This window comes from Odontesthes bonariensis, chromosome 11 (assembly GCF_027942865.1).
Source record: "Odontesthes bonariensis isolate fOdoBon6 chromosome 11, fOdoBon6.hap1, whole genome shotgun sequence".
Lineage (NCBI taxonomy): Eukaryota > Metazoa > Chordata > Actinopteri > Atheriniformes > Atherinopsidae > Odontesthes > Odontesthes bonariensis.
Genome location: NC_134516.1, coordinates 2429127 through 2493990, shown reverse-complemented (window position 1 = coordinate 2493990; position 64864 = coordinate 2429127). Strand labels below are relative to the sequence as shown.

The window sequence follows — 64864 nt, the reverse complement described above, 5'->3', positions numbered from 1 at the left end:
TTTCTAATTATTGTTGATCAGTCCTTAAATTCAACTCAAAGCAAAGATTAGACAGAAAGATTTGATAAATGTTGATTTATCTTTATGTGTGGAACCATTGGATGGCTAAAATTCAGTTATGAGCTTCTTATTTAATATCCATGCATAGATAAATAACAAAAGGCGGGTTCAGACGGAGATTTTTAAAATTTGTTGGAAGTTTGAAGTCTAAGCAGTCAATTAAAAGAAACCTTTCAGCCGGAAATATGAATTACTTTCATATCTGGGAGTTTTAAACAACCAGATATGAATCAATTCTCACAAACCTCTGGTCGGGTTCTCCTCCTAAACCCAGTTCAACTCCAGATGGAGCTCTGATTTTCCTTCCTTAAAAGAGTTTCATCTATCATTTACTCCTTATTTCAGCAGGAGAATCTTTGCTTTGCTTTCTTTAATATTTCGGTGGAGTGACTTAATGATGAGGTGTTGTAAAACATTTGTTCCAAAACGGGAATATCAACTTTTTAAGTTAAGTTCATATGCTTTTAGATGCTCCTTTTTTCATGTGTGTGAGCAGGAAAAGAACATTGTAAGGGTTAAACAAAAAAAAAAGGTAAAAAAATAATCAGTTTGAAGAGTCTCAGTCAGGATTCAGAGAGATAATGTCTTAAACGCTCACTCTGAGGTTGTTGCCCTTGGATCTTGGGATTGTAAAACCAATATTCCCAGAATAAAAGGTCGATATTTTATTTTAGTTCTACCTTGTGAAGTTAATTTTAGCTACTGGCTAAAGCAGAGTTGGTTAAACTCTCATCTATTACAGATCCATCACAACTGTTGTCAGGCTTGGACATAAGAAGGGACTCGGACTTTATTATAACTCCAACCAAAAATCACTCCTAGGGAATAAATGGCTATAAACATGTTTCTGAGACTTAAAGCTCATTTCCTCATGATATTATGTGATGTGAGAAAGAAAAAGGTTATTTTTATCTCAATAAAAACTAAATAAATTGACTCATTTTTCAAAAAGATTTCAGATTTTGACTTCAGAATAAATAATAAGTCTAGTCCAACAACAGGTCGCTGAAATATCTGAAATGTATTCCCATGCTTCAATAGTATATGTTCATACCCTTTAGTTTAAGTATATTTTACATTATCTTTGAGTCACTATTAAGTAATAACTTTTATAAAATGAAAAGTATTATTGACCAAAATGTGGTTTTTGTTCCTATTTGTCTTGGTCTCTGGGTCCTTGTGGGCTGGTGTGGGTGCCGGGGGATCCCGTGCAGGTGCTCGTGAAGAGGGGCCTGGCGCTCCACCGAAACCAGCAGCCCACCTCCGGACCCGGACCCGGACCCGGACCCGGACCCGGACCCGGACACGGACACGGACACGGACACGGACACGGACCCGGACACGGACACGGACACGGACACGGACCCGGACCCGGACCCGGACCCGGACACGGACACGGACACGGACCCGGACCCGGACACGGACACGGACACGGACCCGGACCCGGACCCGGACCCGGACACGGACACGGACCCGGACCCGGACCCGGACCCGGACACGGACACGGACCCGGACCCGGACCCGGACCCGGACCCGGACCCGGACACGGACACGGACCCGGACACGGACCCGGACCCGGACCCGGACCCGGACCCGGACACGGACACGGACACGGACACGGACCCGGACCCGGACCCGGACCCGGACCCGGACCCGGACACGGACACGGACACGGACCCGGACCCGGACCCGGACACGGACCCGGACCCGGACCCGGACCCGGACCCGGACCCGGACACGGACACGGACACGGACCCGGACCCGGACCCGGACCCGGACCCGGACACGGACACGGACACGGACACGGACCCGGACCCGGACCCGGACCCGGACACGGACACGGACCCGGACCCGGACCCGGACCCGGACACGGACACGGACCCGGACACGGACACGGACACGGACATGGACCCGGACACGGAAACCCAGACCCGGTACCAAAACTTAAAGGGCGTGGGCGTGGCCGTGGCGACGCCTTAAAGTTTGATGACTCGCCATCACTCGCCACCAAAAAAGTAAGTCGCTTATAACTCCCACATACATTATCCAATCTGTCCCAAACTTCATACGGTGAATGCTGGACCCAGCCTGAACGCGTACATATTATCATAGTGACATCCAGCTATAGCGCTTATATAAGGTGATTTTTATTTGATTTGGTTCTATTATCCATCTCCTGCAGTAGTTTCATATTTAACTGTAAGTATGTTATAGTTGGGTTTTAATGAAGGATCAACAGTAACATATAGGCTCGGTATAATAAAGTCGAGCACCTGATCATCTATTTTCCGGATTTGTTACGTTGAAGAAAGCTTTCCAGCCTGAGCCAGAACTACTGCAGCAGTTCTATATTTAGCCAGCAGAGGGCAGCACTTTCCCAATGGAAGAGGGGAAATGCTGCCTCCTTCTACAGTGAGTAGAGCTCAGCTCAGATTATTACTGTGTGACACACGCTGAGCATTGGTGAGACTTTCACCTGCAGGTAAATATTTGATCTGAGCTGAGCTGAGTCACACAGAAGCCTGATCAATAGATCAATCCGTCTGAGCTGCATCTGTTCCCGTCACAGCACCCACTCACTGCCTTTGTTCTGAGTAATCGGTCCCGTTTTTCCTAAAAACAGCATGAACCTGACCTCTGACCTCTGAGTCCTGCAGACCTCAGGTGCACGAATCCATCCGGTCGGAGTCGGAGTCACAAGGTGCGACAGGAAATGGGCTCCGAGCTGGAAAAGCAGAATATATTGGATCCAATGAAACTCAATGATTTCACATTCATGTTTACTGTCATCACAACATTAATATTTACGCATTTTATATCAGAACTAGGGCTGGGCGAGTTGACTCGTTATTTTCGCGATAACTTGTCAACTATTTAACGCCAATAAATGTTTTATCGCGCATTAACACAGTTTTTTTTAATTTTTTTTTTTTTATTTGTAAAAGTCTGTTGCTCACAGGCTTTTATTTTGTATAAAACTGTCGCTCATAGGCTTTTATTTTGTAAAAGTCTGTTGCTCACAGACTTTTATTTTGTAACAGTCTGTTGCTCACAGGCTTTTATTTTGTAACAGTCTGTTGCTCACAGGCTTTTATTTTGTAAAAGTCTGCTGCTGTCTGCTGTGGAACAGGAAAAGAAAGTAATCTTTGGATCCACCAAACATGGAGAAGGGTACTGAACTTTTACTCGGCCATTTTCATTTTAAAGTTCTTCCAGACGGCGGAGTCGACAGAACCAAAGTCATCTGTAAACACTGCCAAGTTGAATTGTCTTCTCAGCGTAGTAGTTCCAGTCTAAAATATCACTTCAAGCTAGCTACAACGAGGGTAGGTTCACTTCCTGTTTTCAAAACAAAAGCACCAATTGTATGGTAATGGCTTTCCCTGTGATAAAAGGCAACGGGTATTTTATTTTGTGAAAATAACAGGAAGTGCGTTGCTCACTGCAGCTAGCTTTAGTAGCGCCGAATTCGTGGGAACAAAATTGTAAACAGCCGGTATTTTGTCAGGTTTTCAACACGTTGGGGGTCTAAACGACTACTTTCTCTCCTGAAAATGTTTCAAATGTTGCTAAAGGTTACAGAGTTTAGAGCTTAAGAGAAATCAGCTTCAGGCCGGCTGATTTCAGCTCGGGCAGGAGCAAAATGCATTGTGGGTAAACGCTCTGCATACTGTCTGATCGATCAGTATGTAGTATGTAGTATGCAGTATGGCAGTATGTAGTATGCAGTATGCAGTATGTAGTATGTAGTATGCAGTATGTAGTATGCAGTATGTAGTATGCAGTATGCAGTATGCAGTATGTAGTATGCAGTATGTAGTGTGCAGTATGTAGTATATTGTATGTAGTATGCAGTATGTAGTATGTAGTATGTAGTATGTAGTATGCAGTATATAGTATGTAGTATCTAGTATCTAGTATGCAGTATGTAGTATGTAGGATGCAGTATGCAGTATGCAGTATGTAGTATGTAGTATGTAGTATGCAGTATGTAGTATGCAGTATGTAGTATGCAGTATGCAGTATGTAGTATGTAGTATGTAGTATGCAGTATGTAGTATGCAGTATGTAGTATGCAGTATGCAGTATGGAGTATGTAGTATGCAGTATGTAGTGTGCAGTATGTAGTATGCAGTATGCAGTATGCAGTATGTAGTATGCAGTATGTAGTATGCAGTATGCAGTATGCAGTATGTAGTATGCAGTATGTAGTGTGCAGTATGTAGTATGCAGTATGCAGTATGCAGTATGTAGTATGCAGTATGTAGTATGCAGTATGTAGTATGCAGTATGTAGTATGCAGTATGCAGTATGCAGTATGTAGTATGCAGTATGTAGTGTGCAGTATGTAGTATGCAGTATGCAGTATGCAGTATGCAGTATGCAGTATGTAGTATGCAGTATGTAGTGTGCAGTATGCAGTGTGCAGTATGTAGTATGCAGTATGTAGTATGCAGTATGTAGTATGCAGTATGTAGTATGCAGTATGCAGTATGTAGTATGCAGTATGCAGTATGTAGTATGCAGTATGTAGTATGTAGTATGTAGTATGCAGTATGTAGTATGCAGTATGCAGTATGTAGTATGTAGTATGTAGTATGCAGTATGTAGTATGCAGTATGTAGTATGTAGTATGCAGTATGCAGTATGCAGTATGTAGTATGTAGTATGTAGTATGCAGTATGCAGTATGCAGTATGTAGTATGTAGTATGCAGTATGTAGTATGCAGTATGCAGTATGCAGTATGCAGTATGTAGTATGTAGTATGTAGTATACAGTATGTAGTATGCAGTATGTAGTATGCAGTATGCAGTATGCAGTATGTAGTATGCAGTATGTAGTATGCAGTATGTAGTATGTAGTATGCAGTATATAGTATGTAGTATCTAGTATCTAGTATGCAGTATGTAGTATGTAGTATGCAGTATGCAGTATGTAGTATGCAGTATGTAGTATGCAGTATGCAGTATGCAGTATGCAGTATGTAGTATGTAGTATGTAGTATGCAGTATGTAGTATGCAGTATGTAGTATGCAGTATGCAGTATGCAGTATGTAGTATGCAGTATGTAGTGTGCAGTATGTAGTATATTGTATGTAGTATGCAGTATGTAGTATGTAGTATGTAGTATGTAGTATGTAGTATGCAGTATATAGTATGTAGTATCTAGTATGCAGTATGTAGTATGTAGTATGCAGTATGCAGTATGTAGTATGTAGTATGTAGTATGCAGTATGTAGTTTGTAGTATGCAGTATGTATAATGTAGTATGTTATATGCCGTATGTAGTATGCAGTATTTAGTATGCAGTATTTAGTATGCAGTATGTAGTATGCGGTTTCGAACACAGGGTTTTCTGTCCGTGTTGTCTGCTGAGAGGTCACCTGAGTTACCTGCTGACGCTGCGTTTTGACATCATCAGCTGAGCTGTTGCTAAGCTACAGAAACAACTGATGGAGACACATCTGTGTTTATATAAATTTAATTATGATATCTTTAATAATCTTTAATAATAATTCACATTTGGGGCGTAATAGTTTATTATTGAATCTACTTCAATCTACCTTGTTAAGCATTTGCAATAAATAGACACTATTTGTCCGCTCCCCCTTGAGCTGTCGCTCCCCCTTGAGCTGTCACCTTACTGTGGTGGGGGGGTTTGCGTGCCCCAATGAGTCTGGGAGCTATGTTGTCTGGGGCTTTAAGCCCCTGGTAGGGTCACCCATGGCAAACAGATCCTAGATGAGGGACCAGACAAAGAACAGCTCACAAGACCCCTATGATGAGTGATACTTTTGGACGCCGTGTTCCCTTGCCCGGACGCGGGTCACCGGGGCCTCCCCCTGGAGCCAGGCCCAGGGGTGGGGCCCGCCGGCGAGCGCCTGGTGGCCGGGTCTGTGCCCGTGGGGCTCGGTCGGGCACAGCCCGAAGAAACGACACGGGTCCCCCTTCCTACGGGCTCACCACCCGTGGGAGGGGCCATGGGGGTCGGGTGCAATGTGAGCTGGGCGGCAGCCGAAGGCAGGGACCTTGGCGGTCTGATCCTCGGCTACTGAAGCTGGCTCTTGGGACGTGGAACGTCACCTCTCTGCTGGGGAAGGAGCCTGAGCTGGTGCGCGAGGCTGAGCGGTTCCGGCTAGATATAGTCGGACTCACCTCGACGCATGGCTTGGGCTCCGGAACCAGCCTCCTCGAGAGGGGTTGGACTCTCTTCCACTCTGGAGTTGCCCGCGGTGAGAGGCGTAAAGCAGGTGTAGGCATACTTATTGCCCCCCGGCTGTGCACCTGTACATTGGGGTTCACCCCGGTAGACGAGAGGGTAGCCTCCCTCCGCCTTAGGGTGGGGGGACGGGTCCTGACTGTTGTTTGTGCTTATGCACCGAACGGCAGTTCAGAGTACCCACCCTTTTGGGAGTCCCTGGAGGAGGCACTAGAGAGTGCTCCTCCGGGAGACTCCCTCGTCCTGCTGGGGGACTTCAATGCTCACGTGGGCAATGACAGTGAGACCTGGAGGGGCGTGATTGGGAGGAACGGCCCCCCCGATCTGAATCAGAGTGGTGTTTTGTTGTTGGACTTCTGTGCTCGTCACGGATTGTCCATAACGAACACCATGTTCAGGCATAAGGGTGTCCATATGTGCACTTGGCACCAGGACACCCTAGGCCGCAGCTCGATGATCGACTTTGTGGTTGTATCGTCGGACTTGCGGCCGTATGTCCTGGACACTCGGGTGAAGAGAGGGGCGGAGCTGTCAACTGATCACCACCTGGTGGTGAGTTGGCTCCGCTGGTGGGGGAGGAAGCCGGTCAGACCTGGCAGGCCCAAACGTATTGTGAGGGTCTGCTGGGAACGGCTGGCGGAATCCCCTGTAAGGAGGAGTTTCAACTCCCACCTCCGGCAGAGCTTCAACCATGTCCCGGGGGAGGTGGGGGACATTGAGCCCGAATGGGCCATGTTCCGTGCCTCCATTGTTGAGGCGGCCGACCGGAGCTGTGGCCGCAAGGTGGTCGGTGCCTGTCGTGGCGGCAATCCCCAAACCCGCTGGTGGACCCCAGTGGTGAGGGAGGCCGTCAAGCTGAAGAAGGAGTCCTATCGGGCCTTTTTGGCCAGTGGGACTCTGGAAGCAGCTGATGGGTACCGACAGGCCAAGCGGAACGCAGCCTCGGCGGTTGCTGAGGCAAAAACTCGGGCTTGGGAGGAGTTCGGGGAGGCCATGGAGAACGATTTCCGGACGGCCTCGAGGAGATTCTGGTCCACCATCCGGCGGCTCAGGGGGGGGAAGCGGTGCACCGTCAACACCGTGTATGGTGAGGGCGGGGCTCTGCTGACTTCAACTAGGGACGTCGTGAGTCGGTGGGGGGAGTACTTCGAGGGCCTCCTCAATCCTACCGACACGCCTTCCGATGAGGAAGCAGAGTTGGGGAGCTCGGACGTGGGACCTCCCATTTCTGGGGCTGAGGTTGCCGAGGTGGTCAAAAAACACCTCGGTGGCAAGGCCCCGGGGGTGGATGAGGTCCGTCCTGAGTTCCTCAAGGCTCTGGATGTTGTGGGGCTGTCTTGGTTGACACGCCTCTGCAGCATCGCGTGGACATCGGGGGCAGTGCCTCTGGACTGGCAGATCGGGGTGGTGGTCCCCCTCTTTAAAAAGGGGGACCGGAGGGTGTGTTCCAACTATAGGGGGATCACACTCCTCAGCCTCCCTGGTAAGGTCTTTTCGGGGGTACTGGAGAGGAGGATCCGCCGGATAGTCGAATCTCGGATTCAGGAGGTGCAGTGTGGTTTTCGTCCTGGCCGTGGAACAGTGGACCAGCTCTTCACCCTCCGCAGGATCCTGGAGGGAGCATGGGAGTTCGCCCAACCTGTCTACATGTGTTTTGTGGACTTGGAGAAGGCGTTCGACCGTGTCCCTCGGGGACTCTTGTGGGGGGTGCTCCGGGAGTATGGAGTGCCGGACTCCTTGATATGGGCTGTTCGGTCCCTGTATGACCGGTGTCAGAGTCTGGTCCGCATTGCCGGCAGTAAGTCGGACATGTTTCCTGTGAGGGTTGGACTCCGTCAGGGCTGCCCTTTGTCACCGATTCTGTTCATAATTTTTATGGACAGAATTTCTAGGCGCAGCCAGGGCGTCGAGGGGGTCCGGTTTGGCGACCTCAGAATCGGGTCTCTGCTTTTTGCGGACGATTTGGTTCTGTTGGCGTCGTCAGGCCGTGACCTTCAGCTCTCACTGGAGCGGTTCGCAGCCGAGTGTGAAGCGGCTGGGATGACCATCAGCACCTCCAAATCTGAGACCATGGTCTTCGGCCGGAAAAGGGTGGAATGCTCTCTTCGGGTCGGGAATGAGATCCTTCCCCAAGTGGAGGAGTTCAAGTATCTCGGGGTCTTGTTCACGAGTGAGGGACGAATGGAACAGGAGATTGACAGACGGATTGGTGCGGCGTCTGCAGTGATGCGGGCTCTGCACCGGCCCGTCGTGGTGAAGAAGGAGCTGAGCCAGAAGGCGAAGCTCTCGATTTACCGGTCAGTCTATGTTCCTATCCTCACCTATGGTCACGAGCTGTGGGTAGTGACCGAAAGAACGAGATCGCGAATACAAGCGGCCGAAATGAGTTTCCTCCGCAGGGTGTCTGGGCTCTCCCTTAGAGATAGGGTGAGAAGCTCGGTCATCCGGGAGGGGCTCGGAGTAGAACCGCTGCTCCTCCGCATCGAGAGGAGTCAGATGAGGTGGCTCGGGCATCTGGTGAGAATGCCTCCTGGACGCCTCCCCGGAGAGGTGTTCCGGGCCCGTCCCACTGGGAGGAGACCCCGGGGAAGACCCAGGACACGTTGGAGAGACTGTGTCTCTCGGCTGGCCTGGGAACGCCTCGGGGTCCCCCCAGAAGAGCTGGAGGAAGTGGCCGGGGACAGGGACGTCTGGGTCTCTTTGCTCAAGCTGCTTCCCCCGCGACCCGATCCCCGGACCAGCGGAAGATAATGGATGGATGGATGGATGGATATTTGTCCGCCTTGTTGTTGTCCCTGTCCGTTTACCGGCTTGTTTACCGGCTTATTTACCGGCCCGTTTACCGGCTTGTTTACCGGCTTGTTTACCGCCCCGTTTACCGGCCCGTTTACCGGCCCGTTTACCGGCTTGTTTACCGGCCTGTTTACCGGTCTGTTTACCGGCTTGTTTACCGGCCCGTTTACCGGCTTGTTTACCGGCTTGTTTACCGGCCCGTTTACCGGCCTGTTTACCGGCTTGTTTACCGGCTTGTTTACCGGCTTGTTTACCGGTCTGTTTACCGGCCCGTTTGCCGGCTTGTTTATCGGCTTGTTTACCGGTCTGTTTACCGGCCCGTTTACCGGCTTGTTTACCGGTCTGTTTACCGGCCCGTTTGCCGGCTTGTTTACCGGCTTGTTTACCGGTCTGTTTACCGGCCCGTTTAGCGGCTTGTTTACCGACTTGTTTACCGGCTTGTTTACCGGCTTGTTTACCGGCTTGTTTACAGACTTGTTTACTGGCTTGTTTACCGGCTTGTTTACTGGCTTGTTTACCGGTCTGTTTACCGGCTTGTTTACCGGTCCGTTTACTCCACCTTGTTGTTGTCCCTGTCCGTTTACCGGCTTGTTTACCGACTTGATTACCAGCTTGTTTACCGGCTTGTTTACTGGCTTGTTTACCGGTCTGTTTACTGGCTTGTTTACCGGTCCGTTTACTCCACCTTGTTGTTGTCCCTGTCCGTTTACCGGCTTGTTTACCGGCTTGTTTACCGGTCCGTTTACTCCACCTTGTTGTTGTCCCTGTCCGTTTACCGGCTTGTTTACCGGCTTGTTTACCGGTCTGTTTACTCCACCTTGTTGTTTTCCCTGTCTGTTTACCGGCCCGTTTACCCGTCCGTTTACCCCGCTTTGTTGTTGTCCCTGTTTGTTTACCGGCCCGTTTACCCGTCCGTTTACTCCACCTTGTTGTTGTCCCTGTCCATTTACCGGCTTGTTTACCGACTTGTTTACCGGCTTGTTTACCGGTTTGTTTACCGACTTGTTTACTGGCTTGTTTACCGGCTTGTTTACTGGTTTGTTTACCGACTTGTTTACTGGCTTGTTTACCGGCTTGTTTACCGGTCTGTTTACCGGCTTGTTTACCGACTTGTTTACCGGCCCGTTTACCGGTTTGTTTACCGACTTGTTTACTGGCTTGTTTACCGGCTTGTTTACCGGTCTGTTTACTCCACCTTGTTGTTGTCCCTGTCTGTTTACCAGCCCGTTTACCGGCTTGTTTACCGGCCCGTTTACCGGCTTGTTTACCGGTCTGTTTACCGGCTTGTTTACCGGCCCGTTTACCGGCTTGTTTACCGGCTTGTTTACCGGTCTGTTTACTCCACCTTGTTGTTGTCCCTGTCTGTTTACCGGCCCGTTTACCGGCTTGTTTACCGGCTTGTTTACCGACTTGTTTACTGGCTTGTTTACTGGCTTGTTTACCGGTCCGTTTACTCCACCTTGTTGTTGTCCCTGTCTGTTTACCGGCCCGTTTACCCGTCCGTTTACCCCGCCTTATTGTTGTCCCTGTTTGTTTACCCCGCCTTGTTGTTGTCCCTGTCAGTGACCCGTGGTCGTGGACGCCTCAGCAGGTACCAAAGCCAAATGTGAGCTCTGAGCGGAGACTACGTGCACGTTGAGTTGCTCACTGGAGGTAAACATTTGGGAAACTCACATTAAACATGTCCGACTCACCAGCCTGACTCATACTTTGACCCCTCGGTCAATAATCCCCCCACAGGGAGCAGGGACGGACTCCCAGAGACTCCCAGAGACGGACTGCTGCCTGTTGGATTCGGTCCTGAGGTTCTGCTCACATTCTGGATCATGGTGGAACCGAGGTTTCAGTGTGCGGCGGTTCTGCTGCTGCTGGTCCTGCACAGCTGCGCGTCCAACCACGGTACCGAACCCTTCTTTCCTCACAGTAATCCAGAGTAACGCTGAGTTCGGGAGTAAAGTCGGTCAGATTACATCTAAAGTTAAAGTCATCTGGGATTGGGTGAAACTCTTCTTCTCTTGAGATTTAACTATCAAATTTAACTGATCAAACTGGGACACTTCAGATGTGTTTCCACTTAAAGTCCTCGACCTTTATCAGCTAACTCTGAGAACTTTGTGCTTCTGTTGGATTTTCTTCTTCTGACAGACTTTTACATGCTGAACTCGTACTGTAAGGCAAGGCAAGTTTATCTGTACGGCACAATTCCAAGTGCTTTACAGAGACATTAAAACAGTAGAATTAAAAAGCACGATTTAAATTTTAAACAAAAAAGAAAGAAATAAGAACAATCAATAAAATCAGGAGTCAAAATTTAATTAAGTTTTGAAACTTCAGATATTGTAGTGTTTTCACTAGGGATGGGAATCGAAAACCGGTTCTTGTTGAGAACCGGTTCCCAGTGTTTCAGTTCCTTGGAATCGTTTTGGCGATTTTGCAAACGATTCCCTTATCGATTCCAGTGGGCGCGAATGATGTCACCACGCAACGTTGCGTGGCGAGTCCAGCGCAGCCAGCAGCCAGCAGTAAACATGGCGCCCAAGCGGTACAAACGCTCGAAAGTTTGGTTACACATCCCTAAAAAAGACGACAACAGGGCAACTTGCAAAGTAAATATTTCACCAAAGGGAGGAAATACTACCAACATGCAATAACTATGAATGGATGATTAACGTTGGTGAATCTGAACCCAGCAACGTTAGCAACGTTAGCATGTCCTCGGCTAACACTGCAGCTAACTAACTAACAAACACTGCCTATCATGTTAGCGCCATTTGCCTGATTGTAAAAGCTGCTGTTAGTAACGGTTAAGGTTAAATGAATGCCTTCTCAGGCATTACATTTAGATGAAATCATGAGAGACAGAGCCTGACTGGCTCAGAGCCAGAGGCTGGTGGTACTACCCCCAGTTCACCTCTACCTCCAGCTTCTCCTTTCACCAGAGCAGGAAGAGTTCAATTACCCAGGCCAGGATAGACCAATGTGGACCTCACCGTTGTTGGGTTTGTGAGGTCATGACTCGTGTTACTTCTAAACTAAACAAAGTTGATGCTAATCGACCGGTTTGTTGTCCTTTTTCTCCAAATGAGAATCGATAAGGGAACCGACAAAGAACCGAATCGTTAAGCAGAATCGAAAATGGAATTGGAATCGTAAAAATCTGATCAGTTCCCATCCCTAGTTTTCAGTCTTTGGGGCTCATAATTCCACTGAACCAACAGATATTTCTGCCTCTGTAAACCCCCCCCCCCCCGAGGAGAACGGCTCCTGAGATAAACCCTGACTTCTGTAATAAACGGAAGCTTAGTGAGACACGTTTGTCCTTCTCTGTGCAGTTTTCCTCAGCAGCCAGCTGGCATCACAGGTGCTGGTTCGAAGCCGACGAGCCAATCAGATGTTTGAAGAGATGAAACCGGGTGAGTTTGGCTCCTGGTCGGCATTACAGCACGTTTTTAACTCAGAAGAATTCAGACGCTGATCAATAAACCAATAATAATAATAATAATAATAATTATTATTATTATTATTATAATTATTATATAATTATAATAACAATAATAATAATATTATAATTGTAATAATTATAATTATTATTATTAGTAGAATTATTGTTATTATAATATTATTATAGTATAATTATGATATAATGATATATATTATAATTATTATATCATTATCATTATTATTATTGTATATAATAATTATCATAATTATTATTAGTAGTAGTATTATTGTTATTATAATAATATTATTATAGTAGAATTATTATATAATTATATATATATTATAATTATTATATAATTATCATTATTATTATATATAATAATTATTAGAATTATTATTATTAGTAGAATTATTGTTATTATAATATTATTATAGTATAATTATGATATAATTATATATGTTATAATTATTATATAATTATCATTATTATTATTGTATATAATAATTATCATAATTATTATTATTAGTAGTATTATTGTTATTATAGTAATATTATTATATTAAAATTATTATATAATAATTATTATTATAATTATTATATAATTATTATTATTATATATAATAATTATAATAATTATAATAATATAATAAACCAAGATTGTGAGGCAACATTAGTTGTACTGAAATGATCCGTCTGCATCCTCAGGGAACCTGGAGAGGGAGTGCATCGAGGAAATCTGCGACCACGAGGAGGCCAGAGAGGTGTTCGAGCAGCAGGACAAAACGGTAAGGTTTCTGCTGCCGTCGCTTCTCACCGTGCGCAGATGGTTTCAGAATACTCACCAAACAAACTGTCCTTTCAGGAGACCTTCTGGGCCAAGTACCTGGGTGAGTAGCTCAAGGTCAGTCAAGGTTAACTGGGATGCTGTGAGGGGGCTTTAACAGCAGCAGGCCTAAAGGGTCTTAAAGGGTCTTAAAGGGTCTTAAAGGGTTTGTGCACCTGTGGCTGGAGTCCAAACATTTAACTGGAAAAAATCAAAGTCTTACCAAGTATATTTGTCTCATTGAGTATCTCATTACACTTTATATGAGACACAACTGCCTAACAAGCACCATTTCAGCCAGATATAGGGACTTGATTGAAGACAATACATCTGGAATATCTTGTTAAATGAAAAAGTCTTGAAAACAAATTGTTTTGAGTCACATGTCATATGAAACAAGCTTTTTTTTTACATTTGAAGAGGTTTTTAAGCTAATTTCAAGATCACTTTTATCTCAAAAGTCCTAAATATCACATCTTATTTCAAGAAATCTGGACAGGCCGATTTTCACTAGTTCCATTGGCAGATTTGTCTTGTATTTGTTGTTTTTCTTACTTATTTTTTCAGTGTAACTGGTCATGGACATATGAGCAGGTAGTCTCTTTATTATGGTAACCTTAAAGCTTTTAACCCGGTTTGGGTCAATGATTCGTTGGGTTTTTAGATGTCTCTCTGGAAGTCAGACTCACTGTATTTTGTGTAATCTGGTTGAGATTACATCACAAATGTTATTTGTGCAGTGGAGTTTATTCAGCTGCAAACTGCCCTGCAAACACGACCAAAGTCCGGAGACAAACAAACATGAAAGTCCGTGTCTCTGTCCTCCAGACTGCAAAGGAACTCAGACGATAAGAACCACGCAGACCATCAGCGTCGTCAGGGAATGCATAGAAGGTAAACACAAAGCTCCCGGGAAAAGGTTCATGTGCTCACATGCGTGCTCACATGCGTGCTCACATGCGTACTCACATGCGTGCTCACATGCGTGCTCACGCTGGCTGCCTCCTGGTCCTCAGGTCAGTGCATCTCGGGTAGCGGAGTCAGCTACGAGGGCAACATCAACATCACTCAGTCGGGCAGAATCTGCCAACACTGGAAGGGCCGATTCCCACATCCCATCGACAGGTAAAATACCCCCACAGCTCACCGAGTCGGGTCAAAAGTGACAACTGACTAACCCGGAAGTCTGTACAACAAGCTAACTCAGCATCAAATTAAGTTTACAACAAGCTAACTCGGCATCAAATTAAGTTAACAACAAGCTAACTCGGCATCAAATTAAGTTTACAACAAGCTAACTCGGCATCAAATTAAGTTTACAACAAGCTAACTCGGCATCAAATTAAGTTTACAACAAGCTAACTCGGCATCAAATTAAGTTTACAACAAGCTAACTCGGCATCAAATTAAGTTAACAACAAGCTAACTCGGCATCAAATTAAGTTTACAACAAGCTAACTCGGCATCAAATTAAGTTTACAACAAGCTAACTCGGCATCAAATTAAGTTAACAACAAGCTAACTCAGCATCAAATTAAGTTTACAACAAGCTAACTCGGCATCAAATTAAGTTTACAACAAGCTAACTCGGCATCAAATTAAGTTTACAACAAGCTAACTCGGCATCAAATTAAGTTCACAACAAGCTAACTCACAGGGCTCTCAAGTTTTCAAGTTTGCTTGGAGTGAGATTCGGGCGGGGCAGGGGCCGGGCCGTGTGCGTGGGGGGGTTTCTTTCGGGTTTTTTTTGGGGGGGGTCCCTTGCAGCATCCCATCGCCATAAACTAGCTACTTAAGGAACAAAGAAATTGTTTTATTTATACCAAAATCACAAATCTTCACTTTTACACTAAATTCTGCGATATTTTAAAATAAATTGTTTTAGGTATGCAAAGTCTTAACAAACAAAAAAACAGACAAATTAAATTAAGAAAAACAAACATAACCCCAAATGGCCCCCTTGAGCAGTCCCTCTCTGTGTGTGTTTGTTTATGAGTGTTGTAAGTGTTTGTGGCAGATTTTGATGCTTGATGACTGATATTGGGGGCTCCCATTTAAAGCACTGTGGCTCAATGTCAGCCATTTTCAGTCATGATGGATGACAGAGTTCCATTCAGAAACAAAGTGTTCCTGGTCTTGGTTTTATTGAGCCCCACCATGGAAAAAACCCTCTCTGCATCAGCATTTCAGTGCGGCAGAACTAATACCAGTTTGGCAATTGTAGATGGCCTTATTGGGAATCTGCTGATACCAGTCACCTTTGAAAAAAATTAACCGCGGAAGCCTAATTACACTCCTACATATTTTTTGCTCATGTCAAAGGGTGTGTGCTGAATATTTAGGTCTACTACTCCAACGAACACTTTAATCGGCAGGTATTGGTCTTTTACAAGGAGTAGGAAAACTATAGTAACTAATAAAAGATTCAAATAAATGAAGATATGACCTGCTGATGATCCTGACGGTTCTCTTCCACCTCCAGCTCGTCTACAACTTCTGCAGCATTCAGAGCATAATAGGCTATGTCCGCTGTGCATTCATGGGACGCGTGCTTGCAGCTGAGAGCTATTTCACACCCGGCAACAAGAAATTCTGTTTTCTGATTGGCTGAGAAATTCTATTTTGTGATTTGCCGATGGGTTGCTAAATCAAGACAGCTGTACCAGAGCTATAGTTCTGAGCTGTACGAGCGCACAGTAACCTGCCATTGACTCGTTTATAGTATCGGCCATTAGAATTTCTATGCGACGAAGTTGATCATTTCTCAGCGTGAGAAATGGCATGTGTGGCGTGTGAGCGTGTGAACTTGTTGAAATGCGTGTGTCTCACGCTCATTGCGTGAGACTTGAGAGCCCTGCTAACTCGGCATCAAATTAAGTTTACAACAAGCTAACTCGGCATCAAATTAAGTTTACAACAAGCTAACTCGGCATCAAATTAAGTTTACAACAAGCTAACTCGGCATCAAATTAGGTTTACAAAAAAGCTAACTTAGGATCAAATTAAGTTTACAACAAGCTAACTCAGCATCAAATTAAGTTTACAACAAGCTAACTCAGCATCAAATTAAGTTTACAACAAGTTAACTCGGCATCAAATTAAGTTTACAACAAGCTAACTCAGCATCAAATTAAGTTTACAACAAGTTAACTCGGCATCAAATTAAGTTTACAACAAGCTAACTCAGCATCAAATTAAGTTTACAACAAGTTAACTCGGCATGAAATTAAGTTTACAACAAGTTAACTCGGCATCAAATTAAGTTTACAAAAAAGCTAACTTAGGATCAAATTAAGTTTACAACAAGTTAACTCGGCATCAAATTAAGTTTACAACAAGTTAACTCGGCATCAAATTAAGTTTACAACAAGTTAACTCGGCATCAAATTAAGTTTACAACAAGCTAACTCGGCATCAAATTAAGTTTACAACAAGCTAACTCGGCATCAAATTAAGTTTACAACCAACAAGCAACTCAGCATCAAATTAAGTTTACAACAAGCTAACTCAGAATCAAATTAAATTTACAACAAGCTAACTCTGCATCAAATTAAGTTTACAACAAGGTAACTTAGCATCAAATTAAGTTTACAAAAAGCTAACTCAGCATCAAATTAAGCTTACAACAAGTTAACTCAGCATCAAATTAAGTTTACAACAAGCTAACTTAGCATCAAATTAAGTTTACAACAAGTTAACTCAGCATCAAATTAAGTTTACAACAAGCTAACTCAGCATCAAATTAAGTTTACAACAAGCTAACTCAGCATCAAATTAAGTTTACAACAAGCTAACTCAGCATCAAATTAAATTTACAACAAGCTAACTCTGCATCAAATTAAGTTTACAACAAGCTAACTCAGCATCAAATTAAATTTACAACAAGCTAACTCTGCATCAAATTAAGTTTACAACAAGCTAACTCTGCATCAAATTAAGTTTACAACAAGCTAACTCAGCATCAAATTAAGTTTACAACAAGCTAACTTAGCATTCAATTAAGTGCTTAAACACACAGGCTCATAACTCAGTTACAACTAAACCTAGAGAGAACAAAGTTAGTGTTCTCTCTGCTCATTAAGCAGGGAAGTGAGCTAAACTTAATCACTGAAACAGGGTCATGGAAGTTCACAAACTGAGGACCAGCGAGCCAAAATCAGGCAGTTTGTTTAACTAAGTAATGAATTAACAACTACATACCTAACCTATATAGATCTGACCAACTAACAGGGCCGTTAAACCAGTTAACTAACGAGCCACTACTCATAACGATGAATAAACAAGAGTTGATGAAACTAACCAATTAATCAGCCAACCAACTACCCAGCTAGTTCACTAACCATGACACCACCAAATTAAGCAATTACCTACAAATTCCCCAAGCAGCTGCTGCTAGCCAACTGATTATAAATTGGGGAAATGACTAACTAACTAATAAGACAAATGCAGTTCTGTGAAAAGAAGACTAACACTGGATAATATCCGGTTAAAGAGATAGAAACTAGTCACCTAACCTTCACAGGGCTTAAACGAGTTTAAGCCAGTCTGTTTACCGGTCTGTTTACCGGCCTGTTTACCGGCCTGTTTACCGGTCTGTTTACCGGTCTGTTTACCGGCCTGTTTACCGGCCTGTTTACTAGTCTGTTTACCGGCCTGTTTACCGGCCTGTTTACCGCCCTGTTCACCGGCCTGTTTACCGGCCTGTTTACCGGCCTGTTTACCGGCCTGTTTACCGGTCTGTTCACCGGCCTGTTCACCGGCCTGTTTACCGGTCTGTTTACCGGCCTGTTCACCGGCCTGTTCACCGGTCTGTTCACCGGCCTGTTTACTGGTCTGTTTACCGGCCTGTTTACCGGCCTGTTTACCGGTCTGTTTACCGGTCTGTTTACCGGCCTGTTCACCGGCCTGTTCACCGGTCTGTTCACCGGCCTGTTTACTGGTCTGTTCACCGGTCTGTTCACCGGCCTGTTTACTGGCCTGTTCACCGGTCTGTTCACCGGCCTGTTTACTGGTCTGTTTACTGGTCTGTTTACCGGTCTGTTCACCGGCCTGTTTACTGGTCTGTTTACCGGCCTGTTTACCGGTCTGTTTACTGGTCTGTTTACCGGTCTGTTCACCGGCCTGTTTACTGGTCTGTTTACCGGCCTGTTTACTGGTCTGTTTACCGGCCTGTTTACCGGTCTGTTTACCGGCCTGTTTACTGGTCTGTTTACCGGCCTGTTTACCGGTCTGTTTACCGGCCTGTTTACTGGTCTGTTTACCGGCCTGTTTACCGGTCTGTTTACCGGCCTGTTCACCGGCCTGTTCACCGGTCTGTTCACCGGCCTGTTTACTGGTCTGTTTACCGGTCTGTTCACCGGCCTGTTTACTGGTCTGTTCACCGGCCTATTTACCGGCCTGTTTACCGGCCTGTTTACCGGTCTGTTTACCGGCCTGTTCACCGGCCTGTTTACCGGTCTGTTTACTGGTCTGTTTACCGGCCTGTTTACCGGTCTGTTTACCGGTCTGTTTACCGGTCTGTTTACCGGTCTGTTTACCGGCCTGTTTACTGGTCTGTTTACTGGTCTGTTCACCGGCCTGTTTACCGGTCTGTTTACTGGTCTGTTTACTGGTCTGTTCACCGGCCTGTTTACCGGTCTGTTTACTGGTCTGTTCACCGGCCTGTTCACCGGTCTGTTCACCGGTCTGTTTACTGGTCTGTTCACCGGTCTGTTTACTGGTCTGTTTACCGGCCTGTTCACCGGTCTGTTTACCGGCCTGTTTACCGGCCTGTTCACCGGCCTGTTTACCGGTCTGCAGGGAGTATAATGCTTCAGAACCGAACAGTATCCTGCTGGAGAACTTCTGCAGGAACCCTGACGCCCGTCCGGGGGGACCTTGGTGTTTCACCAAAGACCCGACAGTTCAGAAAGAGACCTGCAGAGTACCGAAATGTGGCAAGTATCTATCAGAGCTAAAACCCGAAGCACATTCTGTACATCCCGGTGCTGCCGGTGAGCTGCAGTCAGAACGCCGCGTTGTGTTGACCAGTCTGACTCACAGTCGGTTCTTTTTCCAGGTGAGGCCTTTGTTCCACCCACTGTGGCCCCAAAACCTGTCAACACTGAAAAATGTTTGCCGAATAATGGCATAGACTACATCGGAGACCTGAGCGTCACCTTGGGGGGCCACGCCTGTCTGCGGTGGTCATCGCCCAAGACCACGGCCCTCAGCCGGGATAAAGAGTTCATCCCCGAGGTGGAGCTGCAGGGCAACAAGTGCCGAAACCCTGACAACGACCCCGAGGGCCCCTGGTGCTACGTGGACGCATCTGGAAACATAACGATCGACTACTGTGACCTACAGCTGTGTGGTACAATGCAAACCCACAGGCCATGAATACGGCACCTTTTTGTTTATAATGTCTCGTTTTTGTCTCTGCTTTCTGTTTGTTCCTTATGTAAAGCGTCTTTCAGCATTTGGAAAAGCGCTTTATAAAACTTATATATTATTATTATTATTACCTGTCCACTGCCGGTCAGCTGTCTCACCGTCTCGCCGTGTCTCTCAGATGATCCGCTGGTTGGTGGAGCCGAGGCGACGGAGACCGGTGGCAGGGAACGCTCGGTGTTAACTCCGGCCAAGACGCTGTTCTTCAACCCCGCCACGTTTGGACAAGGAGAAAGCGGTGAGTTGGTTCATTGGTTCATCATCCCAAACGTCAGCTAACCTCAACATGCCCGAACTGGCTGTGTTAGGATTACCCGCCGGCCAACGAACCGGCGCAGCAAAAACTTTGAATTGTTGATTGGTGAGTAAATTGAACGACTGAAAACTCAGAATCAATCGGTACAACTTCACTCGCAAAGTACAACACTCAACAATAACATAGGCAAGGCAATTTTATTTATAGAGCACAATTCGTACACGAGGCAATTCAAAGTGCTTCATAGCTACATAAAATCACAGGAAGGCAATAAAATCATTAAAAAGAAATAGAAAATTAAAATAAAAAAAATAAAAATAATAATAAAATAATAATAATAATATAAATAAAAATTTGAAAAAAAATTAAAAACCCATTAAAAATAATCATTAATTGATTAATTAAAAAGTGAAGAGTGCAGATAAAATACTTTCAGGTGTCATATGCACAGCTAAATATGTTTTCAGTCTGGATTTAAGCGTTGTCAGAGTTGACATAAAAGATAACATAAAGGAATAAAAATTAGAAATGCAGAACAGTTGAGAGTGGAATTGAGTATGGGTGGTAAATAGGAATGTGTACGAGAATAATAAATACGGTTTATATAAATATATATATATTAACTCGACTTGCTAATTAGCGTTTGTTGGTTGTGTGATGGATTCAGTGACTCAGTTATCAACTGGTGCAATGAGTGGTTAGCCGTGTAGCTAACTGGTTTACCATCTTTAGTTTCTTGCTTTCTGTCTGACTTGGTAGCGAGCTGGTTAACAGGTTTACAGCCTGGTTGAAAGCGTAGGTAGGTCATTTTATGCCTTTAGGGCTGTTGCATCTGAACCTGTGCTGTGTTGCAGTGTGGCTGAAGAAGCCTCTGACCGAACACACTGTTGTTTCATGTTTGGGTTGTCCACTGTGATCATCGACTGGAGCAGCATTCTTCTTCGTACAGTCAGCTCAGAGCCAGCCTTCTTCATCAGTTTGATAAAGATATAAAGACATGGTGGTAAAAATGTTGAAGGACCTAAGACCTACACAATGAGCTGATGGTTCCCACACCATCCCATAAAGTGATGGATCAGTTCCCTGAACTCAGCCTGCGGTCCTGAGACCACCTGTAGTCAGTATCTCTGGAGATGACAGGACTCTGAGTTGTACTGGGAGTTTGAGGTGTGAAGTCAAACAGTGAGTCTCCTCTCAGACACACAATCCTTCAGTCTCACTAACTGTGCTCGGTTTGTTTGTTTATGGATTTGGCAGACGCTTTTATCCAAAGCGACCTACAGGTAGGCAGGTAGGATAATGGGGGCCTTGCCTAAGGACCCCGACTGGCGGTAGTACCCTCATCCAGGGGATCATGGTTGGTGTAACGGTTTGCAGTGTCGTTGACCCTCTTTCTGACCAGTTTGCCGCCGGGTTGTGTTGCAGACTGCGGGCTGCGTCCACTCTTTGAAAAGATAGCAAAAAAGGACGCGAAGGAGGACGAGCTGTTGGAATCGTACAGAGAGAAACGCATCGTTGGGGGCGACGACGCCGAGGAGGCCTCGGCGCCATGGTAACTCGGTGCACTTTGTGAACGTCTTCCAGTAACGACATTCAAAAAGGTTAAAGCGAGCGCGACGTTGTTGTTTGCAGGCAGGTGATGCTGTACAAACGCAGCCCACAGGAGCTGCTGTGTGGAGCCAGCCTGATCAGTGACCAGTGGATCCTCACCGCGGCCCACTGCATCCTGTACCCGCCCTGGAACAAGAACTTCACCACCAACGACATCCTGGTCCGCCTGGGAAAACACAACCGGGCCAAGTAACACCGCCCGTCCGGTTTCTTCCCGTCATTTCTGAGAGGCTTTTCAGCCACAATAAAAAAATAAAACCCTTTCTTCTAGGTTTGAGCGCGGAATTGAGAAGATCGTGGCCATCGACGAAATCATCGTCCATCCCAAGTACAACTGGAAGGAAAATCTGAACCGCGACATCGCTCTGCTGCATTTAAGGCGGCCGGTCACATTCACCAATGAGATCCACCCCATCTGCCTGCCCAGCAAGGAGGTGGCCAGGACGTAAGATGCACTCTGTTTGGTGTCTGTCTTTGTGTAACTGTCCTCTGAACTATCTGCTATGCTGGAGATGTTCTGTCTTTATGTAGCTGTCCTCTGAAGTATCTGCTATGCTGGAGATGTTCTGTCTTTATGTAACTGTCCTCTGAAGTATCTGCTATGCTGGAGATGTTCTGTCTTTGTGTAACTGTCCTCTGAAGTATCTGCTATGCTGGAGATGTTCTGTCTTTATGTAACTGTCCTCTGAAGTATCTGCTATGCTGGAGATGTTCTGTCTTTGTGTAACTGTCCTCTGAAGTATCTGCTATGCTGGAGATGTTCTGTCTTTGTGTAGCTGTCCTCTGAAGTATCTGCTATGCTGGAGATGTTCTGTCTTTGTGTAACTGTCCTCTGAAGTATCTGCTATGCTGGAGATGTTCTGTCTTTGTGTAGCTGTCCTCTGAAGTATCTGCTATGCTGGAGATGTTCTGTCTTTGTGTAACTGTCCTCTGAAGTATCTGCTATGCTGGAGATGTTCTGTCTTTGTGTAACTGTCCTCTGAAGTATCTGCTATGCTGGAGATGTTCTGTCTTTGTGTAACTGTCCTCTGAAGTATCTGCTATGCTGGAGATGTTCTGTCTTTGTGTAGCTGTCCTCTGAAGTATCTGCTATGCTGGAGATGTTCTGTCTTTGTGTAACTGTCCTCTGAAGTATCTGCTATGCTGGAGATGTTCTGTCTTTATGTAGCTGTCCTCTGAAGTATCTGCTATGCTGGAGATGTAAGAGGGGGAATGTCCCCAGCAGTACCGGTTCATGGACATGATTTGTTTCCACAGTCTGATGTCTGAAGGTTTTAAAGGGCGAGTGACCGGCTGGGGGAACCTGAAGGAAACCTGGAACCCATCGGCCAGAAATTTACCCACAGTCCTCCAGCAAATTCACCTACCAATTGCGGACCAGGGCACCTGCAGCAAGTCCACATCAGTCAGGATCACAAACAACATGTTCTGTGCTGGTAATTTTCTTTTTGAGTTCATTAACAAAGAAAATTTCAGTTTTAAGCCTCATTCTAAAATATCTTGTCGTGACTGATTGAACCCGAAGTTTGGTCAAAACGTTCAAAACTGCGTATGTGGCAGGTTTTAACCCAGAGGACAGCCAACGTGGTGACGCCTGTGAGGGAGACAGTGGAGGACCATTTGTAATGAAGGTATGGAACACTGTGGTTGGCTTTCCGTTGATATTTTCAATTCAATTAATGAAATTTTATAGGTTTGCTTGAGGTGGTTTTGACCAATTTTTAAGACAACTCACCAGCTGTTTCTGGTTTGAGCCGTATGCATCCGGGAACTTAAAAAAAGTTCAAGTTAGTATGAGTAGTATCAGTAGTAGGAGAAGTATGCGGTTTCGAACACAGCCATCGTCTTTGTTCCTTTAATCTGAACCTGAGTTTGAGCTTCAAAACGTTTCTTGATGTTTAAATATGATTACAATAAACTTCTTAAATCAGACATTTCCTGGTTCAAACACTGGGTTTGTAATGCCTCCATCAGTAGCTGATGACCCGTGTGATTCCACTGTTTTCCTGTGCAGTACCCGGCGGAGAACCGCTGGTATCAGATCGGCATCGTGTCTTGGGGCGAAGGCTGCGACCGCGACGGGAAGTACGGCTTCTACACTCACCTGTTCAGGATGGGCCGGTGGATGAGGAAAGTTATCGAGGGGGTGGGAGGAGATGACGACTGAATGCAAACACACACACACACACACCAGACAACCGTTACTTCCTCCTTGTCAAGCAAGACGATGCTAATAAAGTTTGTCCACATCCTGCCTCTGGTCTGATTAAAGCCTCAATTCCAAATCCTGCGAAGGAGCAGACAAGCAGTCCAACGTCTCTTCAGATTTTTGTGGATTTTATAGAAGAAAAACACAGATACAAAACCTGTAAACTCTACCAATCACCAGGTGTTACAGTAAATCCCTTTCATTCAATCATTTTCTGCTCGTGCACTGATGAAAACAACCCTGCAGCCCAAGTTTAGACCAAAACCACAACACAGCTGCCGGAATGTGAAAGAAAAGTATTAAAGGCATGAAAGTAAACATCAGTTAAGGGTGGTTTGACTAACCCACGTACAGGAATGAGCTGTAACCCTAACCCTAACCTTAGGTTAGCAAAGAAAATCCCCGTGTGGCTGAAAACCGATTCATCTTTAGTTTAAAGTATCAGAAAATGGGCCGAACCTCACAGAGATCCAGTTTGATGGGTTTTAAAACAGTTTTTAGCTTTTTCTCCTGACAAAACTTCACATTTCAAACAGCAGATTCTGGTGAGAATCCACCTTTTAACATCTTTAACCTGTTGAAGGCGCCTTGTGAGTAAAACAAAGAAGCAGCTCCGTGCCTGAAAAAACCTGCGGAACGGATCAAACGCTGCAAAAAGGCGCAGGAAGTAGCCTAACCCTAACCGAGGAGCAGTAAGTAGCCTAACCCTAACCCAGGAGCAGTAAGTAGCCTAACCCAGGAGCAGGAAGTAGCCTAACCCTAACCCAGGAGCAGGAAGTAGCCTAACCCTAACCCAGGAGCAGTAAGTAGCCTAACCCTAACCTAAGAGCAGGAAGTAGCCTAACCCTAACCTAGGAGCAGGAAGTAGCCTAACCCTAACCTAAGAGCAGGAAGTAGCCTAACCCTAACCTAGGAGCAGGAAGTAGCCTAACCCTAACCTAGGAGCAGGAAGTACCCTAACCTAGGAGCAGGAAGTAGCCTAACCCTAACCCAGGAGCAGTAAGTAGCCTAACCCTAACCTAAGAGCAGGAAGTAGCCTAACCCTAACCTAGGAGCAGGAAGTAGCCTAACCCTAACCTAGGAGCAGGAAGTAGCCTAACCCTAACCTAGGAGCAGGAAGTAGCCTAACCCTAACCTAGGAAGTACCCTAACCTAGGAGCAGGAAGTACCCTAACCCTAACCCAGGAGCAGGGTTAGCTTTCATCATCAGAACCAGAATTTGATTGGATTCTTGTTTTTTATTCTTGTGTTTGTGACTTTGTAGTGTTTCTGTGTTTAGTGTTTCCTGTTTTATTCCTGCCTCTGTCCCTACTGTCCTCCCTCCATCCCTACTGTCCCGCCTCTGTCCCTACTGTCCTGCCTCTGTCCCTACTGTCCCGCCTCTGTCCCTACTGTCCTACCTCTGTCCCTACTGTCCTACCTTTCCCTACTGTCCCGCCTCTGTCCCTACTGTTCTGCTTCTGTCCCTACTGACCCGCCTCTGTCCCTACTGTCCTACCTCTGTCCCTACTGTCCTGCCTTTCCCTATTGTCCTGCCTCTGTCCCTACTGTCCTGCCTCTGTCCCTACTGTCCCGCCTCTGTCCCTACTGTCCTGCTTCTGTCCACCTCTGTCCCTACTGTCCTGCCTCTGTCCCGCCTCTGTCCCTACTGTCCCGCCTCTGTCCCTACTGTCCTCCCTCTGTCCCTACTGTCCCGCCTCTGTCCCTACTGTCCTGCCTCTGTCCCTACTGTCCTGCTTCTGTCCACCTCTGTCCCTACTGTCCTGCCTCTGTCCACCTCTGTCCCTACTGTCTTCACTGTTTCCATTCGTGTGCGTATCAATGAGCCAGTTTTCCCCCTGCTTGGGTTACTCTTCAGTTCCGTTGGGTTCTGTTGGGTTCTGTTGGGTTATGTTGGGTTCTTTTTGGGTTCTGTTGGGTTCTGTTGGGTTATGTTGGGTTCTTTTTGGGTTCTGTTGGGTTCTGTTGGGTTCTTTTTGGGTTCTGTTGGGTTATGTTGGGTTCTTTTTGGGTTCTGTTGGGTTCTTTTTGGGTTCTTTTTGGGTTCTGTTGGGTTCTTTTTGGGTTCTGTTGGGTTCTGTTGGGTTCTGTTGGGTTCTGTTGGGTTCTTTTTGGGTTCTTTTTGGGTTCTGTTGGGTTCTGTTGGGTTCTGTTGGGTTCTGTTGGGCCTTTAATGGTTCTGGGGTTTTTGTCAAACCTTTCTGGGACTTTTGTTACTGGCAAAGCTAAGTTTTTCTTAAAGTTTTCGATCTCGGTCCAACACAGAATGACGCTGACAGTCGTTAGCCAGGTTAGCTGCTGGCTATGGTGATGCATCACCATGGCGACCCTGACAGATCAATAACCCTGGCCGAGGAATCTCGTTCCTGAAAGTGATGAAACATTTCTGGGTGAGGTCACGCCTCCTCGGCCGCCTCCACCTCCCCCGCCGCTCCGCCCGCCGCCCCGTGCGTCAGCAGGTGGCGGCTCAGGTGGGTCTTGCGGGTGTAGCTCTTGGGGCAGAAGGCGCAGGCGTAGGGTCGGACGTTGCTGTGGGACAGCAGGTGCTTCTTCAGGTCGAACTTCCTTCGCAGACACTTGCCGCACTCGGGACAGGAGAAGGGTTTCTCCCCTGGAGGATAGACGGACAGTAAGGTAAAAGGAAGGTCAAAGAAAGGTCAAAGGAAGGTCAAAGTAAGGTCAAAGTAAATCAAATCAAATCAAATTTATTTGTAGCACATTTCATGTACAAACAGTTCAAAGTGCTTCACATAAAATAAAAGCACTGCAGCAGGGAGTGGAAGAAGCATTAAAAATACATAAAAGAATATAAAGAGAAACAAAATAGTTAAAAATTTAAAAACCAGCAACAGTCCAGATAAGTTCAAAGATATCGTGCAGATTTCATGCATAGACACATGAGAACAGAAATGTTTTTAACCTGGATTTAAAAATGTCTCCATTTGGTGAAAGTTTAATCTCCACTGGCAGTTTGTTCCACTTGTTTGCAGCATAACAGCTAAATGCTGCTTCTCCATGTTTAGTCTGGACTCTGGACTGGACCAGCTGACCTGAGTCCTTGGATCTAAGAGCTCTGCTGGCTTTATATTCTCTGAACATATCACAGATTGTAAACCATCAGCAGGCTTTTAAAATCTATTCTGTGACTGACTGGAAGCCAGAGTAAAGATTTTAAAGCTGCTGTGATGTGTTCAGTTCTCTTAGTCCGGGTTAAAACTCCAGCAGCAGCGTTCTGGATGAGCTGCAGATGTTTAAAGCTCTTTTTGGGAAGTCCAGTTAAAAGATCGTTACAGTGATGGAGTCTGCTGGAGATGAATGCATGGATGAGTTTCTCCTGGTCAGATCTGAGTCTATCAACACTCCGAGGTTACCAACTTGGTCAGTGATTGTAAGGTCCCGAGTCTCAAGATATTTACCAACGCTGACCCTCTTCTCTTTGCTCCCAAACAGAATGATCTCAGTTTGGTCTTCATTTAATTGTAGAAAATTCTCTCTCATCCAGGTGTTTACTTCCTCCAGACACTGACACAGTATGTCTGCTGGGCTGCAGTCGCCATGGTGACAGAGACACATAAAGTTGTGTATCGTCTGCATAACTGTGATAATTGATGTTAAAGTTCTGCAATATCTGACCCAAAGGGAGCATATACAAGTTAAACAGAAGAGATCCAAGAATTGACCCCTGGGGGACTCCACAAGTCATGGCCACTCGCTCAGATTCATAGTAAGGTCAAAGAAAGGTCAAAGAAAGGTCACAGAAAGGTCAAAGCTCGCCTCGGTCAGGTGAGCGGCGCCCGGGCCTCACCTGTGTGGATCCTGCGGTGCTCGGTCAGGTGGCAGGAGATGGAGAAGGCTTTGCCACAGTCCTGGCAGACGTAGGGCCGCTCCCCGGTGTGCGTCCTCATGTGTTTCTGCAGGTCGCCCCCGGACGGCCAGCCCTTACCGCACACCGCGCACACGTACGGCCGCTCTCCGGTGTGCCGCCGCACGTGCACGTTGAGGCCGGCCAGCGCGGTGAAGTCTTTGGGGCAGTAGGGGCAGCGGTAGGGCCGCTCGCCGGTGTGCGTCCTCAGGTGGCCCTCCAGGCCGTCACGCGTCTTGAAGCGCTTGCCGCACTGCGGGCACAGGAAGCGGCTCTCGCTGCTGTGGCTGGCGCGGTGGGACTGCAGGCCCGTCAGCGAGCCGTACGTCTTGCTGCACTGCTCGCACTGGTACGAGCGGAAGGTGTGCGTGCGCTGGTGGATACGGAGCTGCGTCACCCCTGCAGAGACAAACCTCGTCACCTGAGATCATCGCTTACAACAACAAGACTTTAAACAGCAACGTGGACCAATTGACCCTTTAAATTAGGAGAAAAAAACGCCTCTGAGACGCTCGCCGTTGAACATCTGCCTGCAGACGTGATGGGATGTCTGTTTTTGGGTTGTCTGTTACAGCTTGGACACAAGACATGGGCTGTGTTCGAAACCGCCTACTTCTCCTATTACTCCTACTACTCCTACTACTCCTACTAACTTTAACTTTTTTTAAGTTCCCGGATGCATACTAGATTCTCCTAAATGTTGGGTATGCATCATGAGGTTACTACTCATACTCAAACTACCCAAGATGCAACGTAACGTGACGTCAAAACGGCAGTTTCAAGCTAGCTACAACGAGGGTAGGTTCACTTCCTGTTTTCAAAACAAAAGCACCAATTGTATCGTAATGGCTTTCCCTATGATAAAAGGCAACGGGTATTTTATTTTGTGAAAATAACAGGAAGTGCGTTGCTCACTGCGGCTAGCTTTAGTAGCGCCGAATTCGTGGGAACTAAATTGTAAACAGCCGGTATTTTGTCAGGTTTTCAACACGTTGGGGATCTAAACGACTACTTTCTCACCTGAAAATGTTTCAAATGTTGCTAAAGTTTACAGAGTTTAGAGCTTAAGGGAAATCAGCTTCAGGCCGGCTGATTTCGGCTCGGGCAGGAGCGAAATGCATTGTGGGTAAACGCTCTGCATACTGTCTGATCGATTAGTATGCTGTTTGCAAGTATGTAGTATGTAGTATGCAGTATGTAGTATGTAGTATGCGGTTTCGAACACAGCCATGGAAACTTTTACTGGCTGGTGTGAGGTGTCAATCTACAGAGAAGGACTCCAATTCAGGACCAATTGGACCAAAGGCACCAAGGAGAACAACTGGTGGCTAAAGGCTGATTTATGGTCGCCTACGGAGACCCTCCCGGAGATGCTCTCCTATCTATCCGTCGAGGAGACGGAGACTCGCGGAGACAGCAAGAGTTGTGATTGGTCGGCTAACGACATCATTTCCGGAATCCCTTCTCCGGTTTAGCTCCTTCCTCTCAGAACAACAACACCGCCATTTTTACTGTGTGCCGGTCAACGTTTGGTCAAAATTATTTGGATTTCAACTTCAACAACAGTCTTTCTCTCTCGGTCGCCATCGTTCACTGTGAGTGAAACGGAGCCGGAAAGTGAACAGCCAATCAACCACTTTCACCATAGACGTCACCAGATTGGGTCGTCTAACGTAGCGATGCCTACTGATCGGGAGGGTACCCTAACCTAACCCACGTAAGATACCTTAACCTAACCCACGTAATTCTGTCTGAATTCTCAGAGTTTTTATCCCAGTTAGTGCTGAGTACAGATAAAGTCTTTGTAATGAGTGACTTTAATATTCATATAGATGTTGAAAATGACAGCCTGAATATGAACTTTAATTCTATATTAGACTCTATTGGATTTTCTCAGAGTTGTATACAAAGTATATGCTATATTCTACATGTTTTTTTTATGAATTTTTATGTTGCAGAGTTGTGAAATTATTTTATTAATGGAGAAATTGAGCAGCCTTGCTTTGTTGTCTACAGTAGTAGATCAACCCTCATCTTACTTTGAAGCTCCCAGCTCCCAGAAGTGACGTCGACGTAGCTTTAGCTGCAGAGAAGCTATCAGGCTTGTGTTGATAATAATAAACTCCTGGACTATTTTCAAACTTCCAAATGCATCGTTTGGTGAGTACAGACCATATTTGTACAACTGTAGAAGTTTGGTGTCATGGCATGTGATTTTAGTGTGGTCATTTTGGAGATACTGCCAGGATCCATTAACCCTTGTACGAAGCTATTCGGGATAACTCAGTAACTCAGCTGATGTTCAGCCAAGATCGAAAAAACTTCGGGTGGGCTACTTGGCTGGATGTCACGGTTCAAATGACCCCAGGGTGAATCTACTCCGGAGTATCACTTAAACCTAACCCACGTAAGATACCTTAACCTAACCCAGCTGGCCGTAGCGGCGGTCGACCTGCACGTGTTACCTGGGAAGGTCTGGTCGCAGAAGCGGCAGCTGTAGCGCAGCTCGGTGCCCTCCACCGAGTGCGTCTGCAGGTGTCGGAGTAGCAGCGTCTGCGAGCCGAACGTCTGCTCGCACACGCTGCAGGTCAGGTCGGGCAGCCGGTGCTGCAGGCGGTGGGCGTCCCTCTCCTTGGCGGAATCGAACACCTTGTCACACCTGCTGCAGGTGAAGCCCCCCTTGTCCAGGTGGGTCTGCTTGTGATTGGTCAGGCTGGACAGGTGGCGGAAGGCCTTGTCGCAGCGGCTGCACTGGTAGACGGGGCGCGCCCGGTGCGTACGCTGGTGCGACAGGAGCTCTGCGGTGCTTTTGAAGGTGGCGTTGCATTGGAAGCAGGTGTGGGTCCTTAGGGGGCGGGGCCCCGGGGCGCGAGGCTCTCCGGGTTGACTGAGCGTGGTCACGGCTCTGGTCGTGGTCGTGGATAAAGCCGAGGCGCAGGACCTGTTGGTGCGCAGGTGGCGGATCACCTGCAGAAACCGACCGATGTTCAGTTGGGATCCACTGAACACCAGCTTCTAAGGAGTTATTGCTGTTCCTTTAGCAGCAGCTAACGCTAACAGCTTAGCTAATGAAGGTGAAGGTGTCGCTCTGTGGGTCAAACACTCACCTGAGATCTGTAGATGAAACATTTGCCACACTGAGGACACCTGTGAGCCACCCGCTGAGAATTGTGGGAAATGCTGTGCAGAGCCGTAACCTCAGAGCTGGAGTGATCCGATTGGCTGGGAAGGCTTCCAGGTGAGTCCTTGAACCTGGCAGGAGCAGAGCGGGTTATCACACAGGTGTGAGGACTTCAGAGGATCCCGGCCCAGAGGAGGCGTCTCACCTGTCCACATCCAGGACCACAGGTGTGACCAGCAGCTCGTCCTCGCCTGCAGCTGAACTCTGATTGGACGCCGACTCTGCGGGCGACGCGGTCTCACCAATCACAGTCTCCTGTACGCCCTCCTGTTCGTCCTCCGTCATCACCACCACCTCCACCTTCACCAGCTCCGCGTCCAGCTGCAGAGGATCGTCCGATTGTACAGCCGCGTCGGAGGGAGGGGGCTCGGGATTGGACGGTTCGGCGAGGAGCGGGTGGGACCAGGTGGATAGGAGGGTCCTCTCGGTGTCGCCATCAACTGAGGAGAAGAAAAGATTAAGAACCCGGACTGGACCCCGATTGGCTCAGAGCTCTGTGATGTCACACCTGTGGTCGTCACTCGCCCCAGTCGACAGCTCTGATTGGTCAGGAGCTCCCTCAGATGGCTCCTGTCCGCCGCCTGCAGACAGTCGTCCAGGGCGGCGGGGTCAGCGTCGAGCCAGGAAGCGGCCTGAAGGACGCAAAGACCACACGATACATGATGAAGAGGCGAGGACGAGGAGCGGCTTCCAGCGTATCAATCACCCGGCGAGCACCTGTTTGAAGTCGGGGACGGGGAACTGCTGCTCGATCCGGGACAGGAAGTCCGACACGAGGGACTGGAGGGCGGAGTCAAACCTCTGGTTAAACACCTCCTGGAACAGCAACACAGACAGGATGGGGATGATGACGATGATGATTCAAACATTCAAACAACACGGTTCAAACACCGACCTCCAGGAGGAGCGGAGCGTCGGCCGCCGTCTGCGTCAGTTTACTGGCGAGAGTCGACAGAGCAGAGCAGCATTCGCCAACATCGTCATCCAGCTGCCGAGAGAACGCACAAAATGGCCGTTAACAGTCACCAGGTCAAAGTGTTTTTCAGAAACCTTTAAAAAGCCGTGTGTGTTATATCAGCGTGTAAAACTCCCCAAAAACACAACCCTGGGATCTATTTAGCTCCCCTTTGTTTGAAAGTTCCTCATTTAACGAGCCGTTCTTATTGGCTCCGCCTCCTCCGCTAAGCCCCGCCTCCTTTAGCAGCAGCTAACGCTAACAGCTAAGCTAATGAAGGTGACGTACACCAGCTTCTAAGGAGTTATTCATGTTATTTCCTCCTTTAGCAGCAGCTAACGCTAACAGCTTAGCTAATGAAGGTGACGTACACCAGCTTCTAAGGAGTTATTGCTGCTCCTTTAGCAGCAGCTAACGCTAACAGCTTAGCTAATGAAAATGACGTACACCAGCTTCTAATGATTTATTGCTGTTATTTCCTCCTTTAGCAGCAGCTAACGCTAACAGCTTAGCTAATGAAAGTGACGTACACTAGCTTCTAAGGAGTTATTGCTGTTATTTCCTCCTTTAGCAGCAGCTAACGCTAACAGCTAAGCAAATGAAGATGATGTACACCAGCTTCTGAGGAGTTATTGCTGTTCCTTTCTGAAAGATAAACATCATTGTTCCCACATTACTTTGTTAGCTGAAGCTTTCTAGCTGAACGGTTCCGTTCTGTAACTCATCAACCTGCAGCTGTGTGGATAAGGTGTGTCAATGCAACAGGCTCTGCACTGCATCAGTTTATAAGCAAAGACTTAACTGTCTTCATCTCTGCTGAATAAACCTGTGACCTGTGGGAGTCCTCACCGTTGCCTCTGAGATGGAGCGGATCCTGTCCAGGTGGGCGTGAACATCAGCTGGATCCGAGAGGGTCACCTGAACAGAAACAAAGACCAGGGGAAGTTAAAAAGGAAGGCTTGTGTGTTGATTTGTTGTGGCTTTTAAAGGTAAATCCCTGATCCTAATTGAACAGTTGATTCAGTGATCATTTTTATGTCTGTATTTATATTAAATGTCAAAAAGACCAACTTCTTCAACAGCAAACGGTTTGTTAGAGAGCTGAAGTGACCTTTTACCAACAGAAGTGAGTTATTTCCAGCAGCACACCCACTCTACAGCAGTAGATCACAAGATAACACTGTGTATAAATGATAATGGCCCTGTTTTATTTAGGTGTGGCAGTGCTCAGGCAGGGCACAACAGCTTTTTGTCCTTAAGCTGCTGCTGTTCCCATCAATGCTGATCGGAGCCAGAGCCGATAAACACCTGCAACAACTGCAGAATCATTTCACGTTGGACCGAAGACAGATTTTTTAGGAGATTTTAGGGGATTCTGAGTGGAACATTTAGCAACCAGAAAACAAAAACATTCAAGCCAGGAGCTACGAGAGACTAAATTCAGAAGTAAAAAGGAAGAAAAACACAACAGCTGGACAAAAACAAACAAAGCTGCTTTAACTAAAGTGAGAGGGTCAAATACGGACCCCTGAGGAACTCCACAGGATAATAATCAACAGATGGGCATAATCCTAAACTCTTTTATTTGATTTGAAGTTGCTTTAATGACTTAAAAACTATAAAGGACCACAAATAGAACCCTGAGGAACTCCACAGGTAAATAATCGACAGATGGGGATGATCCTAAACTCTTTTATTTGATTTGAAGTTGCTTTATTGACTTAAAAACTATAAAGGACCATAAACAGAACCAAGAGGAACTTGAATAGGGTGGAAATAAGCATGTGTTTGACCTCACAGCTGTGAATGAGTCACCCACCTTGGCTCTCAGAGCCAGCAGCAGCAGACTCCTCTGCCTGTCCGTCAGAAGCTGTGGAACGGCCTCAGTTACCAGGACAACAAAGTCCTCCAACATCCCATAATGCTTTACACTTTGCTGCTGCGCCACCTGCCACATGGCTGCCGTCAGCAGGCGGAGAGAAGGCACGAGGAGGCGCAGGGAGGAGAGGGGTAACGGGGAGGCTGTTGAGGACAGAAGCATTTAACTGAGTCTGTGTCAGGATCCTCCTGGGTTTCTGACCTTGGGGTGACCTTTAACCTTTAACATGCTAACTGAGGCCTGCAGAGTCTGAGATGTAGCTTTCTGAGCTTCTTTACATTAGATTGACAGCTGTCCTGAATGTTTTCCGCTTGTGAATAATCTTTCTCTCTGTAGAATCAAATAGTCCCATTTTTTTTTTAAACAGTCCATATTTTCTAAAAAAAAATCATAATAAATCCCAGTTTTTTTAGGTGTACAGTATCACCTGGTCATGGTAGGTACATCTGGCCCCAAACTGTCTATAATCTGGTATATATATATTACAATTAACCATAATTATTGTAACTAAAGCCATTTAGGAGTCGGACTCCATCTAAACTAACCAGGTATCTTGCATTCGTGCTGGCTAGCTGCGGTTTTAAGCCTCCAGCACGCTTGAATGGTGAAAAAACAAAAAAACAGACCCATTAATGCTGCCGAATGCTCACAGTTTCTGAAGGTTTTACGATACTTTTACGTAAATAATCACCGTTTGGTGTGTTATGAACATGCCGAATTAAAGTGGCAATGCAACTGACTCGTAAACAGCAGTTATTACATCTTAATGACGAATTTCACGCTTCTATAAACTTAAAATCTTTAAAAGTTACAGTTTTTTGCTACCGAACGATAACGTCAATTATCCCAACAAAATAAAAGTCCTTGAAAAACCGAAAAAACACTTTAAAATGGATGAGAACCGCTGTGAGGACTCACCCATCCTGCTCCTGCCCGCCGATATAACCACTGTGTTGATACGAGGTTAGCTCTCCGTGCTAACAGCTAACTTCTGTTTACAATGCAGCGGCTGCCGCAGGCTCCGCCCCCTTCACACCGGAGGTTAAAGCGAAGGACAACATCCGGAATGCGCTTGCGCATGCGCCGTTCCGAGGCTTAGCCGTTTTACGTTTCAGGGGACGTCATCAACGTCACCGAACTGCTGATTTAGCTCCAACAAACTGACATTTAATCATGAAAATATTTGTAGCATCTTTGAAATTAAGTAGAAAATATAAATTAAAAAGTCAGCTGACAGTTTTATGCTGAGTTATTTAATTTAGTTAAAGTTAATTTTATTGAGACAATTTCATCATTCAGCTGTGTTTTTTTAAAAGAAAACACGATTAGATGTATAGTTTCTTTAAATAAGAGAATGTGTAGAAAATTCCATTTATTTTCTTAACACAACACAATTTAACATTTTACCATTAACGGAGAAATGGACTGTAATCACATCATACACGTATATTAAAATGATCTGGTGTATTATTACTGTTTCTGTGAAACAATGTGCTTTAACTGAGAGTTTAGATATAAGTTTTGATAAAGGATAAGACAAAATAATATCTGAACAGTTAAAGGAATTATTAATTTTTTCAAATATTCAGTTTGATTTATATATTTAGAAATAATAAAGTTTGTTACAGTCATAATGAAAAATATGTTTGTTTTTAATCAGTTAAAGTAAAATTAAATGTATAAATGTTTAATTTTATTCTCAGAACATCATCAACCCTCAGTTTGTAGTTTGTCTTTTCATTTACACGTTTAAAATGTTTAAAATGTTTAAAATGTTTATCATTTAAATGATATTTCATCAGCAACAATAAGCTGAAATCTTCTGAAATATAAATCTGATTAGTTTTGTTTGTCTGGAAAAGATGATGGAATTAAATTAGACTAAATTTAAACCAGATAAGTCAGAAAATGTTTGGCTAAATTAACTTTTTATGGTTTATAAATTTAATTGAAGAGTTTTCCAAACAGGAAAAGATCAGATAAATGGAACACGTTAACGTCTTTCCACCCTGACTGTTACTGGGAAGTTAATCTACTTGATATACTGATTTATTTTTTATTTCTAATGAGTTTTCAGCTGTTAAAAAACAAATTTTATCTTTCATTTAATGGAAGATATCAAACATATTCAGGCTGATGTGTTTGTTGGTTAAAGTTAATGAAAATCAGCACAAATCATCAACAGAAGGATCCTCAAAAAGTCCCAAAAAAGTTAGATTTTACATCTGATGTTATTTTATGTGTAGAAATTAGGGCTGGGCGAGTTAACTTGTTATTATCGCGTTAACTCGTTGATTATTTTATCGTGAATTAACGCAGGTTTTATTTAATATATATATATATATATATATATATATATATATATACATTATTTTTTTGGCTTTTGTGTCTTTAATGGAAAGTTCAGAGAGACAGGAAGCAGGGGGCAGAGAGAGGGGGAACGACACGCAGAACAGTGCCGTCCTATGCGGTGCCTCGAACCGAGGACTATAGCCTCTGTACATGGGGCGCCTTCTCAACCCACCCCGACACGGACCACCCCTGTTTTATTATTTATTTTATTTTGTAAAAGTCTGTTGCTCACAAACTTTTATTTCGTAAAAGTCTGTTGCTCACAGGCTTTTATTTCGTAAAAGTCTGTCGCTCACAGGCTTTTATTTCGTAAAAGTCTGTTGCTCACAGGCTTTTATTATTGTAAAAGTCTGTTGCTCACAGGCTTTTATTTCGTAAAAGTCTGTCGCTCACAGGCTTTTATTTCGTAAAAGTCTGTTGCTCACAGGCTTTTATTTTGTAAAAGTCTGTTGCTCACAGGCTTTTATTTTGTAAAAGTCTATTGCTCACAGGCTTTTATTGTGTAAAAGTCTGTTGCTCACAGGCTTTTATTTCGTAAAAGTCTGTTGCTCACAGGCTTTTATTTTGTAAAAGTCTGTTGCTGACAGGCTTTTATTTTGTAAAAGTCTGCTGCTCACAGGCTTTTATTTTGTAAAAGTCTGCTGCTCACAGGCTTTTATTTAGTAAAAGTCTGCTGCTCACAGGCTTTTATTTTGTAAAAGTCTGTAGCCCACAGGCATTTATTTAGTAAAAGTCTGTTGCTCACAGGCTTTTATTGTGTAAAAGTCTGTTGCTCACAGGCTTTTATTTTGTAAAATTCTGTTGCTCACAGGCTTTTATTCTGTAAAAGTCTGTTGCTCACAGGCTTTAATTTTGTAAAAGTATGTTGCTCACAGGCTTTTATTTTGTAAAAGTCTATTGCTCACAGGCTTTTATTTTGTAAAAGTCTGTTGCTCACAGGCTTTTATTTTGTAAAAGTCTGTTGCTCACAGGCTTTTATTTTGTAAAAGTCTGTTGCTCACAGGCTTTTATTTTGTAAGAGTCTGCTGCTCACAGGCTTTTATTTTGTAAAAGTCTGTTGCTCACAGGCTTTTATTTCGTAAAAGTCTGCTGCTCACAGGCTTTTATTTTGTAAAAGTCTGTTGCTCACAGGCTTTTATTTTGTAAAAGTCTGCTGCTGTCTGCTGTGGAACAGGAAAAGAAAGTAATCGGCGGATCCACCAAACATGGAGAAGGGTACGGAACTTTTACTCGGCCATTTTCATTTTAAAGTTCTTCCAGACGGCGGAGTCGACAGAACCAAAGTCATCTGTAAACACTGCCAAGTTGAATTGTCTTCTCAGCGTAGTAGTTCCAGTCTAAAATATTACTTAAAGGCAAAACACACAACTGATAGCAGCAAGTCATTCAAGGAAACAGACAGTGGAGCGAGGCTTCTACATAAAAACTACAGAAAGATGCTGATGTTAAAAGTGTGTTTGCACAACAAATGTTATGGCACTTTCATTCATATGGCAGCACATTTAAAATAAAGCTAAATGCTAAAAGCTATACGCTACTTTTGGATTCATTTTGGGATTCTGCGTACAAATGCGATTAATCGTGATTAATCAGAGAAATCATGTGATCAATGAAAATATATTTATATTTTACACATTTGTGTTGTCTGAATTCAAAGCATCTTGTTCATCTCTAACAGGGAAATATGTTTGAGAGTCATATCCTGAGAAAAGGTGTTAAATTAATCTTCAAAGCAGATTTTATTATGTAAACTAGCAGAACAATCAGGGAAACGCACAGAAACAGATCAAGGTGAGGTTATTTTCAGAGCTCAGGGTCTGATATTTCTCAGATGATGACGCGGTTAATCAACGAGCAGCTGAAGTGCAGCGAGGTGTTTTCAGCTCATGTGACACAGATCCATTAAGAAGGTGTAATCTGCCTCCTCCTCCAGGGCTTCAGAACGGGGATTAACTCAGACCTCAGGTCAGAGCAGCTCGCACAGCAGACCGAAGACAAAAGGAAGAAGCAGCTCCAAGAAGGTGTGGACCACCGGATCCGAGCTGAAGCTTCATGGACCTGCAGGGCGTAGAAGGTCCACAGTAAGGATTTACCCTCCTGCTCCCGCCTCTAACCGACTGACCCGAGCTGGTCCAACCTGCCTCTGACTCAGCCGGCTTATTTTACACTTTGCTGTTATTTCAGTTCAATAATCCAACATTTAATCTGACGCTGTCAGTTCTGTGGATTTGCAAAGTTAGCTTAGGCCCTCAAGATGGATCCAAACAGAGAAGAAGCAGATGTATTCTCAGACGCCGAAGATCCGATTTCCCTGAGAGAGGACGGCGAGGAAGAGGAGGAGGAGGAGGAGGAGGAGGAGGAAGATGAAGAGCAAGATGCCAAGATCTTCAACGCCTGGATGCAGCAGTACCGAGGCGGGAAGAAGAAGGTTGGAGAGGACGAAGAGGAGGAGAAAGGAGAGGGCGAGCGAGCAAGACCTGAGAGCAGGTGCAGCATCGAGCCACTGGTCCAGATGAGGGCCGACCGCCGGTCGTCGCTGCCGTGTCCGGTAAGAAAAGCTGCAAAACCAGAGCTCTGGGTCATTAAAACCGGGTTCAGGAGGTCCTGGTCAACACCGAAGGAGTCATCGTAGTCTGAACGGAGAGTCCCATAGTTGTTCAGAGACTTTTGGTCTCTAGATTCTGTGTAAAAACAGGGAAAAACTCCCAATAACATCCAAATGATCCAGTCAAAAGCTCCAGAACAACGACAAACCAACCATGCGTTGAGGTCCAAGATAGAAAACTTCTTCCTTTTATGAAGGTGGAAGTAGTTATGAATTGTTCCGGCTGATTCTGATTCCTGGTTCTGTTCTCTAAATTTTAAAGTACTTCTTTAGATTCAGTATAAAAACAGGGAAAAACTCCCAATAACATCACGTGATCCAGTCAAAAGCTCCAGAACAACGACTAACCAACCATGCGTTGAGGTCCAAGATAGAAAAAAACTCCTTCCTTTTATTGAGGTAGTTGAGAATTGTTCCGGCTGATTCTGATTCCTGGTTCTGGTTCTGATGGAGGCTGAAACTTCTACGCTTTAAGGTGAACCCTCAGTGGGACGATCCCAGATCGCTGCCCCACCCGCTGTAAACAGGAAGTCTTATTTTGTCAAACTATTATGTGAAGTTAAACGACACTCCATCACGCTGCCTTTGGTCAGAACCTCCTGAATGTTTTCAACATACCTCCTTCTACACATTGACATTCGTCCAATAGCTTCCTTCTAAACGCCAGACCTTCGCCATTAAACAGGAAGTTTATTTTTACATTTTTATGCCTTTATTGGATAGGACAGTGTAGAGAGACAGGAAGCAGGGGGCAGAGAGAGGGGGAACAACATGCAGCAAAGGGCCGTCCGATGCGGGACTGGAACCGGGGCCAGCTGCAGCGAGGACTGTAGCCTCTGTACATGGGGCGCCTGCTCAGCCCACTACGCCACAGACCGCCCCAAAACAGGAAGTCTTATTTTATTACACTATTATAGGAAGTTAAACGACACTCCATCACGCTGCTTTTGGTCAGAACCTCCTGAATGTTCACAACATACCTCCTACGACACTTTGACATTCGTCCAATAGCTTCCTTCTAAACGTCAGACCTTCGCCATTAATACCATTCATTTTAATTCGTGGTAATTATGGTAATGCTTAGGGATGCACCGATACCGATACTGGTATCGGGTATCGGGCCGATACTATTCTAATATACTCGTACTCATACTTGTTAAAGTTAACCGATACCATTAACCGATACCAATTTATTGCATGAAGACCACGATCAGAGGGTGGCTTGTTGTCATTTTTGTTGTATTTTTTTAGATTGATGTCTGGGGAGATGTCGAGCTAATCAGGAACAGTGTGGTTAGGCTAGTGAGACCGAAACCTGTCTTCCAATTCATTGTATTTTTTTTGTGGTAGAAGTATCGGCAAGTTCTCAGATCCAAGTATCGGTTTGAAAAAAAGTGGTAATGCTGCATCCCTAGTAATGGTGTTAATGATAATGGTAATTATTTTATTTTTTGGGGCTTTTTATGCCTTTATTAGATAGGACAGTGTAGAGACACAGGAAGCAGGAAGCAGAGAGAGGGGGAACAACATGCAGCAAAGGGCCGTCGGATGCGGGACTCAAACCGGGGCCAGCTGCAGCGAGGACTATAGCCTCTTGTAGCGCCTGCTGTACCCACTACGCCATGGACCTTCGCCCCAAAACAGGAAGTTTCTGTTACTCGGTCATACATTGTCCGACACCGCTCGTGTTTTCTCTGCTTGATAACCGTCCCAACTTGAACATGTCTGCACATCAGTATCAGCTCATGGTCACAGTGCCCCCTAATGGCTGCCCGAGGGCAGCGATCTCTATACCTTTGGAGTGATATCCAAGACAAGTCCTGTCCCGAACGCCTCAACGTGGCCATTAGGACGCAGACTTTACGAATTATGCACTGACAGACCAAAACTGCGATGCTGTACGTTTGTCGGTCACGTAGAATTGCATTTGACTTGCAAACTAAGGGGGATACGTTTTGATCATTGGTTGGTTGGTTGTCTCTGTGTTCAGCCCACTCTCCCAGCCATGGAGCTGTCTCGTCTACACTCGTCTACTCGCGCTCCAGTGACTGCGAGAGTTCTGCTGCGTCGCACTTCTTCCCGGCGCCTCCTTCCCTCCCCACAGGAGGCCACGGCGCCCCCTGTGGAGTGGAGGCCTTCCCTCGTACCCACCATCCCCGAGGCCGGGCCATCCGAGAGGCGGGGCCAGTTCAGGCGACGCAACGTCATGTCTTTGGTGAGTATTCAGATCAGTCGATGTTTTCTGGAACTAACTGGTGTCCTGAGGATCTCTGACTTTAGATGATGCGTGTTTTTACTGCAGAGTGATGCGTACAGCGTGTGTCTGATCTGTCACAACGACCTCAGCCAAGGATCCGGTGGCACCAGAGAGCTGCAGTGCACGCATACCTTCCACAAAGAGGTAACACAACGGGAAGAGTGACACAACTCTGTCAAACACTGGCTTTAACCGAGCGTTTAGATAAAAAAATATCTGAACAGTCAAAGGAATTATTCATTATTTCAAATATTCAGTTTGATTTATATATTTAGAAATAATAAAGTTTTTTACAGTCGTAATGAAAAATATGTTTGTTTTTAATCAGTTAAAGTAAATTAAATGTGTTTTATTTATACAGCCCTTTACAAACAATCGTTTATTGGTCAATGGAACAACCATAAACCAGGTGAAACCCCCAAAAGGGATGCCAAGCAGATATAGGAGAGACACACTAAGACATTTCTATGAATCCCTTTTCTTGGTCCTTATGGGAGGTTGGTTCTCTGCTGTCTTATTGTCCACCCGTGGTGGTAACTGACTCTGTTTTGCCGTCTCTCTGCAGTGTATAGAGGAGTGGTTGTGGAGGAAACAGTGCTGCCCGACGTGTCACGTTCAGGTGTCGATGCCACAACCTGCCTACTGGAACTCAACAAGGGTCAAAGTCCCCTAAGATCTGCCAGAAACACCTCCGTAAAACTGAACTCTCTTCATTAAAGCCCATCATGTCAATGTCATCATTGCTTCCTAAAATACCGTCAAGATGGGAACATGCAGTACAGTGTGTTTCCCCATCCTTCGAATCCAAACGGGCGATAAAGAGTAGAAACAAATCTGTTTGTTCCTTTTTTCTTCTTTTAATCATATGGTTACCCTTTAAACCGACCAGGGGGTCCTTCCAGGTTGAGAACCACCATTTTAAACACATGAAAACCCCCATTAATAACCAGAGAAGGATGTCTGTGCAAAAAAGTTTGTTAGAAACATAAAAGGCCTGTTCGAAACTCAAGTACAACCACAGTAACCTCAGTCCTATGTGTTTCCGACAGCTCTATGAGTGCTGGGATGATTTCTGAATGATGAGAGCAGGTAAAGGTGTTCCAGGCTTTGTGTAACTATTAACAATATGCTAGAGAACAACGTTTATAATGCCTGGATGTTGTAATCAAGTAGCTGCATTATTTTAATAAAAGAAGTACAACATTTAAAATGTTCTGTTCCTCAAAAACATGTTTTTATTTTATCTGCTTTGTTTGAACTTTTCTTTGTGTCATTATTTTATCTGGTTATGATAAAAAACAATTTCACCCTCTTTCTGTAATGACTTTTTTAATGTTTTCGGTCAATAAAAAAGGCCTCTTGGGGAAACAGCGCCTCCTTTGGTCATGCTGTGGCCAGAGGCGGTACTGCAGGCGGAAGTGTTGCACCTGTTGATGTAAAGTCTGCACCTCTTCTCGCCGCCCCAAAAAGCACCTGCTACACCTGAAACTACGGACACCTGGGAAGCATAAAGAAATTCGCCAAGGCTTTAAGTCCTTGTCGGGCAAAAAGAAAGAGTTTATGGATAAACTGAAGAAGGTTTTGAGCGGGCAGGACGATGGGAACTCGGACGGGAGCGGCATACTGGAGGTGTTGTTTTTGTTAGCTGTTAGCTGGGAGGAGCAGTTAAGGAGAAGTTAGTGATACTGTAAAAAAAACTCTCAAATCTCAGTTGAATATGAATGTACATGCATGAAACGAGTATTTCTAAACCTGGTATTATTTATACTTTCAGGAGACGCCAATATAGTTCATGTTTATCAAGAATAAACCTTACATTCCCTGAGAAGTTAGAGAGAGAAGATGCTGCAGAAGTTGCCCGAAAATGTTGGCGTTTTAGATTTTTCTCCATTATCACAGAGATTTAGTAAAGATTATCTGTATATACACATGTTCATTACTAATAAGAACTTCTATGAAGTAATTCGGCATAGTTAATATTGCAAAATTGTGAACACAAAGTTAAGTCCTCTTGGGCTAAAATGATTAATTATTATCTTTAATAATTTTACTTTTGACAGGACATGGTTTACTTATTCATTACATTTCCCCCAAATGAATGTCAAAGTATAATGTTTTTAAGTGTTTAATTTTACTTTTGATCTTTTAAAAGTGGAGTAGTGATTACTACTACTTTAATTAAGTACAATTTGAAGTCTTTTGCCCCTGAAAACCGAATAATTGAGCGCAGATTTTGAATTCACTCATGCAAATTTGACTCATAAGAGAAAAAGCTCAAAGGTAAAGTTACGTTGATGTGTTAAAACGGTCTCTGCAGAGAGCCAATCAGGCGTCCACCTTGGCCTGGGGGACGAGGATGAAGGGCTTCCTGATCTGCTTCATTTTGGGTGCCTTCTGCTCCATCCTGGTGAGTTGGTGTTGCGTCCTCCCTGCTTTCCTGTCTGTAACCACGGTAAAGGCCTGTCTGTCCCTCTGTAACCATGGTAATGGCCTGTCTGTCTCTCTGTAACCATGGTAACGGCCTGTCTGTCTCTCTGTAACCAGGGTCCTGCCTATCTGTCTCTCTGTAACCATGGTAACGGCCTGTCTGTCTCTCTGTAACCACGGTCACGGCCTGTCTGTCCCTCTGTAACCACGGTCACGGCCTGTCTGTCCCTCTGTAACCACGGTAACGGCCTGTCTGTCTCTCTGTAACCACGGTAAAGGCCTGTCTGTCCCTCTGTAACCATGGTAACGGCCTGTCTGTCTCTCTGTAACCATGGTAAAGGCCTGTCTGTCTCTCTGTAACCAGGGGACCTGCCTATCTGTCTCTCTGTAACCATGGTAACGGCCTGTCTGTCTCTCTGTAACCAGGGTCCTGCCTATCTGTCTCTCTGTAACCACGGTAACGGCCTGTCTGTCTCTCTGTAACCACGGTAACGGCCTGTCTGTCTCTCTGTAACCAGGGGACCTGCCTATCTGTCTCTCTGTAACCATGGTAACGGCCTGTCTGTCTCTCTGTAACCAGGGTCCTGCCTATCTGTCTCTCTGTAACCACGGTAACGGCCTGTCTGTCTCTCTGTAACCAGGGGACCTGCCTTTTGTGGATCCCAGGTTTTGGACTTCCGGTGTTCGCCGTCCTCTACAGCGTGGGAAACGTCTGCGCTCTGGCCAGGTACCAACAGGAACCGGTTAGAGCCAAAGCAGACCTGACCAAAGTCAACTTAACTTTATTAATATAACACTAAGCACAACAGAAATGTAAAACAAAGTTCAGTAGCGCTTTAGTAGCGCCGAATTCGTGGGAACAAAATTGTAAATAGCCGGTATTTTGTCAGGTTTTCAACACGTTGGGGATCTAAACAACTACTTTCTCGCCTGAAAATGTTTCAAATGTTGCTAAAGTTTACAGAGTTTAGAGCTTAAGAGAAATCAGCTTCAGGCCGGCTGATTTCGGCTCGGGCAGGAGCGAAATGCATTGTGGGTAAACGCTCTGCATACTGTCTGATCGATCAGTATACAGTATGGAAGTATGCGGTTTGCAAATATGCAGTATGGAAGTATGTAGTATGCGGTTTCGAACACAGCCTAGTTTTGTAAAGAACTACATTACCCAGCATCCTTCAGGTCCTGTTGTGCCAGCTTTTCTTGGTGTAAAAAGAGGAAACACGTCCCTCCAGTGGTGGACGTCAGAACTGTGAGTGTCAGAGCAGCTTTGTGCTGACGCCTTGCTGAACGTCTCCCTGTGCTTTCAGCACCATGTTCCTGATTGGTCCGTTGCGGCAGCTGAAGACCATGTGCGCCAAAGTGCGAGCGCTGGCCACCGCCATCATGCTGGTGAGAACGGTTTCACGGCTGCAGGTTCTGTTGGAAACCTGTGGAGGCCGTGATCAGTGACCAGGTGTGTGTGTGTCTCTGCAGGTGTGTCTGGTGCTGACGCTGTGCGCCGCTTTCTGGGTGAGAAGCCAACTCTGCGCCGATGTTTCGTGTCCCGTTTGTCGAGTTTTTTGTGCCATCTTTGTGCTTTTTCTGTCTTTGCAGTGGAAGAACAAAGGCCTTGCTCTGCTCTTCTGCATCCTGCAGTTTGTGGCTTTCACCTGGTAGAAAACGCACACACACACACACCTGCATATTCCTGTGTGAGTGTCACCGTTCTGACTGCTGTGTTTTGGGTTACAGGTACGGCCTCTCGTACATCCCCTTCGCCAGGTAAATACACTCAAACATACACACAAACTCAAAATATCTGCAGATGTTTCCATGGTAACAGCTGCAGAGATTCACTGAAACATGTTCCAACATGAACATAAACCCAGAATCTGAGTCAGAACCAGAGTTAGTTCAGTTCTGAGCAGCTTTAAAGTGAATATCTGCAGATGTTTCCATGGTAACAGCTGCAGAGATTCACTGAAACATGTTCCAACATGAACATAAACCCAGAATCTGAGGCAGAACCAGAGTTAGTTCAGTTCTGAGCAGCTTTAAAGTGAATATCTGCAGATGTTTCCATGGTAACAGCTGCAGAGATTCACTGAAACATGTTCCAACATGAAGATAAACCCAGAATCTGAGGCAGAACCAGAGTTAGTTCAGTTCTGAGCAGCTTTAAAGTGAATATCTGCAGATGTTTCCATGGTAACAGCAGCAGAGATTCACTGAAACATGTTCCAACATGAACATAAACCCAGAATCTGAGGCAGAACCAGAGTTAGTTCAGTTCTGAGCAGCTTTAAAGTGAATATCTGCAGATGTTTCCATGGTAACAGCTGCAGAGATTCACTGAAACATGTTCCAACATGAACATAAACCCAGAATCTGAGGCAGAACCAGAGTTAGTTCAGCTCTGAGCAGCTTTAAAGTGAATATCTGCAGATGTTTCCATGGTAACAGCTGCAGAGATTCACTGAAACATGTTCCAACATGAACATAAACCCAGAATCTGAGGCAGAACCAGAGTTAGTTCAGTTCTGAGCAGCTTTAAAGTGAATATCTGCAGATGTTTCCATGGTAACAGCTGCAGAGATTCACTGAAACATGTTCCAACATGAACATAAACCCAGAATCTGAGGCAGAACCAGAGTTAGTTCAGCTCTGAGCAGCTTTAAAGTGAATATCTGCAGATGTTTCCATGGTAACAGCTGCAGAGATTCACTGAAACATGTTCCAACATGAACATAAACCCAGAATCTGAGGCAGAACCAGAGTTAGTTCAGTTCTGAGCAGCTTTAAGGTGAATATCTGCAGATGTTTCCATGGTAACAGCTGCAGAGAGTCACTGAAACATGTTCCAACATGAACATAAACCCAGAATCTGAGGCAGAACCAGAGTTAGTTCAGTTCTGAGCAGCTTTAAAGTGAATATCTGCAGATGTTTCCATGGTAACAGCTGCAGATATTCACTGAAACATGTTCCAACATGAACATAAACCCAGAATCTGAGGCAGAACCAGAGTTAGTTCAGTTCTGAGCAGCTTTAAAGTGAATATCTGCAGATGTTTCCATGGTAACAGCTGCAGAGATTTACTGAAACATGTTCCAACATGAACATAAACCCAGAATCTGAGGCAGAACCAGAGTTAGTTCAGTTCTGAGCAGCTTTAAAGTGAATATCTGCAGATGTTTCCATGGTAACAGCTGCAGAGATTCACTGAAACATGTTCCAACATGAACATAAACCCAGAATCTGAGGCAGAACCAGAGTTAGTTCAGTTCTGAGCAGCTTTAAAGTGAATATCTGCAGATGTTTCCATGGTAACAGCTGCAGAGATTTACTGAAACATGTTCCAACATGAACATAAACCCAGAATCTGAGGCAGAACCAGAGTTAGTTCAGTTCTGAGCAGCTTTAAAGTGAATATCTGCAGATGTTTCCATGGTAACAGCTGCAGAGATTTACTGAAACATGTTCCAACATGAACATAAACCCAGAATCTGAGGCAGAACCAGAGTTAGTTCAGTTCTGAGCAGCTTTAAAGTGAATATCTGCAGATGTTTCCATGGTAACAGCTGCAGAGATTCACTGAAACATGTTCCAACATGAACATAAACCCAGAATCTGAGGCAGAACCAGAGTTAGTTCAGTTCTGAGCAGCTTTAAAGTGAATATCTGCAGATGTTTCCATGGTAACAGCTGCAGAGAGTCACTGAAACATGTTCCAACATGAACATAAACCCAGAATCTGAGGCAGAACCAGAGTTAGTTCAGTTCTGAGCAGCTTTAAAGTGAATATCTGCAGATGTTTCCATGGTAACAGCTGCAGTAACTATTCAGCTGTTACTGTAACCAGTAAAAAAAAAAAAAAAGCCATTCAGGTCGTCTCTTTTCAAGAAAAATGACAAAAAGTTTCTGTGTTTCTTTGTTTTAACGGTTTATCAATCGAAGAGTTGATGATTGATCAGAATAATGTTTTTCAACCATAAAACACATGTTCTGTCCCCGTATTTATGGATCGATTTTTACTGTGTTTCAGAGACGCCGTCATCAAGTTATTTTCGCTCTGCATGTAGAGTCACGGCCACTCCGACCAATCAGGACGCAGGATCCTGCGGTTTGTGTCCAATCAGCACCTGGACTGTTTTATTTAAGGTTTTACTTTAATTCTCTATTTATTTTAATCTCTCGCTGAAGTTTTTAGTGAAACTCGTGTCACTGTGGTTTAAACTCACATTTCATAACGTTTATAAAACTACTTTGATATTTAAGTGTTTATCAATGCTTCAGTTAACAGTTATAATGACTTAAAAATGTTTTCTATTGTTATTTTCCTTCTTTCTGGCACAACTGTAGTTCCATATTGTTATTTTTCCGTCTTTTTGGCACTTCTGTTGTTCCATATTATTATTTTTCCTTCTTTTTGACACTTCTGTTGTTCCATATTATTATTTTTCCTTCTTTTTGACACTTCTGTTGTTCCATATTGTTATTTTTCCTTCTTTTTGGCACTTCTGTTGTTCCATATTGTTATTTTTCCTTCTTTTTGACACTTCTGTTGTTCCATATTGTTATTTTTCCTCCTTTTCGGCACAACTGTTGTTCCATATTGTTATTTTTCCTTCTTTTTGGCACTTCTGTTGTTCCATATTGTTATTTTTCCTTCTTTTTGGCACTTCTGTTGTTCCTTATGTATCTTAATCTCGTGCTGAAGTTTTTAGTGGAACTCGTGTCACTGTGGTCTAAACTCACATTTCATAACGTTTATAAAACTGCTTTGATATTTAAGTGTTTATTAATGCTTCAGTTAACAGTTATAATGACTTAAAAATGTTTTCTGCAAATTATTTTCACAAATTACAGTTTTATTTTTGTAAAAACACAAATAAGATGGAACTCTTTTTGTTGAAAAAAGACTAAAATAATCAAATGATTTTCTTTTAACTAGTTTAATTATGATGTTTTTGATCATTTAGGCTGAAAGGTTAAAACTTCATGCTAATATGTGTAAATGTAAGTGAACACAGAATAATTTAAACCACAGATTTAGCAATAAGCAACACGGCAGCAGAAAGTTTTTACCTCTGAACATCGTCTGCTCTTAAAGTTCCGGATGTTTTCTGACTGAATCGTTCAAACAACAGAACTGGCTGAACATGAATATAAAGAGAGCGACTGAAGCTAAGAGCCAACATGCAGGTTTTCACCGAGCTGCAGTTAGAAATCAGAACCAGAGGAGCGCTGCACCTTGTTCTGGGTGAGGCCCAGAAGAAGCCAACAGAACCACATCATCTGCAAAGAGCAGAGATGGAACCGGGAGGTTCCCATCAGACGCCCTCCTGAACCAGAACCACTTTGGACCCAGAACATGGACACAGCTCTGACTGTTATTCAGGGACTGCACAGCTCATAGAAGAAACTCTGGTACCCTGTTCCTGCTGCACCCCCCCCAGAATCCCTGGGGGGACACGGTCGTAAACCTTTTCCAAGTCCACAAACTCCCATGGCCCCCTCAGACCCGGGGCCTCCTCCTAGGCAAGCCATCTTTATTTATACAGCGCATTTCATACCACAGGCAACTCGATGTGCTTTACATAAAGACAAGGCATCTAAAAGATAAAAATTAAAACACAGTTAAAAGCAATCTAAGAAGAGAGGGGAAAATAAAAATATAAAAAGAATCATTAATTCATTCATTTAAAAGCAAAGAGTGCAGATAAAATACTTTCAGGTGTCACATGCACAGCTAAACAGAACTGTTTTCAGCCTGGATTTAAACATGAGGCAGGAGGCCCCTCCCTGGGGCAGGAGACCCCTCCCTGGGGCAGGAGACGCCTCCCTGAGGCAGCAGACCCCTCCCTGGGGCAGGAGACGCCTCCCTGGGGCAGCAGACCCCTCCCTGAGGTAGCAGACCCCTCCCCGAGGCAGGAGGCCCCTCCCTGGGGCAGGAGACCCCTCCCCGAGGCAGCAGACCCCTCCCCGAGGCAGGAGGCCCCTCCCCGGGGCAGCAGACCCCTCCCTGGGGCAGGAGACCCCTCCCTGAGGTAGCAGACCCCTCCCCGAGGCAGCAGACCCCTCCCTGAGGCAGGAGACCCCTCCCTGAGGCAGGAGACCCCTCCCTGGGGCAGGAGACCCCTCCCTGAGGTAGCAGACCCCTCCCCGAGGCAGCAGACCCCTCCCTGAGGCAGGAGACCCCTCCCTGGGGCAGGAGACCCCTCCCCGAGGCAGCAGACCCCTCCCCGAGGCAGGAGGCCCCTCCCCGGGGCAGCAGACCCCTCCCTGGGGCAGGAGACCCCTCCCTGAGGTAGCAGACCCCTCCCCGAGGCAGGAGGCCCCTCCCTGGGGCAGGAGACCCCTCCCTGGGGCAGGAGACCCCTCCCTGAGGTAGCAGACCCCTCCCCGAGGCAGGAGGCCCCTCCCTGGGGCAGGAGACCCCTCCCCGAGGCAGGAGGCCCCTCCCCGAGGCAGGAGGCCCCTCCCCGGGGCAGCAGACCCCTCCCTGGGGCAGGAGACCCCTCCCTGAGGTAGCAGACCCCTCCCTGGGGCAGGAGACCCCTCCCTGAGGCAGGAGACCCCTCCCTGAGGTTCTCAGAGCCCGAGTTGGTTCATATGGCTCTAACATGTCAGAGATGTACTTTGGTGCTTGACCATGAAGAGACTTGTACACAAGCAGAGCTGTTTTAAAGTCTATTCTCTGAGCGACAGGAAGCCAGTGCAGAGACCTGAGCACTGGACTAATATGGTCGTATTTCCTGGTTCTGGTCAGGACTCGAGCAGCAGCGTTCTGGATGTACTGCAGCTGTCTTACAGCCCGTTTAGAGCCCAGTGAGCAGGCCGTTACAGCAGTCTAACCTGCTGGAGACAAACGCATGGATCAGTCTCTCTGAGTCTGCTTTAGACACTATTCCTTTGATTCTGCCAATGTGTTTTAGATGGTAAAAAGCTGCTGATGTTACAGATTGTTCCTACGAGGCATCCTAACCAGGTGAACCACCTCAGCTGGGGAAACCGGGAAGGTAAATGGAAGTTTGAGGACTTGGGCCGAGACTCGATCGCGACCTTGGCAGAAGTTGCTGAGGTAGTTAAAAGGCTTCCCTGCAGTAAGGAAATGGAACGTTCGCTCCAGGGACACGGTACGCTAGATCCCAACACCCATCTCTATGCTAACCTTTTATTTATTTGATGTTTTCTCCTCCGAAGCATCGTCTGTGAACAGGAGATGGTTCTGAGCTAAGGATCCCTCCTGAAATGGGTCCCATAGGTTCGTTTTGTGAGGATAAAGGGTGTCGTAAGGACATGTTTGACAAAGAAAAACAGTTTGTTAGAAACCTTTTAATCATTATTTTAGTTACTTAATATATCAGATTCAGTCCTGAATGTTTCAAACTGTGGAACGCCACAAAAATAACATAAAAACGGTGAAATAATGAGAAAACAAATGAAAGGATAAATGAATGAATAAAAAATGTGGACATATCGAGTTAAAATCTAATGAAACAAAAATATCTACATTAAAAACTACATGTTTGAATCTTATTTAGAAATAACATCAAATATATATAAAAGAAATTATTCATTTGACTTATGAAAAAAAAAATTTAATTTATGGCACTTTTGTTGTTCCAAACTTATATTTTGAATCGGCTTCTCAAAAAATAAATGGACTTTTTTTTTTTTTTTTTTAAATGTTCCAGATTTTATAGTTTTTCTTAGTTTTCCACATTTATTAATTCTTCTTGATATTTATTTTCCTCATTTTTGGCACTTCTGTTGTTACATAGGTTTATTCCTCCTTTTCAGCACTTCTAATTCCATATTTTTTATTTTTCCTCCTTTTGGCACTTCTGTTGTTCCATATTGTTTTTATTCCTCCTTTTTGGCACAACTGTTGTTCCATATTTTTTATTTTTCCTCCTTTTTGGCACAACTGTTGTTCCATATTTTTTATTTTTCCTCCTTTTCTGCACTTCTGTTACATATTTTACTTTTTCCTCCTTTTTGGCACAACTGTTGTTCCAAATTTTTATTTTTCTTCCTTTTTTCGCACAACTGTTGTTCCATATTGTTATTTTTCCTCCTTTTTGGCACAACTGTTGTTCCATATTGTTATTTTTCCTCCTTTTTGGCACAACTGTTGTTCCATATTTTTTTATTTTTCCTCCTTTTTGGCACTTCTTTTGTTCCATATTGTTATTTTTCCTCCTTTTGGCACTTCTGTTGTTCCATATATTTCCTCCTTTTTGGCACTTCTGTTGTTCCATATTTTTCCTCCTTTTTGGCACATCTGTTGTTCCATATTTTGTCTCTTTTTTGGCACTTCTGTTGTTCCATAAAACCCCTTGAATGAAATTAAATCAATTTAAATAAAGACTCATGAACAAAGCAGCAAAGACTCATTGTTTTAGATTTCAGATATTTAACTTAAACTTAAACTCAACTGTTGAAGCTGAATAAATAAAAAGGGTTAAAATAAAATATGGTTTTGCAGCACTGTTGTTTTTAGAAAAAACTTAAAGTTAAATCATTAAGATTTCCTTAAAACGTTCACTTATATTTAATCATTTGGATGAGTAAAACGCTCTGATTTAAGGTTTCCTTTAAAAAGTTGAAAAAACACATTTAAGTTCCAGGAAGTTCTTTGAAATCGGTTAAACATTTAAAAAAAAAAAAAAGTCTGATTTTAAATAAAAACATAAATCAATCATCAATATTTTCTGAATAATTTCTCTGGATGTTTTCTCTGTGCCTTGATTTGTTTTATTTTTTAAGCTGTTTCTTCAGAATAAAATCAATGGAAGTCTCGTCCTTAAGATTTCTAAAAGTTGTAAAGTTTTTCTTCTACTTAGTTAATCCCTTAAAATCCTCAGATTAGGATTCTCCTTAAAGAAGCCGCTTCCTTTAAGTCTTTAAGATCATTTTGCTCGACACCGTAATGCCTTAAAAAGAGCTTAAATATGCACTTATTCAAGGATTCCTTTAAAGTTCATTCAAGGTTTAACTTCAGGTCAGAGTTAAAGACTTTTCGTTAGCTTTTTGTTAGCCTAGCTTAGCTCGACCCGTTGAGCGTAACTATGAGGGATGAAGGATAATTTTACCCGTAATAATTAAAGATATTTACGGTTTGTAGCCGTTGTTTTCGACACGTTCTGCGTGGAGAAGCTTCCTGCCTTCGATAAGTTGATTTAATCAGAAATCATCACACGTTTTCTGATTCTTTGACCATCTGAAGCTGTCCGTGTTGCTTCCTGCTGCTTGTACATCTTCAGTTCATTCGAATGTCTCCGAACTTTGACGGGTCGTATTGTTACGTCCACGTTTCCCTTTTCTGTGTAGCTGCTCGCTGATCTGACTTGAATTAAACTGTCTCGTGATGTTTGACTCGTCTGAAACCGGCTCACTTCAGGTGTGACGGATTAAACTTGCGTGCGTGTTTTGGTGTCACCTGGTTTTCTGTTGACCCGTCTCTCTGCTTCACGTCGTCTTTATGCCTGTTAAGTCTCTAAAGCCTGTAATCTCAACCCTCCGCCGCCGGCTGATTAAAGCACACACACACTCCCTTTTTCGGGCCGTGCACATATCGTGTGTCGTCTTTGTGTCCGTCCAGATGTTCAACCACTGTGGATTTGACCTATTCTCCATTACATGCTGATCTGAACGGCTTATGGTGTTTTTCGTGTGACATTTAAACCTTCTGACGGAGGCGTTCGGACAGCAGACGGCCGACATCGCAGCCGATTCGGCTTCGGAAGCATCTCAACTTCTTCGGGATTTAAACCTTTCAGAGATCGATTAAAAGGCGACTTCACATTTTAACCAGATAATCAAGAAAAATACTGAGACTGTCCAAAAGTTTATGAAGGTAGTTCATTTATTCACCTAATTTACATGTGGTGACATCACTGATGACATCACATTGGATTCTGAACACATTTCAAAAGCCACTTCCTAATCTCTGCTTCGAAGCCACTTCCTAATCTCTACTTCGAAGCTACTTCCTAATCTCTGCTTCGAAGCCACTTCCTAATCTCTGCTTCGAAGCTACTTCCTAATCTCTGCTTCGAAGCCACTTCCTAATCTCTGCTTCAAAGCCACTTCCTAATCTCTGCTTCGAAGCTACTTCCTAATCTCTGCTTCGAAGCCACTTCCTAATCTCTGCTTCGAAGCTACTTCCTAATCTCTACTTCGAAGCTACTTCCTAATCTCTATTTCGAAGTCACTTCCTAAATCTGCTTCGAAGCCACTTCCTAATCTCTACTTCGAAGCCACTTCCTAATCTCTACTTCGAAGTCACTTCCTAATCTCTACTTCGAAGCCACTTCCTAAATCTGCTTCGAAGCCACTTCCTAATCTCTACTTCGAAGCCACTTCCTAATCTCTACTTCGAAGTCACTTCCTAATCTCTACTTCGAAGCCACTTCCTAAATCTGCTTCGAAGTCACTTCCTAATCTCTACTTCGAAGCTACTTCCTAATCTCTACTTCGAAGTCACTTCCTAATCTCTACTTCGAAGCTACTTCCTAATCTCTACTTCGAAGTCACTTCCTAAATCTGCTTCGAAGCCACTTCCTAATCTCTACTTCGAAGCTACTTCCTAATCTCTGCTTCGAAGCCACTTCCTAATCTCTACTTCGAAGCTACTTCCTAATCTCTGCTTCGAAGCCACTTCCTAATCTCTGCTTCGAAGCTACTTCCTAATCTCTGCTTCGAAGCCACTTCCTAATCTCTGCTTCGAAGCCACTTCCTAATCTCTGCTTCGAAGCCACTTCCTAATCTCTACTTCGAAGCTACTTCCTAATCTCTGCTTCGAAGCCACTTCCTAATCTCTTCTCGCGTTCCTTCATTTAGACTAAAACATGACGATTGGTCCGTCCTGTCCAGCAGATGGATTCTCTGGTGAAAATCCACCTCCTCCCAAAGGTTAAAGCCATATTTTTCAGATTTTATTCTCTGTATTTTGAAGCCTGTGAGCAACAGACTTTTACAAAATAAAATCCTGTGAGCGACAGACTTTTACAAAATAAAAGCCTGTGAGCGACAGACTTTTACAAAATAAAAGCCTGTGAGCAACAGACTTTTACAGAATAAAAGCCTGTGAGCGACAGACTTTTACAAAATAAAAGCCTGTGAGCGACAGACTTTTACAAAATAAAAGCCTGTGAGCGACAGACTTTTACAAAATAAAAGCCTGTGAGCGACAGACTTTTACAGAATAAAATCCTGTGAGCAACAGACTTTTACAATAATAAAATTAATTTTTAAAATAATTTTTTTGTTTTAAACTGCGTTAATGCGCGATAAAATATTTATCTGCGTTAAATAATTGACGAATTAATGCGATAATAACGAGTTAACTCGTCCAGCCCTAAAATTCAATTGAATTCCAATTGAATTGAATTCGACTTTATCTCAATGCCTTGAGATGACATTTGTTGAATTTGGCGCTATATAAATAAAAATTAATTGAATTGAATTAAAATTCACATCAGTTTATTACCTCTAATCCGATTTTTTTTTTATTTTTATCATATCACGCTCACTTTTTAAAATATTTTTCATTCTGAAGTGTTTAAAAATGTCTGTTTTAATGGCTGCATGTGCCGTTAACGTGCCTCTGAGATCAAACCTGAGCGGCAGAGCGAGGTAAACGGCGTGTGCGTGAAAAGGGAAGGAGAGAGAGCGAGGTTTGGTCAGAGTGAGACCCTGTGGTGGTTCAGTCAGACTGAGCAGTCAGTCGAACCCGCCGTCGCCGTCGTTCTCTCACCGTCTGGATCGTTCCGGCTGGTCGGTGCAGCGCCGCCGCTCTCAGGTGAGTTCCCTCCTCATCATCCTCCATTATTTAGAATTTATCCATTTATCAAACTGTTTCATCAGGCTGGAGACAGGCTGTTTTACAGTTATGGAAGTTTTATCTGCATTTTCATAGAGTTTTAAATGCTTATTTAGTTGTTTTTCTCTAGTTTTCTTTGAATTAATTCACAGAAAATAAAAAAGAAACTCTTAAACAATCAATAAAACATCCAACAGATGTTGCATAAATGCACACATTTAGGCCAAAAAGTTTCTTTTTGATCAAAACAGCCTTAAATATTAATACTTGGTGTTTTCCTGCAAAGAAAAGATGATTATTTGTCATAGTTTTGTTTTATAAGTGATATTTTTTATCTTCGGAAATTGTTTGAATTTTTGAAGAGTAAATATGGCAGAATAAATGAGAAGATATTTGTAGTTTTTAACAGTAAATTTCAGCTTAAAATGCATCAGATTATAGTTATTATGTTAAATTTGATATTTCAAAACTCCTCAGAATAAATCCATGATGGACAAATATTAAGAATAATTTCTGCAGCACATCAGTTTACGGAAAAATGCCGTAAATGTTCCTTTTTCTTTGCTTCTGCTTGTCGAGATTAAAACAGAAATAAACTCTTTAATTTATTGATTAAATGTGATAATTCAGGATGAATTTTAATCTCTAATCTCATTCTTTGGGATATTAAATGTTGGATTTAGGTTGAATTAATACTGATAATAATCCAGTTAAATACGCAGAGATCCGTCTTCTGCACGTGGTGTAAATGTGATATTTGTGACTTTAAAGCACTGAAACGACCTCTGAAAACCAGCTTTGAATCCGCCCCGACGGCCTCGGCTTTTTGACCAAACCGTCCGAATTATGACGGAAATGTTACGAATTTAAAAAGATGACATCTGAGTGGAAATCTGGTAAAAATCTGGTGTTTTCTTTGAGTGCTGACGGCTTAATGAAGGCGTACACGTGCCACAGACCTCCGTCCTCTGCTTTTTAATTGTTATTTTCCCAGATCTCCAATTCTCTCCAGTTTTAAACCGTCTGTTTGGTCGAAAACTGATATTTGAGCTTCATTTAGTTCATTATAAAACAGTTAAACTGATATTTGAGCTTCATTTAGTTCATTATAAATCAGTAAAACAGATATTTGAGCTTTATTTAGTTCATTATAAATCAGTAAAACTGATGTTTGAGCTTTATTTAGTTCATTATAAAACAGTTAAACTGATATTTGAGCTTTATTTAGTTCATTATAAAACAGTTAAACTGATGTTTGAGCTTTATTTAGTTCATTATAAAACAGTTAAACTGATGTTTGAGCTTTATTTAGTTCATTATAAAACAGTTAAACTGATGTTTGAGCTTCATTTAGTTCATTATAAAACAGTTAAACTGATGTTTGAGCTTTATTTAGTTCATTATAAATCAGTAAAACTGATATTTGAGCTTTATTTAGTTCATTATAAAACAGATAAACTGATGTTTGAGCTTTATTTAGTTCATTATAAAACAGATAAACTGATGTTTGAGCTTTATTTAGTTCATTATAAATCAGTAAAACAGATATTTGAGCTTTATTTAGTTCATTATAAAACAGATAAACTGATGTTTGAGCTTTATTTAGTTCATTATAAAACAGTAAAACTGATGTTTGAGCTTTATTTAGTTCATTATAAAACAGTAAAACTGATGTTTGAGCTTTATTTAGTTCATTATAAAACAGTAAAACTGATGTTTGAGCTTTATTTAGTTCATTATAAAACAGTAAAACTGATGTTTGAGCTTTATTTAGTTCATTATAAAACAGTAAAACTGATGTTTTAGCTTTATTTAGTTCATTATAAAACAGTTAAACTGATGTTTGAGCTTTATTTAGTTCATTATAAAACAGTTAAACTGATATTTGAGCTTTATTTAGTTCATTATAAAACAGTTAAACTGATGTTTGAGCTTTATTTAGTTCATTATAAAACAGTTAAACTGATGTTTGAGCTTTATTTAGTTCATTATAAAACAGTTAAACTGATGTTTGAGCTTTATTTAGTTCATTATAAATCAGTTAAACTGATGTTTGAGCTTTATTTAGTTCATTATAAAACAGTAAAACTGATGTTTGAGCTTTATTTAGTTCATTATAAATCAGTAAAACTGATATTTGAGCTTTATTTAGTTCATTATAAAACAGTTAAACTGATGTTTGAGCTTTATTTAGTTCATTGTAAAACAGTTAAACTGATATTTGAGCTTTATTTAGTTCATTATAAAACAGATAAACTGATGTTTGAGCTTTATTTAGTTAATTATAAATCAATAAACCTGATGTTTGAGCTTTATTTAGTTCATTATAAAACAGATAAACTGATGTTTGAGCTTCATTTAGTTCATTATAAAACAGTAAAACTGATGTTTGAGCTTTATTTAGTTCATTATAAAACAGTAAAACTGATGTTTGAGCTTTATTTAGTTAATTATAAATCAATAAAACTGATGTTTGAGCTTTATTTAGTTCATTATAAAACAGTAAAACTGATATTTGAGCTTTATTTAGTTCATTATAAAACAGTAAAACTGATGTTTGAGCTTCATTTAGTTCATTATAAAACAGTAAAACAGATATTTGAGCTTTATTTAGTTCATTATAAAACAGTAAAACTGATGTTTGAGCTTTATTTAGTTCATTATAAAACAGTAAAACTGATGTTTGAGCTTTATTTAGTTCATTATAAAACAGTAAAACTGATGTTTGAGCTTTATTTAGTTCATTATAAAACAGTAAAACTGATGTTTGAGCTTTATTTAGTTCATTATAAAACAGTAAAACTGATATTTGAGCTTCATTTAGTTCATTATAAAACAGTAAAACTGATGTTTGAGCTTCATTTAGTTCATTATAAAACAGTAAAACAGATATTTGAGCTTTATTTAGTTCATTATAAAACAGTAAAACTGATGTTTGAGCTTTATTTAGTTCATTATAAAACAGTAAAACTGATGTTTGAGCTTTATTTAGTTCATTATAAAACAGTTAAACTGATGTTTGAGCTTTATTTAGTTAATTATAAAACAGTTAAACTGATGTTTGAGCTTTATTTAGTTCATTATAAATCAAGTTAAACTGATGTTTGAGCTTTATTTAGTTAATTATAAATCAGTAAAACTGATGTTTGAGCTTTATTTAGTTCATTATAAAACAGTTAAACTGATGTTTGAGCTTTATTTAGTTAATTATAAAACAGTAAAACTGATGTTTGAGCTCTATTTAGTTAATTATAAAACAGTAAAACTGATGTTTTAGCTTTATTTAGTTCATTATAAAACAGTAAAACTGATGTTTGAGCTCTATTTAGTTAATTATAAAACAGTTAAACTGATGTTTGAGCTTTATTTAGTTCATTATAAATCAAGTTAAACTGATGTTTGAGCTTTATTTAGTTAATTATAAATCAGTAAAACTGATGTTTGAGCTTTATTTAGTTCATTATAAAACAGTTAAACTGATGTTTGAGCTTTATTTAGTTCATTATAAATCAAGTTAAACTGATGTTTGAGCTTTATTTAGTTAATTATAAATCAGTAAAACTGATATTTGAGCTTTATTTAGTTCATTATAAAACAGTTAAACTGATGTTTGAGCTTTATTTAGTTCATTATAAAACAGTAAAACTGATGTTTGAGCTCTATTTAGTTAATTATAAAACAGTAAAACTGATGTTTTAGCTTTATTTAGTTCATTATAAAACAGTAAAACTGATGTTTGAGCTCTATTTAGTTAATTATAAAACAGTAAAACTGATGTTTTAGCTTTATTTAGTTCATTATAAAACAGTAAAACTGATATTTGAGCTTTATTTAGTTCATTATAAAACAGTAAAACTGATATTTGAGCTTTATTTAGTTCATTATAAAACAGTAAAACTGATGTTTTAGCTTATTCTTTATCCTTTATCTTCTCTGTCCAGCAGAGATTATTCCGCAGCTTGCAGAGATGATGTTAGAATAGATTTCATTTGAAGCAAGCAGCCAAATTAGGTCAGAATTAAAGGGTAAAACCGGGTTTTTTTTAACCCTGAAAGGCGCCTTGTTAAAGCTTTAACGGCATCCTGAAACCCGTGTGTTTCTGAAGTTAAATTCCCACGCCGTCGTCTTTATGAGCTTTATTTAAAGTTCATTATCAGACCGAACGCCCGGGTTAGATGCCGGGATCTCAGGTCAGAGGGTGTTTCTGTGTTAGGATGGAGGACTCGGCCGGTGGTGAATCCTTATTTTGGTCATTTTGACTTCTGAGAGGGGAAACTGGAGGTGAAATGTGGCGCGCTGAGATGGCAGCGACGTGTAAATGGCCATCAGACAAAGGCACGCCGATTCTCATCCACTCATTAAAAGCTTTTTTTAAAGCTTTTTGAAAAGGAGAAGAGGCACTCCGGTGAACGGGTTCATCTGTGAAGAAAATTATCCCGAAGCTTTTTAGAGTTCAGAACGTTGGAGAAGTCAGTTTAAGTGTTCGGGGGTCAGGGGTCAGGGGTCAGACTCCAACAATGAGCCAAAACCTGGGCTGGGTTCGAAACCGCACACTACATACTACATACTGCATACTGCATACTGCATACTAAATACTACATACTTCAATACTACATACTGCATACTACATACTGCACACTACATACTGCATACTACATACTACATACTACATACTTCAATACTACATGCTACATGTTACATACTACATATTGCATACTACATACTGCATACTGCATACTACACACTGCATACTACATACTACATACTGCATACTACATACTGCATACTGCATAATACATACTGCATACTGCATACTACATACTGCATACTACATACTGCATACTACATACTACATACTGCATACTACATACTGCATACTGCATACTACATACTGCATACTGCATACTACATACTGCATACTGCATACTGCATACTACATACTGCATATTACATACTACATAATACATACTGCATATTACATACTACATAATACATACTGCATACTACATACTACATACTGCATACTGCATACTACATACTGCATACTACATACTGCATACTACATACTGCATACTACATACTGCATACTGCATACTACATACTACATACTGTAAACTGCATACTGCATACTAAATACTACATACTTCAATACTACATGCTACATACTACATATTGCATACTACATACTGGATACTACATACTACATACTGCACACTACATACTGCACACTACATACTGCATACTACATACTGCATACTACATACTGCATACTACATACTACATACTTCAATACTACATGCTACATGTTACATACTACATATTGCATACTACATACTGCATACTGCATACTACATACTACATACTGCAAACTGCATACTACATACTGCATACTACATACTACATACTACATACTGCATACTACATACTGCATACTGCATACTACATACTGCATACTGCATACTACATACTGCATACTGCATACTGCATACCGCATACTGCATACCGCATACTGCATACTACATACCACATACTGCATACTGCATACTACATACTGCATACTACATACTGCATACTGCATACTGCATACTACATACTGCATACTACATACTGCATACTGCATACTACATACTGCATACTACATACTACATACTGCATACTGCATACTACATACTGCATACTACATACTGCATACTGCATACTGCATACTACATACTGCATACTACATACTGCATACTGCATACTACATCCTGCATACTGCATACTACATACTGCATACTACATACTGCATACTGCATACTTTATACTACATACTGCATACTACATACTGCATACTACATACTGCATACTGCATACTACATACTACATACTGCATACTGATCGATCAGACAGTATGCAGAGCGTTTACCCACAATGCATTTGGCTCCTGCCCGAGCCGAAATCAGCCGGCCTGAAGCTGATTTCCCTTAAGCTCTAAACTCTGTAAACTTTAGCAACATTTGAAACATTTTCAGGAGAGAAAGTAGTCGTTTAGATCCCCAACGTGTTGAAATCCTGACAAAATATCGGCTGTTTACCATTTTGTTCCCACGAATTCGGCGCTACTAAAGCTAGCCGCAGTGAGCTAACGCACTTCCGGTTATTTTCACAAAATAAAATACCCGTTGCCTTTTATCATAGGGAAAGCCATTACCATACAATTGGTGCTTTTGTTTTGAAAACAGGAAGTGAACCTACCCTCGTTGTAGCTAGCTTGAAACTGCCGTTTTGACAGGAAATGACGATCGGCGACGTCACGTTACGTTGCATCTTGGGTAGTTTGAGTATGAGTAGTAACCTCATGATGCATACCCAACATTTAGGAGAATCTAGTATGCATCCGGGAACTTAAAAAAGTTAAAGTTAGTAGGAGAGGGAGGCGGTTTGGAACACAGCCTTAGTGTTCGGGGGTCGGGGGTCAGACTCCAACAATGAGCCTAAACCTTAGCCCCTTTCACACTGCCGAATAACCCGCGTTTAATTCGCGAATTTAGTGTGTCCGCTGTTGCGTTCACACTGCCGACCCGGGCTGCCGCGTCAACTCGACTCGCCTTTCGACCCGCGTCGGACCCTAGTCTTTTTGCCGAGCCGAGTTTGATGTGAACGCAATCGACGGGGGTCGGACGTGGGCGTGGCGTGAGGAGTTTAAAAGACAGAATGGACAGCTGATTCAGAACAACAGCGACAGGTGAGGACAAGTTTTACTCTGTTTTAGCCTACATCAAGTTCGAGACATTTTTTAATATGGCCAACTGGGGAGACAAGGAGGTCCGCGAGCTCCTCAGCCTCCGAGCAGAGGACGTTATTTTCCGCCACATGTCGGGGACGGTGAAAGATGGACCTCTGCTGGAAGGGCTGGCGAGAAAGATGGGAGAGCTCGGTTTCCCACGCAGCAAGACGCACCGTAAAGTAACATCTACATGAACTGCATACAATTGCATAAACGATATCTCAAGGTGTCCCGCCATCGTTGGTTTGAAACATTTGATGCAGACAGGTGTATTTAACCCTACCTCCGGCGCATGGCTTGTGCCTACGTCATTGTACACGCCCAGCATTTTATGTGTTTCGTGTGACGCTCTGCCACTAGGCAACGCCCCCTGAACTCGGCTTCAGGCGACACGGGTCACCAACACGCCAAGCGTTCACATTGCTCGACGCGGGTCGAAGGTGCAATTTGGACCCGCTAAGGTAGCGGGTCGCAGTGTGAAAGGGGCTCTTGACTCTCACATCTTCCTCAGAGACTTTCTTGTTCATCTCACCGATGTAGCATCAGGACGAAGCGACATTTGTGTCCCGCAGGTTATTTTATTCATCGGATCTGAAATAAATATGATGTTCATGCATTTAACTTGAACTCGTATCCTAGGTAACCCCCACTGGAGGTAATACCTCTCCGTGGTGGGGTTTGAACCCCCGGGGTCACCCACATGCGAGGCAGCGGCCTCAGCGCTACGCTACCTGTTCGTCACCAGCTATGTCTTTGTGTTCTTCACTTGTTTTGTCATAAAGCGAATAAAACGAAGTGGATCCGGACGTCGTTTGGGACGAGCACGCCGGTGCGTACGGTGGCTCTGAGCAGACAAACAAAAAACAAAAAACATTTGACTTTTACGTCGGACCGAAGCTTCGCAGCCGGTGCGTAAACGTGCTTTTTTATAGACCTCAAACCTACGGATTAAGTTCTGCTTGTTTGACCCGGTCCGTCAGAACATCCTGTTTGAAGCTTTGTTTAAAGGGACAGTTCGCCTCTTCTGACATGAAGCTGTGTAACATCCCATATCAGCAACATCATTTCTGAACATCTTCTCACCCCCTGCTGCGTCCTGTGAGCAGAGTTCCAGCCTCGTTTTGGTGTTGATGAAGGTAGTCCGGCTAGTTGGCTGGGGTTTAAAAAAATAAAGCGTTTTGCTTCTCAGAACAATATGCGTTCAACAGAGTAATACATTTGCATCACAAAATGGTTCTCCAGGAAAAAGTCAGACCTCACAATCTCTTGGCCCTATTTTCTCTCCGCTTTTCGCCGCCGCTCACGTTGTCTTTGCTTCCAGATGAAGGTGGAGGGCTTACAGGAGGACGGGGAGTCGGCGCCGCCAGCAGACCGGACCTCGGACGGGCCGGCGTGCAGCCCCGGCTCGGCCGAATGCTGCATGTCGCGGCTGCTGAGCGCCGTGGAGAGCGAACTGCAGGCGGGCCGGGAGAAGGGCGACCCCACGGAGCGGGAGCTGAGGGTGACGCTGGAGGACGCCGAGCTGTGGAGGAAGTTCCAGCACATCACCAACGAGATGATCGTCACTAAGAACGGACGGTAAGACTCGCCGGGTTCTGGGCCAACGGCTGCGAGCCGAGCGCGTTCTGAACCAGAGGTTCAGTTCGTCTGAAAGTTCACGTAAATGTACCCGATGGCGGGCCACGCCCCTGAACGGGCGCCGGAGGAGCGCCGCGCCGTGCCCGAGCTCTGATGGTGACACTCAGGACTACATCCCTCAGAGTGTCAAATCCACGTGAAAAACAAAGCAAAAGAATCAAGATTTCATCTTTTGGCACTTAGGGTGCCAAAGGTTCTGGTTCTGGGGTTCTGTGGGCGATCAGAGAGGTTTCAGGGGTCCTCGGTTAGGTTAAGGAACTCCATAAGGAACCCCAGGGGTCCATAAATATGTAAATATGTGTTTTGGTCATTAGAAATGTTGCTGAACCCACCAGAACTGTGCCCATGCGTTGCTTTTTACTTTTTAAATAAGAAATAAAACCTCAGTGAGTTTGGTTCTGCTGGAAAATCTGATAAAAAAACGTGTTTGTGGTTAAATCCGATTCCCGAGCAGTTAACGGGGTCATTCATTAGTCTGGATAGCAGCCGCTGCTCTCACCTCTGTGTGATTTTAGTTTTCCCCGGAGCCGAGGCGTGTTGACCAGTCGCGGCCCGCGGCGGGCAACACTCCATTTACACCTGCAGGATGCCACTTCAGCTGCTGGAGGGCCGTCAGCTGGTTCTAATGCAGGTTCAGAAGGACTCAGCTGTTCACACTCAGTTTTCACCTCAAACAGACATCTCATCAGATTCTGTGGTTCATCATCCAAGTTTTATTCCTAAAAACATGCAAAGAACGACTGTAAATCATCAGATTTCAGACTGTTAAGATCATTGGGTTATTAACCCAGTTAAGTTCACTGATTAAACACCGAAGCAGAAGGATTCCGGCAGATATTTGTCCTCCAGTTAATGAAGTTTCACAGACAGAGTACTAACTTTTATCCTCCGTGTAGTTTAAAATGAGCCGTTTTCAACATTGATGAAAATAAAACGGGTTATTTGACCCGCTCGGAGGTTCTGTTGGCTCTCTGGTGGGTCAGTTCAGCTCGGATCAAACCTCGGTCCGTTTCCGGGTTGATGAAGTTCAGGAAGTCCCGCTGCAGCGGTTCTGGTTCTGGTTATTTCATGTCCACAACTGTCCGACTTCTTCCTCATCCAGAGAATGGAGATCTATGAATATGCTAATGAGCTCCACCCACACCTCCACCTCTCAGTACTTCCTGTGAAACACGCTCTGCTCGCCAAGAATAAGGAATCAGGAAGAAGAAGCCGGGTTCCCTTTGGGCTTTTTGGAGAAAACCGCGGACAGTTTGGAGCTAGTTAGTTGTCTAGTTAGTCGGTTAGT

The 64864-nt window shown here is 43.7% G+C and overlaps 4 protein-coding genes across 5 annotated transcripts in view; 3 read left to right on the top strand and 1 right to left on the bottom strand.

Annotated features, from left to right (window-relative positions):
- The first annotated feature begins 10900 nt into the window (after positions 1-10900).
- On the top strand, positions 10901-23851 carry f2 (coagulation factor II (thrombin)). Its single transcript, XM_075477258.1, has 15 exons — positions 10901-10973; positions 12407-12487; positions 13222-13301; positions 13379-13403; positions 14168-14233; positions 14356-14464; positions 19139-19275; positions 19398-19691; positions 19890-20006; positions 21450-21576; positions 21657-21824; positions 21907-22080; positions 22893-23071; positions 23196-23266; positions 23650-23851. The coding sequence occupies exons 1-15, from the start codon at positions 10901-10903 to the stop codon at positions 23800-23802; spliced, it is 1854 nt and encodes a 617-aa protein (XP_075333373.1). The 3' UTR covers positions 23803-23851.
- Positions 23852-25758: 1907 nt separating this feature from the next.
- Positions 25759-34744, bottom strand: LOC142391483 (uncharacterized). Of its 2 annotated transcripts, none has more exons than XM_075477256.1 (11): positions 34640-34744; positions 33662-33864; positions 32692-32760; positions 31783-31875; positions 31605-31703; positions 31396-31519; positions 31033-31327; positions 30814-30958; positions 30172-30673; positions 27650-28105; positions 25759-26455 (listed from the first exon to the last, which is right to left on the bottom strand). In XM_075477256.1, the coding sequence occupies exons 1-11, from the start codon at positions 34641-34643 to the stop codon at positions 26241-26243; spliced, it is 2205 nt and encodes a 734-aa protein (XP_075333371.1). In that variant the 5' UTR covers positions 34644-34744; the 3' UTR covers positions 25759-26240. The 2 variants fall into 2 exon arrangements, with proteins under 2 accessions (XP_075333371.1, XP_075333372.1); XM_075477257.1 differs by lacking the exon at positions 25759-26455 and adding an exon at positions 27248-27388.
- A 7602-nt stretch (positions 34745-42346) lies between these two features.
- On the top strand, positions 42347-52675 carry LOC142391482 (vesicle transport protein SFT2B-like). Its single transcript, XM_075477255.1, has 8 exons — positions 42347-42564; positions 43253-43342; positions 44004-44089; positions 44670-44751; positions 44836-44871; positions 44956-45014; positions 45094-45123; positions 47385-52675. Exons 1-8 carry the CDS (start codon positions 42496-42498, stop codon positions 47419-47421), a joined length of 489 nt encoding a protein of 162 aa, XP_075333370.1. The 5' UTR covers positions 42347-42495; the 3' UTR covers positions 47422-52675.
- Positions 52676-55043: 2368 nt separating this feature from the next.
- LOC142391481 (T-box transcription factor TBX19-like) overlaps positions 55044-64864 on the top strand; it is a 40353-nt gene continuing 30532 nt past the window's right edge. Inside the window, exons 1-2 of the mRNA XM_075477254.1 lie at positions 55044-55151; positions 63260-63516. Of these exons, the coding sequence (XP_075333369.1) occupies positions 63260-63516 (257 nt within the window). The 5' untranslated portion in view covers positions 55044-55151. The remainder of the gene's footprint in view (positions 55152-63259; positions 63517-64864) is intronic.

What these genes read in the sequence shown, in the direction of transcription:
- LOC142391482 (XM_075477255.1), top strand. Translation starts at nt 42,496, where the DNA reads ATGGATAAACTGAAGAAGGTTTTGAGCGGGCAGGACGATGGGAACTCG. An exon ending in TGGCCACCGCCATCATGCTG is followed by an intron (nt 44,752 to 44,835) that starts GTGAGAACGGTT and finishes GTGTCTCTGCAG; the next exon opens with GTGTGTCTGGTGCTGACGCT. An exon ending in TCGTACATCCCCTTCGCCAG is followed by an intron (nt 45,124 to 47,384) that starts GTAAATACACTC and finishes ACTGTGTTTCAG; the next exon opens with AGACGCCGTCATCAAGTTAT.
- f2 (XM_075477258.1), top strand. Translation starts at nt 10,901, where the DNA reads ATGGTGGAACCGAGGTTTCAGTGTGCGGCGGTTCTGCTGCTGCTGGTC. An exon ending in GGAAAACACAACCGGGCCAA is followed by an intron (nt 21,825 to 21,906) that starts GTAACACCGCCC and finishes CCTTTCTTCTAG; the next exon opens with GTTTGAGCGCGGAATTGAGA. An exon ending in AGCAAGGAGGTGGCCAGGAC is followed by an intron (nt 22,081 to 22,892) that starts GTAAGATGCACT and finishes TTGTTTCCACAG; the next exon opens with TCTGATGTCTGAAGGTTTTA.
- LOC142391483 (XM_075477256.1), bottom strand. An exon ending in ACGCTCCGCTCCTCCTGGAG is followed by an intron (nt 31,704 to 31,782) that starts GTCGGTGTTTGA and finishes TTGCTGTTCCAG; the next exon opens with GAGGTGTTTAACCAGAGGTT. An exon ending in GCACCGCAGGATCCACACAG is followed by an intron (nt 26,456 to 27,649) that starts GTGAGGCCCGGG and finishes TCTATCCTCCAG; the next exon opens with GGGAGAAACCCTTCTCCTGT.